Source organism: Neoarius graeffei, chromosome 20 (genome assembly GCF_027579695.1).
Source record: "Neoarius graeffei isolate fNeoGra1 chromosome 20, fNeoGra1.pri, whole genome shotgun sequence".
Classification (NCBI taxonomy): Eukaryota; Metazoa; Chordata; class Actinopteri; order Siluriformes; family Ariidae; genus Neoarius; species Neoarius graeffei.
The window spans coordinates 32,014,682-32,070,706 of NC_083588.1; the positions used below are offsets into that span (position 1 = coordinate 32,014,682).

Below are 56,025 nucleotides of genomic sequence, written 5' to 3' on the forward strand. Positions count from 1 at the left end.
ATCTCCCCGCAGCACCAGCAAACCGGCCCGGGCTTCCTCTCTGCACCGGTGTTCTGGGGCTCACTCACCTGAGGGGGGGACAGGCAGACACAGAAGGGAGAAACAGGAGGGCACCGCGGGTGCAGTGGGCCTGCTGGGGTGGTGCCGGCCCCCGCCTCCGCGGTGGGGGAATGGGGCAATGATGGGACACAGGAGGAGGGAGAGAGAGAGAGAGAGAGAGAAGAGGAGAGAAGAGAAGAGAAGAGAAGAGGCTGTCTGCTGTCCTGCCACCGGAACAGCCGCCAAATGGTCCTCCGCCAGCTTGATGGCCTGATCCAGCGACGCCGGGCGGTGGCACTGGACCCACTCCGCGGTTCCTGTTGGCAAGTGTGCGACAAACTGCTCCAGTACCACCTGGTCGACGATCCCTTCGGCATCACGGTTGTCGGCCCTCAGCCACCGCCAGCAGGCATCCCGGAGTTGCTGGCCAAATGCGAACGGCAGGCCAACTTCCTCCAAGCGCAGAGCGCGGAAGCGCTGGCACTGCTGTTCAGGAGTGCGCCCCACACGCTGGCCCAGTGAAGGTCCACGTAGGCCAGCCGGCGGTCGGTGGGGAGCTGTAGCATGGCCAGCTGCACCTCTCCCGTTAGCAGGGGGAGGAGGCGCGCCGCGCACTGATCCATCGGCCACCCCGAGGTCTCCGCGACTTGCTCAAAGAGCGTGATGAAAGTCTCGGGGTCATCCTGTGGGCCCATCTTGGTCAGGGTGAGGGGGGACGGGCCCGCGGTGGAAGCGTCGGTAGTCCCCGCCGACGCGAGGAGGTACCGGAACGCCTGTCGATCCTCTTGCTGGGCCAACACCAGGGCCTCGAAGCGCTGCTCCTGCTCCTTACGGAGCATGACTAGCGCTTGGTGCTGGCTTTGTTGGGCCGTGGCGAGGGTGTGGACCAGGTCGGCGAACGGGGAAGACTCCATGGGGCGGTTCGGCGTCTGTGCTCCAGGTCCCGGGTTTCAGCACCACTGTAGCGGTTCGTGTGGAAAGGTGGAGCACAGAAGATGGCAGGGCAGAGAGTGGGTTGACAGAGCATTTTATTGCCACACTTTTCAGTTTAACAACTGGTATGCACTTTGCAGACATACACACACTCAGCGTCTGGTTCGGGAAGAGCCCCTCTGCTCTCGCTCTCCCTCCTTAAGTAGGGCACGGTCACTGGGAAGACACACAAACACAGATTAATTGCTCTCCAGTGTAGTGATTCTGCCACTTACCTTCCCTGACTCTGCCCTCCTGTCACAGACCGGCGCTTGACCACGCCCCCGCTGCCACAACAGGTCTTCAGAGATGTGCACACCCCGAAACTTGGTGCTGCTCACCGTCTCCACTGCAGCACCGTCGATAGATAGTGGAGCATGCTGGGTGTGCGCTCTCCTGAAGTCCACAACAATCTCCTTCATCTTCTCCACGTTCAGGCGGAGATTGTTGTCCTTGCACCACATGGCCAAGTGGCTCACCTCACTCCTGTAGATTGTCACATCGCCATTGTTGATGAGACCCACCACAGTCATGTCATCTGCAAACTTAATGAAGAGATTGGAGCTGGATGTTGGTGTGCAGTCGTGGGTCAGCAGAGTGAAGAGGAGGGGGCTTAGCACACATCCTTGGGGGGCCCTCGTGTTCAATGTGATGGTGCTGGAGGACTTGCTGCCGACCCGTACAGCCTGTGGTCTCCCCGTCAGAAAGTCCAGCAGCCAGTTGCACAGGGAGGTGTTGAGTCCCAGCTGGTCCAGTTTATGAATGAGCTGCTGAGGAATGATTGTGTTGAATGCTGAGCTAAAGTCTATGAACAGTATTCTGACATACGAGTCTTTTGTCTCCAGGTGGGTGAGTGCTGAATGGAGGGCAGTGGAGATGGCGTCATCGGTCGAACGGTTGGACTGATATGCAAACTGGAAAGGGTCCAGGGCAGGGGGGAGGGCAGACTTGATATGCTGCATGACTAGCCGCTCGAAGCACTTCATGAGGATGGGAGTGAGTGCGACAGGGCAGTAGTCACTGAAGCAGGAGGGAGATGGCTTCTTTGGGACCGGGATGATGGTGGTGGTTTTGAGGCACATGGGAACAACACCCTGGCTCAACGAGATGTTGAAGATGTCTATAAAGACATCTGTGAGCTCCTCGGCACAGTCTCTCAGGACACGACCAGGAATGTTATTAGGATCCAGGGCTTTTCATGCATTTGTCATCCTGAGAGCCCTCTTCACGCTGTCTGGGGACAGTGTCAACACCTGGTTGCTGGGAGGTGGTGGGGTCTTTTGTGCCGTGGTGCTGTTGTCTGCCTCAAAGCGAGCGAAGAAGTCGTTCAACTGATTCGGCAGAGACGTGGAGTTGTCACAGGTCTGTGGCGAGGGCTTGTAGTCTGTGATGGTCTGAATCCCCCGCCACAGGTTCCTGGTGTCTCTGCTGTCGTTGAAATAGTCAGCAATGTACCGGGAATACTGTCTCTTGGCCACCCTGATGCCTCATGACAGGTTGGCCCTAGCTGTCCTCAGGCCCACCTCGTCCCCAGCCCTGAAGGTGGTGTTCCGAGCCCACAGGAGCCTGTGGACTTCCCCTGTCAGCCATGGCTTATGATTGGCCCGAATGGAGATGGTTCTGGTGACCGTAACGTTGTCCATGCACTTCCTCATGTAGGCAATGACGGTCTCCATGTACTCCTGTAGATCTGTGATGTTGTTGTAGGTGGCCACCTGTCTGAACATGCTCCAGTCAGTGGTGGAAAAACAGTCCTGGAGTGCCTCTGAGGACCCCTCTGGTCACACACGTATCTGCTTTGTAGCTGGTTTGGTGACTTTAACCAGCGGCCTATATGCTGGCATTAGCATAACAGTGGAGTGATCTGAGGCCCCAAGGTGGGGGAGGGGGAGGGCTTTGTAGGCATCTTTATGCATGGTGTAAACATTGTCCAGATTATTGTTTCCACGTGTGGGAAAGTTGATATGTCCATAGAGTTTTGGAAACATGCTCTTGGGGTTTGCATGGTTGAAATCCCCAGCCAGGATGAGGAAAGCATCTGGGTGGGCTGTCTGCTGCTCACTGATGTGCTGATAGAGTTCATTCAGTGCTTCACTCCTGTTGTTATTGGAACTGAGAGGGATGTATAATGCTACCAGCAATATGGCTATAAATTCCCTCAGCAGGTAGCATGGCCGGCACTTAATAATTATAAACTCCACCAGTGGTGAGTAGTGTTTGCAGACCACAACAGCATCGCGACACCAGGCATCACTGATGTAAACACAGAGTCCTCCGCCGCGAGTCTTCCCTCCCTCGACTAGCATTCTGTCTGACCGGTAGCATGTTAGCCGGGCTAGCTGAATGGCACAGTCTGGGACGTTGTCATTAAGCCATGTTTCCACAAACACGAGGACACAACACTCACTCACAGACTTAAAAGATGAGCGGAGTAGGCGGACATAATCCAGCTTGTTGTCCAGTGAGCGTACGTTGGCCAGAGTGATGGTAGGGATAGCCAGCTGGTGAGGGCTAGCTGCTAGCCTAGCCCAGATACCTCCGCGCTTGCCCCTCTTCTGCTTCCGCATGTTCTGCCTGTGGCGCTTCCACTGTGGGCTGGATGCAGGAGTGGGGGTCGGTGGTTGAGCAGGCCTCCGGAGCAAACCGTAGTCACATAGCACTTCCGCGTCCGCTGGATTTATATCCGTGAATATAGTTCTGCGGATGTTGAGCAGAAACTCACGGGAGTATGTGCGCCTTAAGACTGATGGACGCGAAAAAGACGAACAGATACACACTGTTTTAAAACACAAAAAACACGAAAACACCGTTCTGTCAGGACAGAGAGGAGCCGCTGCGTGTGTGCGCACTGCCATCTTGGATGACATCCATCATTACTTCAAGACATGAAGTGGCTTTTTATGAATAAAAATAAAGAAAAAACATTGAATTAGAAGGTGTGTACAGACTTTTGACTGGTACTGTATATACAGGGTGTTTCAAAAAAATTTGATATAATTTCACAATGTAATAACTTTGACAATTCTTGTTCGATTGACCTCAAATTTTAACAGCATGTGTGGAAACAGGTCAAAATTTATGTTTAATGTTTTTTTGCTTTTATCTTTTTAGGTATAGAAATGCCATTCACTGGAAAAGATAAGCTGTTTTGTGTGTTAGAGTACGCTCGAATGCAGTCAAACAAGACCGTGTAGAGTGCATTTATGAGAGAATTCTCTAAAAATGCACCAACTGCAATGCAGATTTGGCCATAGCACAAAAAGTTCAAAGAGGAAGGCTGTCTGTGTCTGTCTGTCTGTCTGTCTGTCTCAGGCGGCGCACATATTGAAAATTTGTGAAATCGTTCATGGAATCTACATACCTTTGAATTTCTCATTCAAATTTTGAGGAATAAATCTTATATTGCTCAACATTAAGCCTGTTCAGTTTCATTTGCCTAGTTTCTGGGATATTTACATATCAAATAATATTATTTTTAAAACACCCTGTACTTTGCTATATTTTTATTTGCTATTTTTGATGATTGACAGTCATGGCTGTGCAAAAATACAGTCATACTGGGTTTTGTCTACAATGCACTGAAAATGAAAAATATTTCAAAATGAGATATAGCATTTGGAATTTTTGGAATGTATTTCATAAATGGGAGGAGATTTTGTTTTTGAGAGTAAAAATATCCCACAATTTTTATGTGGGATTTGCAGGATCCTATATCTAGTGACGGGGGCGGCACGGTGGTGTAGTGGTTAGCGCTGTCGCCTCACAGCAAGAAGGTCCGGGTTCGAGCCCCATGGCCGGCGAGGGCCTTTCTGTGCAGAGTTTGCATGTTCTTCCCGTGTCTGCATGGGTTTCCTCCGGGTGGTCCGGTTTCCCCCCACAGTCCAAAGACATGCAGGTTAGGTTAACTGGTGACTCTAAATTGACTGTAGGTGTGTGTGTGTGAATGGTTGTCTGTGTTTATGTGTCAGCCCTGTGATGACCTGGTGACTTGTCCAGGGTGTACCCCGCCTCTCGCCCATAGTCAGCTGGGATAGGCTCCAGCTTGCCTGCGACCCTGTAGAACAGGATAAAGCGGCTAGAGATAATGAGATTATATAAATATATATGCACACACCCTCCGGTCTCATTGAACTGGTTAAAGTAACTAAATAAAAAAAAGCAGGCCTTTTATCTGGGACAGTCAGGAATAATAATATAATAAAAACTCTCATCATATTAAAACTTTTTAACCATGAGCCCCACTTCCACTATTTTCCCTCCAGATTTTAACAGTGAGCCTTTAATCGAAATGAAACTAGTAACTAGTCAAAACAAACAAGTTGCAAGCATGCCAAACAAATATATATACAGCCTTGTATTTGAATAGTTGGATTATGTTCATAAAATAAGTCAATTCTGAGGGGATCTGTGAAACTTCTTTTATAGTTAAAGGGGCTACAGAAAAGTTATGCATTCCTCTCATCACTGTTGTGAATTCCTGATGATGGTCTGAATTCTAGAAGAAAGCAGTTTCCTCCAAACCTCTGTACTGCGCATGCGCCACCGTGCCGCTTTTGTTTTGCCGAATGCCGACCCGGAGCTGCTTGAGCTGTGTTAGTAGCGCTGCGGCTGAGTATAGCCTGTGTTTCTCTTATAAAAATAAATAAATTAAAATAATAAGTCGAAAGAAAGGAGTATACAGGTTTGTTGAAGTTTTCTCTAACTCCACTATTCCACTGAGATGTCTGCACTCTGTGTGTGTGATGTTTGATAGCCAGTTAGTGTCGAGAGGAAACGAGTGCTGCTTATTAACTGGTTGATGTTTATGCAGGAAGGAGATTCATGCATTGGTTCGAAGCCCTAAAATAATCTTTTATTGGGGTTAATAGATACTGTATTTACGACGTTGAAGTCCCACTGAGATACTATGTTTTCAAATTTAAAAATTTTAAAGTCATTTGCTTTAGCTACACAGAATTAGCTCGATAGCTACAAACAATAACAGCCTGTAGCTTATGTATATAAGGCATTTTCTGTCAATTAATCTCAAGATATATTTCTGGTCAAAGGTGAATTTTAGTTATTGGCATTTTCCAAGCAACTTAAAATGCCACTATTTATTATTATTATTATTATTATTATTATTATTATTATTATTATTATCATTGTTGTTGTTGCCACTGGTTAAGGGAAATTCCACTTAAACATCAGTCTTTATCATCATGAAACCCAAACTATAATAAAACGTGCCTTGTAATTTGTTTATTAGTACATGATAATTGTGGGAATGTTTTCAAATATGAACAAGCTTGGGTCTTGTTCAAGGAAGATAAACGTGACACAACATGCTCCCAGTCCTCTTCGGAAACAGCAGGGTTCTGGTACCACACTGCTGTTGAACTCTAAGTGCTGATTGGTCAGAAGGTGTGGAATCTCCTCTAACAGCAGCTGTTACTCAGATTGTTCTAATATGTTATTGTTTCCATAGTAAGTCATCCACAGGGACTTATATGGTGGATGAGCAACATAATCTAACCCTAATAAGCTGATTTTAAAAAGTCTTGTTGTTTAACAAAGAAAAAAGGGTTTAGACTCCTTTATAGGAGGACTCTTGGGAGTCAGTGGTTTATAACAGTAAGTTTTATGTCACTTGACAGTGTTGTGCTTCCTGTTTTCTCAGTAACATGACAAGCTATGTTTGGGAACAACTGTTTACAGCTGCTATAATGTAAAGCCAGTATCTCACTGGGCTGCGACAGCTTGCGACAAATTGCGAATGTCATTCGCAAGAGAATTTCAAAAGTGTCTTGAAACATTCGCGGGGCTTCTCAATTTCCTTGCATGAGTCGCAAAGTGTCGCTCCTTTGTTGCTGAAATTTTGAACATGTTCAAAAAATTTGCGCGACACAATTTCTCTCAAAATAGCCGCAAATGCGTCGCTGGTGTCGCAAAGCCATCACAAACCCTTCTCAAGTCAGTTTCCGTGAGACAGGAAGTGCGAGAACTGAATTTGCATATTTTATTGCAATTGTTGTCTCAACTAGTTGCAGGCTGTCGCAGCCCAGTGAGATGCTGGCTGAAGTGCGAGAACTGAATTCACATATTTTATTGCAATTGTTGTGTCTCCAACTAGTCGCAGGCTGTCGCAGCCCAGCGAGATACTGGCTTAACTGTTTACAGCTGCTGTAACGTAACTGATAACAGGAACTAACCCGTCTCACAGACATTCCACAACATGAAATACAACTATAAATGGTTAAAGTATGGTACGTTATTGATTATTAATATAAATTAAAAGATGTAAGGCTTAATCTTTCATAAGTTCCTGTGGTATAAGAGGAATAAAACACTTCAGGACGTATTTAACAATTATTTGCAGAAGGTGAAATGAATATTGGTAAATAATAACGGAGACAAAGTTGAGGTTATTATTCACCCATATTTACTGAGCCTGAGGCGGATAATTGTTTTTGTATAAATGCACAGGTGATTATTGGAAAAAATAAAGTATTTTAAACAAAACTTATTTCAAACTTCAAAAGCGGCATGCAAATGTAATAAAGGCATGGCACAGTCTTGTCACTTATCTACGCTGATTCCCATAAAATACTTTGTTTTGAAATCAATAAATCACAATTCCACCTTACCTTTGAATAGTTTTAGACCAAACTTCGTAGCATCTTTAATGCTTTTAGGAACAGCATTTTCTTACATAATTTGTAATTCTTCCTCACTTACAGTGACAAAGCAATTGGTCACCTTTTTGCTGCGTCGCTCGAGGTGATTATCGAGAAACAGTCAGAGTTTCTCAACCAATCAGCACGCACAATTTTCTGTAACCACCTTCTATTTATACTAAAGGAAAATAATCCATTTTGTAGTGGTAATGACGCATTGCTTCCTTAGTTCCTTAGTTAGCTTCCTCGACTGGTTCTACCTGGAAACACTAGGTGCTTTTGGACCACACAGTTTGGCATACTTATTGAGAGGAACTACCATCTGGGGTGCTTGCCTGAGAACTACATACCCTCGAGAATTTTTTTTTTCTTGATTTCATTTGCACCACCAGTAGAAACACTGAAGTGACGCAAGCTGAAAGATGGTTGCTATAGGGGCTTTTCACCAACGTCACAGATTTTTGTTTATCACGCAGCATCCACCATGTTGCGGGGCAACCAAAAAAAACATAGTCACGACAGTTAATAATGAAACTCGAGACAACTGCAGTCAGTACAATCTCTCTGAAATGATTAAAAATTTAGATTATACCAGCAGATCGTGTTGCATCCAAAAGCTGAAACATGCAGGCATCACAGGTCCATATAATTTACCCACAAATGTATTTATTCCACTTGAAAAGCATTCAGCAAACCAGCTACCAGATTTGGGACACTACAACATCCTGAACTCTTTAATTTTGGGACTTCTAAATACACCAGAGATGTTAAAGGCATACAAAAGTACAGATGCCTACCAATATTTCGAGGCAGGTTTCATACCGGAATGTTATGGGAAATTCTCGATAAAGAAAAATACCTTATTATGATAAAGGTAAGCTCAGACACTGACTTCTAATAGTAATAAACAAGCCAGAGCCTAGAGCTTGGGTATTTTATGGTGTTTAGCCTCGTTTACATTATCAGAAACCCAGGATTAAAATAAAGCCCCAACTTTTGGGTGGCTGCAGGCCACCCTGCGCAGCCTGAAATTTTGAAAAAAGGGAGCCCATTTGGTGACATCTCGTGACTTTTAGGAGCATTTTATGGTGGTCATTGCTATCTATTGATGTTCAACAGGCACGGACATTGCTTGCTAACAATGAGAAAAAGTGTAATCGCATTGGGCTTGTTCTAAATGACAAGAAGACCAAGGTGATGTCTTGCAATGTTCCATCTCTTTATAAGCACCTCTCTTTATAAGCAATGGGATGATGCTTGATGAAGTAGACAATTTCAAGTATCTAGGCTTGGGTTAATTCAACTGAGCAGGATATCAAAGTCCGCAAAGCGCTAGCCTGGCAGGCACTAAATTATGAGTTGCCACAGTTGCAGAAGTCGAGGCCGTCCCCCTGCAACCTTCATCGACACCCTGAAAAGGGACGTGGGCGCAGCCAGTACTGCTGAGCTAGCCAACTGCATGGCTGATCGATAGGATTGGGACGTCAGGCTTGCAACTTGGCTGAGGCCACCTTGAGTGAGTTATGGTGGTACTGACGCTGTCAATTTTTACTGTTAACATAGTTGAAAAGGTTGCTACAAGTGGAGGTCTGTGATGCTGTGGTTTGCAGCATGTGGTTCACATGAGCAATAAAGTCATCATCTAAGAATAATGTATTATATAATAATTCTGTTTTATTACCTGAACCACTACCAGAACACCACCAGCCAAATTTAATCTATTGCAGTTAAAATAAATAAATAAATAATACTGCCCCCCTGCAGACTGCATTTACTGCACAAATGCCACAGTCTTGAGTAGCACCTTTTATACTTGGGCCTACTTAATACTTCACAGGGGCGGATCCAGGAAAATGGGAAGGGGGGGCGTCAGCCCAGTAAGGCTGGGGGTCTGGGAAGGCCCCCAGAAGCTCTGCAGTTTTTAAATGCCTGGAGATGCATTTTGAGCTGTCAGAGACATGTTGTAAATTAAATCTTTTAAAGAAAATTACCATGTCAAAAAATGTTTTAAAAGTAGGTACTGTCAAAACCATTTTATTAGTCACTGAAAATGATATTTTCAGAGTCACAGGTATATGCTTAGAACATAATTACAACTGATATATGGTAATATTTTTGAAAGTTGCATTGTCCTGTAATGCATTATCACATGACACACCACAGTGCAGTACACTGACCACAAAACACCTTATATCAATAAATTACTATTTTAGCAGCTACAATCTGAGCTCCTGCTCAGGACATTCAGGCCCTGGCCCTGTCCACACGGCAACGGATTCAGGTAAATCTGATAAAATTGTTTATCATTTCGGCCTGGCGTCCACACGGCACCAGCGTTTTGGGTGCCCCAAAATGAAATCTTTTGAGAATGGGTTCCAGAGTGAAAAAATCTGGCAACGGAGCCGTTGCGAAGTCGTCTGGATGAGTAGGACGGATTTGTTTACGATGACGTCACAACCACATGTGCTTCACGCCGGGTAGAAGTGTAACGAACTCGATGCGAGTTGTCAACAAATCCTATAACTTGGTTCATGAAACGCGCTTACAAAATATTTTCACTGTGAATATTTATTGTGTAATGGTGCAAAGTGACAGAGAGTGAGAGAGAATAGCCCTTAGGGCAGAGTCAATCCCGCCAGCAAAAATAGGGGAAAAAAAGGAGCGATCTCACCTCTTCAGGTGTTTATTCTGGACCATTAAAGAATTCTGGAGGATATCAGAATGTTGGCGTACCGGCTTCCATCTACCCCCGTTCATTCCTCTTTCCGCGTCTCCATTCAAAAAACGAGCACGTGATTTAAAGGGACTATATCCATAGGATGGGGAGTGAGAAAGTGTGTGCGTGTGACAGTGACAGGGATAGTCACTGTGCGCATGCGCAGTTATGCGCATGCGTCTACTTCTATTGTTCTGGTGTCTCCGATGGGACCGTCTTACAGCGCACGTAGTGGTGTGGCATGTGTATTGCATAGTTTTCAGCAAGCGTTGCATTGCCATATGAACCTGATATTTTACTGATCCGTTGCCCATGTGGACGCGATATTTAAAAAAAAAAAAATCTCATTGCCGTTGTCGTGTGGATGTAGCCTCAGTGTCATCAGCTGTCCATCGCTAACGATGATGACCGCTTCATTAGGATGTGCAGAAATTTCCTTTCTTAATGAAGCACCTTGCACAGTAAGTTAAGACAAACGATGTTATGCCCCTATTGTGTTGTCTCTCTGGACCTCCAGACCTGATGCCAAGTGGTGCACAAAAGTGCCACAGACCTGACGGGTATGGAAGTTGCCCAGCAGTGACAACTAACTTGCCGAATGATGCCATCCATTGGCCATTTGAGTGGCTTTTCCGCATGCCATCTGGTGGTGTGCCATTGATCCTGTTGGATTCATCTGCCACATTGCACCGAAAAGTGCCTTGCTGCCAGTGCCTTATTGGTGATGTATTATTTAACCCATAGCTGGAACCCAAGCAGATGCTACCACTCTGGGTCAGAGCGGACCTGGGAGCAATGGTGATTAAGAGGTAACTCCACTTTCCCCCAATACTCAAGTCCTCCTGGACCTGAGACTCACCACTGGTTGCAGTTTAAAGTCATACCCCAGACTAAGAATGACAGCATAATGCACTATGGACAGAAATAGAGAACAGGACAGAGCAGGACAACCTAGGAGAGAACAGAATAGAACATGACAAACCAGCATACACCAAGATAGAATGTAGAGAATAGAATGCATGCGCGCAGAACAGAAGAGAACATGACAAATACAAAATGCAGTACAGAATAGGATGGACACCAGGACAATACAACATAGTATACCACAAGAGAACAGAAGGGAACACGATTGAACAGAAAGTGCCCCAAAGACGCAGAAAAGAACATGACGATGCCACACACACTCCCTTCAGTCCACAGAAAAGAATAGACAGTCATGACAACAGAACAGATCAAAAGAAAGAAGGGAACATGGTAGAACAGAAAGCACCATGAAGACACTGAACAGAACATGACAAAACACCCCACACACCATCCAGAGAACAGACCAATGTCCTACATTCACTGTAAGACAGTGAATATACCCTGGTAAACTGAGGTAATTTAAGTGGCCACTTACAACAGAGCTTAATACCAAGATACCTATAAACAAAGACTGCAAGAATTGCATGTCTCTAATACAACAAAGTCAGTAACTGCAATCTGGGCTCCTGAGTCTAATAAACCTGAGATAACTATACAATGATATTGTAAGTTGCATGTGAACAAATTATATAAGTCGTCTTAGTTCCCAAGACTCAGTGGATTTCAAGCAAATTTTCTTCAGAGCTGCTGCAAAAATCAAGATCTCTCACAGACCTATCCAGCTGCTGTCGTAAAAATCAAAGTGAGGCTCACCCCCAAAATGGCCTGTGTACCGTGTACATACACAGGGTATAGTAAGTACAGGGATACCCTATTAATGAATACGAGTAGTAGCTGGACAGCCAACACATACGTGTGTGCGTGCAGTAAGCCTGCTGCAGCATCTTATCATTTTGGCTTGTGAGCATGCGTGTTAACGATACCGTAAACATAAAAGGATGGCACACACCCTTTACATGTAGTCTACAGTGCAGTCCGGGAATACAGGATGTTATGTAGATGCACGAAGTTCCTGTGCCCTGTTAAAATCCAAGAGGACTCGCCCAGCTTGCTTTTCACTGCATTTGTGTCATGAGTGAGAAAACCTAAGCTAGGACCTATTATTAAATATAAATTTATATCATAAACTCTTCAGCTCAATCCCACAATGATTTATTTTCATTTATTTTATTTTTACCTTATTAATTAAATTAAAAACGGCGGGCATATCTCAGTATCTGCAATACTAAAGCTTTGGGGGGGGAAGGCATGACAGATATGCCCCCCCCCCCAAAAAAAAAAAAAAATCTGCATCAGCTTCAAACACCTTTCAGTACCCTAACAATGTACTGTGTCAACAACGTCTTCAGTGTCACTTCTTTCCTCTTCTCTTTCTGCCTCTTTTTTGTCCTACTCTCATTGAGCTGTCGAAAATACACATCTGTGGGGCACGGAGCGCCATTCGTGCCTCTTTTCAGCATGATTGAAATGTGGAGATGTATACCCACCACACAAAAACCATAAACCACGATCTCACACGGGCACTGAAGCGTCATGGTACCAGTGCAGCAGCAAAGTGATTGAAGGTGTTTGTTGTGATTGGGTATTTCCCAGGTGTATTTCCAGTCTGCCTGAGTGCATCATGGCAGCAAACCAGCCCAAAACACTGATTTTCCTTCAAAATATGCCCCAAACATCACAAGGTAGGAATCTGGCATGATTTTTCAGCAAGTGTTGGGGCAAAAAAATAGCGTGTCGGCATGAAATTAAAGCGTGTTGACCCCGGCATGCAAAAACGCTCTGGGGAGAACAATGAGAACATAATCAACATGCTGCTAGTTGAGTCAAGCATTAGGCCTAATAAAATCTATCATGTCCAAAGCCCACATACAGAAATGCCTTTTAACGTTGCACAGAGCTTTCACACTAACCTTGATATAAAATGTTCTCCACACACACGGGAATGCTTTGTTGACATCTGGTCTTCCTGTTTAATTGCAGCTTGCCATTTTTTTTTTTTTTGTCTTTCTGGGTTCACCGGGAAGCAGTGAAAAGTTAAACCAGGCTTATCTCCACGTCTGTTATGTTACATTACATTACGTTACAGGCATTTAGCAGATACTCCTATCTAGAGCAACATACGTACTCCGAGCAGATGGGGGTTAGGTGCCTTGCTCAAGGGCATTTCAGCTCAAGGGCATTTCAGCCCAATGCTGGTCCAGGAAATCAAACCGGTGACCTTTTGATCCCAAAGTTGCTTCTCTGTTATTACATCCAAAAGCACTACAGGTCTCTGGTTTTGTTCTTTAAGATGTAACGTCTACAAGTTTATCTGCAGATGCACTGAATTGGACTTACAATCACTCACATACACGAGCCAGTTGTTGTCAGACATGAAGCTTGGCTGGCAGTATGACCGCATAAACAAATCTGCAATTACGATGATGTCATGTGAAAGGCCCTTGAAGCGACATGACTCCCCCCACCATGAATGTGCATCTTGTCTGCAAATGTTCTTATTTTGCTGTGGAAACAGCAAACTAGCAACATTTAGGATTTAAACTTGTCCACTTTCATTTCAGTCAAATGTTCCTTGAGAAATGGCTCATTCCACTGTGACCCAGAATGAGGGAGACCAGGAATTGTTACGTGCTGACAGTAAATTCTTTATTTTACATTTTAAAGAGCAAATTTGTGGTTGAAAATAGTTGGTGATTGATGAAAATATGTTTACCTAACATGTTAGTGTGGAATATTACAACCCCGATTCCAAAAAAGTTGGGACAAAGTACAAATTGTAAATAAAAACGGAATGCAATGATGTGGAAGTTTCAAAATTCCATATTTTATTCAGAATAGAACATAGATGACATATCAAATGTTTAAACTGACAAAATGTATCATTTAAAGAGAAAAATTAGGTGATTTTAAATTTCATGACAACACCACATCTCAAAAAAGTTGGGACAAGGCCATGTTTACCACTGTGAGACATCCCCTTTTCTCTTTACAACAGTCTGTAAACGTCTGGGGACTGAGGAGACAAGTTGCTCAAGTTTAGGGATAGGAATGTTAACCCATTCTTGTCTAATGTAGGATTCTAGTTGCTCAACTGTCTTAGGTCTTTTTTGTCGTATCTTCCGTTTTATGATGCGGCAAATGTTTTCTATGGGTGAAAGATCTGGACTGCAGGCTGGCCAGTTCAGTACCCGGACCCTTCTTCTACGCAGCCATGATGCTGTAATTGATGCAGTATGTGGTTTGGCATTGTCATGTTGGAAAATGCAAGGTCTTCCCTGAAAGAGACGTCGTCTGGATGGGAGCATATGTTGCTCTAGAACCTGGATATACCTTTCAGCATTGATGGTGTCTTTCCAGATGTGTAAGCTGCCCATGCCACACACACTAATGCAACCCCATACCATCAGAGATGCAGGCTTCTGAACTGAGCACTGATAACAACTCGGGTCGTCCTTCTCCTCTTTAGTCCGAATGACACGGCGTCCCTGATTTCCATAAAGAACTTCAAATTTTGATTCGTCTGACCACAGAACAGTTTTCCACTTTGCCACAGTCCATTTTAAATGAGCCTTGGCCCAGAGAAGACGTCTGCGCTTCTGGATCATGTTTAGATGCGGCTTCATCTTTGAACTATAGAGTTTTAGCTGGCAACGGCGGATGGCACGGTGAATTGTGTTCTCAGATAATGTTCTCTGGAAATATTCCTGAGCCCATTTTGTGATTTCCAATACAGAAGCATGCCTGTATGTGATGCAGTGCCATCTAAGGCCCCGAAGATCACGGGCACCCAGTATGGTTTTCCGGCCTTGACCCTTACGCACAGAGATTCTTCCAGATTCTCTGAATCTTTTGATGATATTATGCACTGTAGATGATATGTTCAAACTCTTTGCAATTTTACACTGTCGAACTCCTTTCTGATATTGCTCCACTATTTGTCGGCACAGAATTAGGGGGATTGGTGATCCTCTTCCCATCTTCACTTCTGAGAGCCGCTGCCACTCCAAGATGCTCTTTTTATACCCGGTCATGTTAATGACCTATTGCCAATTGACCTAATGAGTTGCAATTTGGTCCTCCAGCTGTTCCTTTTTTGTACCTTTAACTTTTCCAGCCTCTTATTGCCCCTGTCCCAACTTTTTTGAGATGTGTTGCTGTCATGAAATTTCAAATGAGCCAATATTTGGCATGAAATTTCAAAATGTTTCACTTTCGACATTTGATATGTTGTCTATGTTCTGTTGTGAATACAATATCAGTTTTTGAGATTTGTAAATTATTGCATTCTGTTTTTATTTACAATTTGTACTTTGTCCCAACTTTTTTGGAATCGGGGTTGTATTTTACAGGCTATGACTTTTCGTGATTTAGCTTAAAAATGCCCATGGACAAGAACATTTTAGTTTAACATTTTTTATATTTGACTTAGACACATCAAAATCACGCTTAATTTCCTCTGTTGCGTATAGGCTCAATAAAGCCTGGAATTCACTATTGGTCCATATGTTTGTTTACCGGTTGCCAGTGCTACACAGCACAGCCTGCATTGGTGCATTGGCTCATGTGTTCAATCCATCATCTGGACCGATCACCGTATACTTATATCACTCATTGTTCCTCTTGTGCTGGGAGAGTACCTATCCTGAAGTAAGAGCTAAAAAATGTCCCTGCACTCTCAAAACTGTTGGTGGAATTTCCCCCTTTTTTTGCGCGTCAGTATTGCAGAAACTGAGAACGATTATGGGGCGGCACGGTGGTGTAGTGGTTAGCGCTGTCGCCTCACAGCAAGAAGGTCCTGGGTTCGAGCCCCGGGGCCAGCGAGGGCCTTTCTGTGTGGAGTTTGCATGTTCTCCCCGTGTCCGCGTGGGTTTCCTCCGGGTGCTCCGGTTTCCCCCACAGTCCAAAGACATGCAGGTTAGGTTAACTGGTGACTCTAAATTGACCGTAGGTGTGAATGTGAGTGTGAATGGTTGTCTGTGTCTATGTGTCAGCCCTGTGATGACCTGGCGACTTGTCCAGGGTGTACCCCGCCTTTCGCCCGTAGTCAGCTGGGATAGGCTCCAGCTTGCCTGCGACCCTGTAGAAGGATAAAGCGGCTAGAGATAATGAGATGAGATGAGACCGATTATACTTCTAAGAACTTTGAAAAAGTTCCTCCAGTCGGAAAGTGCCTATTGTCACCCAGAGGGTCAACCAAAGGTGCAGTCTCGGGAGGATAAGGAAAGAATATTTCTGTTTACTTTTCCAAACTCCTGTTCCAGTAGTTGATGTCAGATATATTTAGATGCAACAAAAACATCACATTGTCCCTCATGGGAAACGCTTAAAGGTTCAGTGTAGAACCTTACAGTGGAGTGTTTCCCAATTAGAACAGGTTCCAAGTAGAACCCTATTAGGAAATTAACACAAGACACTGAATTATCCAATGAACCCTCAAAGAGCATTTTTGTTATTATAATCCTTTTTCATACATATTTCTTCAAAATCCATGTGATGTCACACCCATAGCACTACAGTTGAGGAATTGAATCTTATTTTTGAATACTGTACTTTTCTGTTTTCTCCCAGACAGAGACTTTTACTTTGCTGTATACTTAACCGTCACACCGATGCTAAGCTCTTACAGGCAGTAAGACACTTTGCAAGTCAGCATGAGTTCAAAAGTCATCCACATGGCTGGAATTACCCTTAACATATCTGATAAACAGGATTTTTTTTTTTTTAAGATCGTGTTTTGTCGCGCGCACATTTTTACTGAATGTGCAACTAAGTGTAATGGTGCTCACCAGTGCGCTAGCTACGTACATGAACTACCAGCTCATCAGTCTGAATCTGCATTGTAACCTTCCTCTGTTCATCAGTATAATTTATACTGCCTCTTTTCCTAGGTACTGAGCGCCAGAAAGTACTGTCCAGTACAGTGAAGGGGAGACATAAGCCTATTTATTACACAATGACCAGGTGAAGATTTAAATGAATTTTATTCTTATCTGTTTAGTTAGACAATATCAACGTTTAGCACTGAACTAATTAAACCTAATTTATGTACCTTTTTCATAATTCTAATTACTTCTCAAAGCACTGAATTTGCTGTTTAATGCTAGGTTGTTGCTGCATTTACACTCATTTATGTATGCTGTTATCAGTCTGATTACCCAACATTTTGATTTAAAAATTCTATCTGACTAAATATAGGCTACTCTTCCTTTAAGTTTTGGGTAATAGCTTGCTTTTGACAGAATTGGCAACACTGGTACTTGATCAGATATGGTCATAAGACGCATTCAAAACACATGAAAGTACCAGATCGGCTGACTGGTTTTCTGTTGCGCGATCATTCAGAAATTGCAAGTTCAACTCCCGATAATTCCACAGCAAGCTGTGGTCCAGAATCTTGGAAACAAAATTTCTTTTGCTCTCTGGGAGGAAGAAATGGCATCTTCTCTCTCTCTCGTCAGTCACAGCGACACTAGCCAGTTTGGGACTTTTGTGAGCAGATACCGTATTCCTTCATGTGTGTAATGCTAGTCTTCACATGTCTCAGAGGAAGCTCATTTTAACCTTCAACCTCTTGAAATTGGTAGCCGTCATATGAGAGAGGAAACTGGGAGAACATGGGAGGAGGTGTGAATGCCTACTTGTGATCAGGCGGGGTAGAGGGAGGTAAAAATTGTCACTAACAACAGATGACTACAGTCAGTAACTGTACAACTGTGCCATATGCTAGGTGTAGGTGCCAAGTAGAAGTGTATAATAAAATGGCAGCTCAGTGAATAACCGTGTATGTCAGAATATATGTGAGAGATAAAATATGGAAATGTAGTTCTATTTACCGTATATGGTGTTCATTCTTGGTGCTACAGTGTCTTGGTGTTTGTCCTGTTTTGTTGCATTACAAGCTAGAATTAAAATGGGGGGCCCACTTTTTTTTGTTGTTTTTGTTTATTTATTGTTTCACACAATATGCCTACCACTTTAAAGGTGCGAATAGTTTTTTGTTTGTTTTTTTAATTGTGACACAACAATTAAGATCAGAAATCTGGAGTGTGCATAGATATTCACTCCCTTTCATATGAAACCCCTAAATAAGAGCTGGTCCAACAAATTCACTTCATAAGTCACATCATTAGTTGATTAAGATTCACCTGTGTGCAATCAAAGTGTCACATGATGTCTGTATAAATCAACCTGTTCTGGAAGGACCCTGACTCTGCAACACTACTAAACAAGCAACATGAAAACCAAGGAGTAATCCAGAAAGGTCAGAGATAAAATTGTGGAGAAGTAAAGATCAGGGTTGGGTTATAAAAAATATATATATATCCATCCCAAGCTTTGAATAGCCCAGGGAGCACCATTAAATCGATTATAGCAGAATGGAAAGAATATGGCACCACTACAAACCTGACAAGAGAAGGCTGCCCACCAAAACTCACAGACCGTGCGAGGAGGGCACCAAAGATTAGCGCTGAAGGAGCTACAAAGATGCACAGCGGAGATGGGAGTATCTGTCCATAGGGCCACTTTAAGCCGTACACTTCACAGAGTGGGGCTTTATGGAAGAGTGGCCAGAAAAAGCCATTGCTGAAGAAAAGATGTTTGGAGTTTGCCCAGCAGCATGTGTCAGACTCCCCAAACACATGGAAGAAGATTATTTGGTCAAATGAGGCTAAAATTGCACTTTTTGGTCATCATGGGAAACTCCACGTGTGGTGCAAACTCAACACACTCAATCACCCTGAGAACACCATCCTTACAGTGAAGCATGGTGGTGGCAGCATCATGCTGTGGGGATGTTTTTCATCTGCAGGGACAGGAAAGCTGGTCAGGACTGAAAGAAAGCTGAATGGCACTAAATACAGGGCAATTCTGGAGGAAAACCTGTTTGAGTCAGCCAGAGGTTTGAGACTGGGATGAAGGTTCACATTCCAGCAGGACAATGACCCTAAACATACTGCTAAAGCTACACTGGAGTGGTTTAAAGGGAAACATTTAAATGTCTTGGAATGGCCTAATCAAAGCCCAGACCTCAATCCAATTGAGAATCTGTGGCATAACTTGAAGATTGCTGTACACCAGTGCAACTCATCTAACTTGAAGGAGTTGGAGCAGTTTTGCCTTGAGGAATGGGCAAAAATCCCAGTGGCTAGATGTGCTAAGCTAATAGAGACATACCCCAAGAGAATTGCAGCTGTAATTGCAGTAAAAGGTGGCTCTACAAAGTATTGACTTTGGGGGTGTGAATACCTATGCACATGCCAGATTTCTGTTTTTTTCCATCTTATTGTTTGTCACTATTAAAAAAACAAAAAACACCTTTAAAGCGGTAGGCATGTTGTGTAAATCAAATGGTGCTAAGCCCCCAAAAATCAATTTTAATTCCAGCTTGTAATGCGACAAAACAGGACAAACACCAAGGGGGATGAATACTATTGCAAGACACTGTCATTAATTATTTGGACGTTCCCCAATGAGTTCATTATAGCGGGCTGTGGTGTATTATTAAATAATATATTTGACACAACTCTTTGTTCTGGGCGGCACGGTGGTGTAGTGGTTAGCGCTGTCGCCTCACAGCAAGAAGGTCCGGGTTCGAGCCCCGTGGCCAGCGAGGGCCTTTCTGTGTGGAGTTTGCATGTTCTCCCCGTGTCCGCGTGGGTTTCCTCCGGGTGCTCCGGTTTCCCCCACAGTCCAAAGACATGCAGGTTAGGTTAACTGGTGACTCTAAATTGACCGTAGGTGTGAATGTGAGTGTGAATGGTTGTCTGTGTCAGCCCTGTGATGACCTGGCGACTTGTCCAGGGCGTACCCCGCCTTTCGCCCGTAGCCAGCTGGGATAGGCTCCAGCTTGCCTGCGACCCTGTAGAACAGGATAAAGCAGCTACAGATAACGAGATGAGATGAAATGAACTCATCTCATTCTCATCTCATTATCTCTAGCTGCTTTATCCTTCTACAGGGTCGCAGGCAAGCTGGAGCCTATCCCAGCTGACTACGGGCGAAAGGCGGGGTACACCCTGGACAAGTCGCCAGGTCATCACAGGGCTGACACATAGACACAGACAACCATTCACACTCACATTCACACCTACGGTCAATTTAGAGTCACCAGTCAACCTAACCTGCATGTCTTTGGACTGTGGGGGAAACCGGAGCACTCGGAGGAAACCCACGCGGACACGGGGAGAACATGCAAACTCCACACAGAAAGGCCCTCGCCGGCCCCGGGGCTCGAACCCAGGACCTTCTTGCTGTGAGGCGACAGCGCTAACCACTACACCACCGTGCCGCCCTGAAATGAACTCTTTGTTCTCAATTTTATGCAGTTTCTATGTGGTTTTGTTTGTTGTCGTGCTGACCAGTGAATACAAAGTTATGAGTACATTTTCTTCCCACACACCCAAGAGCCAATGTTTTGGGGTCCCCCCATTTTGGTTTGGTTAATTATGTGCCACATGAATCCAAAACAAAAGCATCGTTTACAGTTTCAGTAAGGCTGATGTGTGTAAAAATATCATGAAATGAAATCGTGAAATTTGGGTCTTATTGAGCATACTAAAAAGGGACATGATCAGAGAGGACGATATTCAGTGTCTGGTTTGCTAGAAGGGAGAAGGACCATCAATAAACACAGGATACAGGTTTGAGGCATAGCATGTTTTTAAGCTGCTGATCGAATCCTCTTCTGGGTAATTGTCTTGAATAATTTGGGAATATGTATTATTTAATATTTCCTGTGACTTTGTAGTTCACAAAGTTTTAAGGGAATGAAACTGGTCGCTGAGAAAAGGGACTCTAATTCCACCAACTGTTTTTCTTCCAGCTCCTCTACTCCCAGAATGCATACATACAAAAGGACCTCTAGTCCTCGGTCTCCAACTAATACTGGGGAGCTCTACACCCCGGCACATGAAGAAAACGTGCGCTTTATTCATGACAGTAAGTCTGTCTTTCTATGCATGCTCTTAATGTCCAATTATGCTTTTTTCCATTTTCAAGTGCATTTATGTTAGTATTTGTCAATAATCATGTGTAATTGTAAAAACTATTGTGTTTTTTAACATAGCAGTAGTAAGTTAAGGCCATAATGTTGAATGCATTTGTCACTTCAAATGAGTGACAGGGCATCCCAATGTAGTCCAGACTTACTACGAGTAGATGTTCTAAAATGAGCTTCATGATTGAAAAATTTTATAAATGTTGATAATGTTTCTTATGCTCTCCTTTCAGCATGGTTGTGTGTTTTAAGAGATATTAAATCACCGCAGAACAGTGAACGAGGACCACAAGAATATGTAGAGAAAAGCCCAAACCCTAACTTGCTTTGTGAGTTTTCAGAGCTTCATATTTACTTTGGTTATTACTCTGTTGTTGTTGTTGTTATTATTATTATTATTATTATTATTATTATTATTATAGGTTATTGCAGTGTGATTTTGTTTTTTTTAAAAAAACAGTTTTAAAAAGTGTGGACATTTGAATTAAAATTTCTACATGCATTAAATTTCTACATTCATAAATTCTATAAATTTGGAATTTTATTGACACTGCAATAGTCAATACATACTTCAAGAAGAAAGAGCAGCACAGGGTGACGTTTAAGAGTGGAGGAAGATCTACACAGGTGGACTACATACTCTGCAGAAGGGGTAACCTGAAGGAGATTGGAGATTGTAACATGATGGCAGGGGAGAGTGTAACTAGACAACATCGAGTGGTCGTGTGCAGAATGAGCTTGAAAATGAAAAAGAGGAAACATGAAATAGTGGAGCCAAAGATTAAGTGGTGGAAACTAAGAGGTTGAACATCAGAAGCAGTTTAGGGAAGAAATGAGACGAGCATTGAGTGGTAATGGAAGTCTGCTAGAAGATTGGGATACTACTGCTATACTAGTAAGAGAGGCAGCAAGGAAGGTGCTAGGGTGGTCATCGGAAAGGAGGAAGGAAGACAAGGAGACATGGTGGTGGAACAAAGAAGTGCAGGAAATTATAAAAGAGGCTAGCAAAGAAGAATTGGGATGGTCAGAGAGATGAGGAAAGCAGGCGGTTATACAGAGAAACGAGACAGAAGGCAAATAGAGCAGTAGCGAAGGCGAAAGCAGATGCATACCAGGAGTTGTACGAAAGACTGGAGACCAAAGGAGAGAAAGACCTGTACAGACTAGCTAGGCAGAGAAACAGGGAAGCGAGGGATGTACGGCAGGTAAGAGTGATGAAAGATATAAATGGAAATGTGCTGACAAAGAGTGTGTATTAAGAAGGTGGAAAAAGTACTTTGAGGATTTATTAAATGAGGAGAATCCAAGAGAGAAAAGGTGAAATTAGTTGGAGACAGCAAATCAGGAAGCAGAGTTGGTAAGTAAGGATGAGGTGAGGGCAGCCATGAAAAGAATGAAGACTGGGAAAGCAGTCGGACCAGATGGCATCCCGATTTAGGCTTGGAGATGTTTGGGTGAGACGGCTGTGGAGTTCCTAACAAGATTGTTTAATAAGATCCTAGAGAATGAGAAAATGCCAAATGAGTGAAGAAAGAGCGTGCTAGTCCCAATATACAAGAATAAGGGAGATGTACAGAGCTGCAGTAATTACAGAGGGATAAAATTGATGAGCCACACCATGAAATTATGAGAGGGTATTGGAGGTGAGATTGAGAAGAGAGGTAGCAATCTGTGAACAGCAGTACAGGTTTATGCCAAGGAAGAGCACATCGGATGCAATTTTTGCTTTAAGAATGTTAATGGAGAAGTACAGGGAGGGCCAGAGAAAGCTACATTGTGTGTTTGTAGACCTGGAGAAGGCATACGATAGAGTGCCGAGAGATGAGTTATGGTACTGTATGAGAAAGTGTGGAGTGAATGAGAAGTATATTAGAGTGGTGCAAGACATGTATGAGAACAGTGAAATAGCAGTGAGGTGTGCAGTTGGAATGACTAAATGGTTCAAGGTGAAGGTGGGACTTCATCAAGGATCTACTTTGAGTCCTTTATTGTTTGCCATAGTGATGGATAGCTTGACAGACGAAGTGAGTCACCATGGAACATGATGTTTGCGGATGATATTGTGATGTGGTGAAAGTAGAAAGGAGGTTGAACTGGGTTTGGAAAGATGGAGGTATGCATTGGAACGAAGAGGAATGAAGGTGAGCAGTAGCAAAACAGAATACATGTGCATCAATGAGAATGGGGATGAGAGTGTAGTTGAGAGTGTAGTGAAGATGCAAGGAGTAGACGTAAAGAAAGTTGGTGAATTCAAGTACCTGGGGTCAACTGTGCAGGAAAATGGGGACTGCGATAGTGAGGTGAGAGAGTGCAGGCAAGGTGGAGCAGTTGGAGAAGGATTTCGGGAGTCATTTGTGATAGGAAAGTCCCAGCAAAAGTGAAAGGTAAGATGTATAAGACAGTAGTGAGATCAGCTGTGATGTATGGATTGGAGACTGTACCCTTAACGGACAGACAGGAGGCAAAGTTGGAGGTGGCGGAGTTGAGGATGTTAAGGTTTGCTATGGGAGTGACGAGGTTGGACAGGATAAGGAACGAGCACATCAGAGGGACAGCACATGTGGAGAGCTTTGGAATTAAGCTAAGAGAGATGAGACTGAGATGGTATGGGCACATCCTGAGAAGAAATGCAGAGCATGTTGGAAGGAGAATGTTGAGGATGGAGCTGCCAGGCACACGAAAACGAGGAAGTCCAAAGAGGAGATACATGGATGTGATGTGATGAGAGAGGACATGAAAGTGGCAGGTGTGGTAGAAAAGGATGTGGAAGACAGGGAGCAATGGAGACGAAAGATCCAGTGTGGCGACCCCTAATAGGGAGCAGCAAAAAGAAGATTGACACTGTCATCATCTGCAATTTCCAAACTGTGAGTGAAACCTAAAGAAAAACTGAAAAATACTAAATCTCACAGTTATTGCCAGTGGGAGAGAGGAGATGTAGTAGTTATTGCCAGTCACTGAGGAGATGTAGACTCAGCCCTAGCAGAAGTCTTCAGCGAGGAGCGCCGATTGCGAGGTTCTGTGCAATCGAAACTGTCAGGCGAGTGGGGGACGGGATTCCCTGCTGAGGCTGCACGCAGTGTGCTAGCATGAGCATGTAGCCTATGGGAAACGAATAGTGGGTTGGATTAGCACTAATCCCATGTTTTGGAAGATTGAAAATGTTGTCTTGGGCCCCTCTGGGGTGTCACCAATCCACGTGCAAAGTATAGAGTATGTACATCCAGACATGTCGATTTGCATATGTGAACAGACAGAGACCGACAGCTTTCCTTTAGTATTATAGATATTGAGGATGACAATGCTGGATGACTGGCCACTCATCAACAACATTATTATAACTGTATGGATAAATATTTTTATTATAAATCACTTAACATTCTTTAGTTAGACAGCATTAATGTTTGCTAGTTAGAGTTGCTCCTTGGTTGTTAAAAATGGTTGGCAAAGACAAACTAGGATTAATCTTGTCATTCAGCATGCAAGTCAACCAATCACTATAACATACTTTTGTAGGCCCACTGATTTGTTCCACTTGGGAGGATGCAGTCTTATTACTAAATTGCACCCTCTATTGTTGGGTGTCAGAAATGCATTTACTAGTGCATCTCAAAATATAGGAATATCCTGAAAAAGTTCATAGTTTCATAATTTAATTCAAAAAGGTGTGTGTGTGTGTATACACATTCTCCCCCCCCCCCATGTTCATTACATGCAAAGTGAAATATTTCAAGACTGTTGTAATTTTGATGATTATGGCTTATTGTTCAAGAAAATCAGGAATCTGGTATCTCAAATTATTATAATATTTCATTTCAGGTTTGAGTAGAACAGTACAAATGCAAGTGTATCTCTTGGTCTAGTTCAGTATATGCAACCACAATCATTGGGAAGACTGCTGACTTGACAGTTGTCCAGAAGACCATCATCGACACCCTCCACAAGGAAGGAAACATTTTACCTGGGTGAAGGAGAGGAAGAACTGGACTGTTGCTCAGTGATCCAAAGTCCTCTTTTTCAGATGAAAGTAAATTTTGCATTTCATTTGGAAATCAAGGTCCTAGAGCAGGGATGGGCAACTGGCGGGCGGCATGCGGCCCGCCTCCTTACTCAGTGCGGCCCGTAGATCATTTATTAATTATCAGGAAAAAAAAATAACTGCGGCCTTTTTTTTTTTTACAGTTGTAATTACACTGTTGACCGATAGAGGGCGCTTCCTATGCAAACAATATCGGGGCCCTGGGCCTTACCCCCTTCAGCGAGGAAGAGAGACGAGAGAGTGCAAAAAAAAAGACAACTCGATCAAAAAAACCATACCTTTCAGTCAAGATGGGAAGATTATCTCTTCATAGAATTCAAAGGCAAACCCATGTGTCTGGTTTGCTTAGAAACCATAGCAGTCATGAAAGATTTCAACTTAAATCGCCACTACAACACCTTGCACAAAGTTAAATATAAGAAGTACACTGGAGCTGCAAGGGCCGCTGTCGTAGCTGACCTCAAATCAAAAGTAAACCAACAACAGAGCCACAGCTACACAGGAATCAGCACTCAAAGCCTCTTATGCTGTTTCACTTGAGCTTGCCAAAGCAAAGAAGCCATTGTCAGATGGGGAAATTGTCAAGGTGTGCGCCGTGGAAATGGCCAAAGCTTTTGGTGACGATAAGATGGTTAAACACTTTGAAACGGTCTATTTGTCCTGACGCACAGTGACGCGCAGAATTTTTGACATTCACGATCATGTCGAAATTAAGCTGAGAAAAGTCATGCATGACTGCAAGTACTTCTCCTTGGCTTTGGATGAGAGTACAGATGTGATGGATGTTAGCCAGCTACTGATCTTTACGAGAACTATTGACAGTTCATTTGAAGTGCACAAGGAGCTATTAAAATTGGTTTCTCTGCATGATACAACTAAGGGCACCGATATATTCAACGCTGTTGACAGTGTTGCAAGTGGATATGGTGGCTTTGACAAGCTGTCAACTGTTATTACGGATGGCGCACCCGCGATGCAGGGAAGACACAGAGGTTTCACGGGGCTCTTCCGACAGAGCGGGGTAAACTGCCCTATACTGCACTGTATCATACATCAGGTGAGTAGCCTCATATTAACTGTGAGATGTAGGCCTGAGTTTGACATGGCAGGACAAAAATATTTTTTTAACATGCCATGCATTTTATCTCTCCAGGAAGCCCTCTGCGCGAAGACACTGAACTTTAGCCACATTATGGATTTAGTGACCAAAGTAACAAATCTCATCAGAGGGGGGGGAACAGGTCCCTTTATCACAGGAGGTTCATTGCCTTTTTGGATGAAGTGGACGCCACGTATGGGGATTTACAAATGCACGCTGAGATCAGATGGATGAGTCGAGGGAAGTGTCTGGAGCGTTTTTTTGCGCTGCGCTCTGAACTACCAGTGTTCTTGGAGAACAGTGTTGGTGGTGATACAAGCACCTACTGCAGAAAACTCAGACACACAGTTTATTTGCGACATGGCCTTTCTGACAGACATCACCTCGCATCTCAAGCACCTTAACACACACTTGCAGGGGAGAGACCAAACTGTTTGCGATCTGTATGTGCACACAACCGCATTCCAGTGTAAACTCGACCTATTCATAGAAGGATTTTCTTCCCATCGTCCAAATTTGGCACACTTTCCTGCTTGTGAGGAGATGCGAAAAGATAACCCCAGGTGCGAGAAACTACTTCAGAAGTATAGGGCCGACATCGAAAAATTGCAGGAGCAGTTTAATGATCGTTTCCGAGATTTTCATGTGATGAAACAACAAATTACGCTATTCACGGACCCCGTCTCTGCTGCTGTCAGCAAGCAACCATCAGAACTGCAGCTCGAACTCTGCGAGTTGCAGTCAGATCCGTATTTTCAAGCAAAGCGCAATGAGAGGGGAATTTCATTTTGGAGACTGCTACCAGAGGCACGTTTTCCACTCCTCAGAGATTTTGCTCTGTCAGTGGCCAGCATGTTTGGGAGCACTTAGATTTGTGAGAGCAGCTTTTCAACAATGAAGCACATTAAGTCAAAGAGAGGAACAGATTCACGGATGATACTCTTTTTCATTTGATGAGGATTGGATGCACAAAGATTGACATTGATATCCAGTCTATTGTGCGCCTATCTCATTGAGTTGCACTTAATGTTGGGCCGCTGTTCTTTTTTAGTTTTGTGCCTCATTGAATGTGAGCCCTTTGCACTTTGTTTCTTTTAAAACAAACTTGTTTGTCGTTTAACAAGACGAGCATTATGTTAAAAATGCATTTCAGTGTGGAAAATATTAAATAAATGTATGTTGGTTCAATAAACATACAGACATAAGAATATACAAATATTTTGTTCTATTTAAAATTCTTTTGTAACTTCTCTCATATATCTGATTAGTTGAAGTGCGCGGTCATGTGGCCCTCTGATGGTGGTGATGAAAAATTGTGGCCCTCTTTATCATGCAAGTTGCCCATCCCTGTCCTAGAGTCTGGAGGAAGAGCGGAGAGGCACAGAATCCAAGGAGTTTGAAGTCCAGTCTGAAGTTTCTGCAGTTTATGATGATTTGGGGTGCCATGTCATCTGCTGATAGGGCGGCACGGTGGTGTAGTGGTTAGCGCTGTCACCTCACAGCAAGAAGGTCCTGGGTTTGAGCCCCGTGGCCGGCGAGGGCCTTTCTGTGCGGAGTTTGCATGTTCTCCCCGTGTCCGCGTGGGTTTCCTCCGGGTGCTCCGGTTTCCCCCACAGTCCAAAGACATGCAGGTTAGGTTAACTGGTGACTCTAAATTGACCGTAGGTGTGAATGTGAGTGTGAATGGTTGTCTGTGTCTATGTGTCAGCCCTGTGTTGACCTGGTGACTTGTCCAGGGTGTACCCCGCCTTTCGCCCGTAGTCAGCTGGGATAGGCTCCAGCTTGCCTGTGACCCTGTAGAAGGATAAAGCGGCTAGAGATAATGAGATGAGATGTCATCTGCTGATGTTGGTCTACTGTGTTTTATCAAGTCCACTGAGCAACAGTCCAGTTCTTTCTCTCCTTAGCCCAGGTAAAACACTTCTGACATGATCTCTGGTTCAGGAGTGGCTTGATATTAGGATGCGACAATTGTAGCCCCTTTTCTGAAGAAGTCTGTGTGCAGTGGCTCTTGATGCACTGCCATCAACCTCCGTCCACTCCTTGTGAAGCTCTCACAAGTTCTTGAATCAACTTTTCTTGACAATCCTCTCAAGGCTACAGTCATCCCTGTTGCTTGTGTACCTTTTCCAGCCAGCCTTTTCAGCAATGACTTCCTGTGGCTTACCCTCCTTGTGGAGTGTGTCGATGATCATCATCTGGACAATGGTCAAGTCAGCAGTCTTCCCCATGATTGTAGTTGCATCTACTGAACTAGACTGAGAGAGACATATGGCCCTTTTCCACTACCCTTTTTCAGCTCACTTCAGCCCGACACGGCTCGCGTTTCGACTACCAAAAAACAGCACGACTCAGCTCGCTTCAGCCCTGCTTAGCCCCTAAAACTCGCACCGTTTTGGAGTGGGGCTGAAGCGAGCCAAAGCGAGCCGAGTGAGGCTGGGGGCGTGAGCAGACACTCCCCTGTGCACTGATTGGTGAGGAGGAGTGTCCTCACATGCCCACACACGCCCCGCGAGCACGCTGGGATCTGTAAACCCGGAAGAAGAAGAATTACAAATTACGAGAATTTCTGAAGCCTTATGCGCCTCGCCTCATCTATACGCTCTTGCCAGTATCTGTTGGCGTTGCCGGTGACAACAAGCCACAGCACCAAGACCAGCAACACTAACGACTCCATGTCCTCCATGTTTATTGTTTACTATCCGGGTTGTGAGACTACCGCTTAAAAGCTCACTGATGTCACTGTTTGCGCAGCCTAACGACATCACGTGACGTCCACCCACTTTCGCTAACTCCACCCAATGTGTCCACCCACTTCCAGCCAGCACGGTTCAGCGCGGTTGTAGTCGAAATGCAACTCCAATAGCCTCACTCAGCTCGACTCAGCACGGCACGGCTCGGCTCAGCCCGACTCAGCCGCGTTTGTAGTGGAAAAGCGGCAATGGTATTTATGCAGTTTGAGTAAAACTCAAAATGAAATATTCTAATAATTTGAGAGACTGGATTTCTGGTTTTCATGAGCTATAAGCCATAATAATCAAAATTAAAACAAAAAAGCATATTCCCTACTCTACCCCCAACAATTTGTGGCTAATCTTGTTAAACATGAATGCATTTTATTTAGCGGCTCACAGACTTTTCATCTCATCTCATTATCTCTAGCCGCTTTATCCTGTTCTACAGGGTCTCAGGCAAGCTGGAGCCTATCCCAGCTGACTACGGGCGAAAGGCGGGGTACACCCTGGACAAGTCGCCAGGTCATCACAGGGCTGACACATAGACACAGACAACCATTCACACTCCCATTCACACCTACGGTCTATTTAGAGTCACCAGTTAACCTGACCTGCATGTCTTTGGACTGTGGGGGAAACCGGAGCACCCGGAGGAAACCCACGCGGACACGGGGAGAACATGCAAACTCCACACAGAAAGGCCCTTGCCGGCCACGGGGCTCGAACCCGGACCTTCTTGCTGTGAGGCAACAGCGCTAGCCACTACACCACCGTGCTGCCCTCACAGACTTTTATTTTGACCAAAATGTTTTGGGCTGAGCTATAGTCCGCCTTGTGGTGTGTTGCGGCAGTTCATTAAAAGTTTGGAAACGAATGACATGGTTGTCTTGTGTAGTGACTAGCAATGGTAGCAGAGGATGGTTACAAATTATAAAAATCCACTGACCTTCGATGAAGGGAAGCCATACGAAAGTTGGAAGAACGAAGTAGAAATGTGGATTAGAGTGATGGAGCTCGGAAAGAAGAAGAAGCAAGCGCTTGCAGTGGCTCTGGGACTAACAGGGAGAGCCCGGAAAACCGCAATGGAGATACCCGTGGACGACCTTAACAAAGACACTGGCATGACTACGCTAATGGAAAAACTTGACGGTTTCTAGTAGAGGAAAAGGACAGGACATATGAGGCATATTCAAACTTTGACAAGATAGCGAGAGACAGTAGTGTGTCCATGGCGGACTTCATAATTGAATTTGAACAGCGATACACGCGAATGCGCAAGTATAAAATGGAACTGCCCGATGCCGTATTAGCATTTAAACTACTGGATACTGCATGCTTGGACATGAAAGACAAACAATTAGCTTTGATGGCCTGTACAGATTTGAGTTTTGCTGCAATGAAATCGGCACTGAAACGGATTTTCGGCGGGAAAACGTCTGGTCAAACGATTGGAATAAATCATGAAGCTGCATATGTAACAACGGAACAGAAACGACAACATAAAGGCAGACCGTGGCCAAAACAAGATGAGCAACAGAAAGCACCGCTGCCTGGTACTAACCCATTGGACAGATATGGGCGCAGATCCAAATGTGCCGTTTGTCAAAGTACATTTCATTGGGCTAAAGACTGCCCACACGAGTGAACAGGTTAAAGTCACCGACGACTGTGAGACTTAAGACGCTGAGGAGTGCAACATCACTCTTTTTTTTTTACAAAAGAATCACCCACTAATGCTGAAATCCTGTTGACTGAATGTTTTGGCTCTGCAGTAATAGACACAGCATGTACACATACTGTGTGTGGTGAGGAATGGCTAGACAGTTACAGTGGTGCTTGAAAGTTTGTGAACCCTTTCAAATTTTCTATATTTCTGCATAAATATGGCCTAAAACAACATCAGATTGGGGCGGCACGGTGGTGTAGTGGTTAGCGCTGTCACCTCACAGCAAGAAGGTCTGGGTTCGAGCCCTGTGGCCGGCGAGGGCCTTTCTGTGCGGAGTTTGCATGTTCTCCCCGTGTCCGCGTGGGTTTCCTCCGGGTGCTCCGGTTTCCCCCACAGTCCAAAGACATGCAGGTTAGGTTAACTGGTGACTCTAAATTGACCGTAGGTGTGAATGTGAGTGTGAATGGTTGTCTGTGTCTGTGTCAGCCCTGTGATGACCTGGCGACTTGTCCAGGGTGTACCCCGCCTTTCGCCCGTAGTCAGCTGGGATAGGCTCCAGCTTGCCTGCGACCCTGTAGAACAGGATAAAGCGGCTAGAGATAATGAGATGAGATGAGACAACGTCAGATTTTCACATAAGTCCTAAAAGTAGATAAAGAGAACCCAGTTAAACAAATGAGACAAAAATATTATACTTAGTCATTTTTTTATTGAGGAAAATGATCCAGTATTACATATCTGTGAGTGGCAAAATTATGTGAACCTTTGCTTTCAGTATCTAATGTGACACCCCCCCCCTTGTGCAGCAATAACTGCAACTAAACGTTTCCAGTAACTGTTGATCAGTCCTGCACACCGGCTTGGAGGAATTTTAGCCCATTCCTCCATACAGAACACCTTCAACTCTGGGATGTTGGTGGGTTTCCTCACATGAACTGCTCGCTTCAGGTCCTTCCACAACATTTCGATTGGATTAAGGTCAGGACTTTGACTTGGCCATTCCAAAACATTAACTTTTTATTCTTCTTTAACCATTCTTTGGTAGAACGACTTGTGTGCTTAGGGTCGTTGTCTTGCTGCATGACCCACCTTCTCTTGAGATTCAGTTCTTGGACAGATGTCCTGACATTTTCCTTTAGAATTCGCTGGTATAATTCAGAATTCATTGTTCCATCAATGATGTCAAGCCATCCTGGCCCAGATGCAGCAAAACAGGCCCAAACCATGATACTACCACCACCATGTTTCACAGATGGGATAAGGTTCTTATGATGGAATGCAGTGTTTTCCTTTTTCCAAACATAATGCTTCACATTTAACGAAAAAGTTCTACTTTGGTCTTATCCATCCACAAAACATTTTTCTAATAGCCTTCTGGCTTGTTCACATGATCTTTAGCAAACTGCAGATGAGCAGCAATGTTCTTTTTGGAGAGGAGTGGCTTTCTCCTTGCAACCCTGCCATGCACACCATTGTTGTTCAGTGTTCTCCTGATGGTGGACTCATGAACATTAGCCAATGTGAGAGATGCCTTCAGTTGCTTAGAAGTTACCCTGGGGTCCTTTGTGACCTCACCGACTATTACACACCTTGCTCTTGGAGTGATCTTTGTTGGTTGACCACTCCTGGGGAGGGTAACAATGGCCTTGAATTTCCTCCATTTGTACACAATCTGTCTTACTGTGGATTGGTGGAGTCCAAACTCTTTAGAGATGGTTTTGTAACCTTTTCCAGCCTGATGAGCATCAACAACGCTTTTTTTGAGGTCCTCAGAAATCTCCTTTGTTCATGCCATGATGCACTTCCATAAACATGTGTTGTGAAGATCAGACTTTGATAGATCCCTGTTCTTTAAAGAAAACAGGGTGCCCACTCACACCTGATTGTCATCCCATTGATTGAAAACACCTGACTCTACTTTCACCTTCAAATTAACTTCTAATCCTAGAGGTTCACATACTTTTCCCACTCACAGATATGTAATATTGGATCATTTTCCTCAATAAATAAATGACCAAGTATAATATTTTTATCTCATTTGTTTAACTGGGTTCTCTTTATCTACTTTTAGGACTTGTGTGAAAATCTGTTGATGTTTTAGGTCATATTTATGCAGAAATATAGAAAATTCTAAAGGGTTCACAAACTTTCAAGCAGCACTGTATGTCAAAGGACTGGGTAAAAGTGAGAGAGAGAATCTGAAGATGTCTGAACAACAAAGTAATAGGCCGTTTAAGTTTGGGGATGGGAAAGTTGTCCATTCCACCAGAAAACTAAAGATTCCTGCAAAAATTGGCAAGACAAAGTGCAACATTGAGATCGAAGTCGTTCCAGCTAAGATTCCACTTCTTTTGAGTAAAGCATCCATGAAGAGAGCAGGAACTCTACTCGATATGAAAAATGACAGCACAGTGATGTTCCAGCAACCTATAAAGCTGGACTTTACGAGCTCTGGCCATTACTGTGTGAACATTATGGATAAAGAGGGCAGAGCTATTCAAGCTGATGACGGTGTACTCCTATCAATTGAGCATGAGGATGTCACTCCACATGAGAACAGAGATGAAGAAATACTGACAATCTCAGAAAACATGAACACAACAGAGAAGAAAAAGATTCTTTTGAAGCTTCACAGACAATTTGGTCACACTTCTATCGACAGATTGCTGAGGCTCCTGTTAAGCTCTGGAAACAGAGATGCTGAGTGTGCTACCATTCTTCAGAGAATTGTGAATGAGTGTGAAACCTGTCAGAGACACAGCAAGATTAAACCGAGGCCTGCTGTTGGCCTTCGACTAGCATCTCAGCACAATGAAACTGTGGCAGTCGACCTCCATGAACTAGAGCCAGGTCTGTGGTATCTGCACATTATTGACCAGTTTACAAGATTTGGTGCAGGAAGTGTCTTGATTACAAAGAAAGGATCTGAAATCGTTAAACACTTCATACACGACTGGATAAGCGTCCATGGCCCACCTCAGAAGCTGTTCAGTGACAATGGAGGAGAGTTCAACAATGAAGAGGTCAGAGATATGGCAGAAAACTTCAACATTGAAGTAAAAACAACTGCGGGATACAGCCCCTGGAGTAATGGGTTAATAGAGCGACACAAACTCTCACTGAGATCATTATGAAAGTCAAGACAAGTAACAACTGTGACTGGGACACTGCATTGGATTGGGCACTTATGGCAAAGAATACCATGCAAAATGTTCACGGTTATAGTCCTCATCAGCTAGTATTTGGACAGAATCCTAACCTGCCCTCTGTGCTAACTGACAAGCCACCTGCCCTGGAGGGCACCACGAAAAGTGAGTGGGTAGCGAAACACATCTCTGCATTGCACGCAGCTAAAAAGGCATTTACAGAGGCAGTGTTCTGAGAGAATAAGAAGAGCACTATGCAAGCAGGTGCGTAATACAGATGAGAGATACGAAACAGGTGACAAGGTGTACTACAAGAGAGTGGATTGTCCAGAATGGAAGGGACCAGGAGTTGTGATCGATCAGGATGGAGCAGTGGTGTTTGTCAGACATGGAAGCACCTGTGTTAGGGTGCACTACCTCAGACTTATGAAAATGAAAGATGGTGATGAACATGCCATAAATGAAAACGCAGAGAGAATCACAGACTTTGAACAGAGACAGAACTCAACAACTGATGCTGACAGTGTGAATGACTCTGATGACGAGGATCCTGAAAATCACAATGATGTTGATAATGACACTGAGAAAGGAGTATCGACAGGAGGGCAGGCAGAACATCACAACAATGCTGGTACAGAGACAGAAACTGATGTGGAGCACAGAACTGAAGTTAATCTGAAAAGTGGACAAGTTTTGAACTACAGAGATCGTCACAGTGGGACTATACACAGAGCAGAAGTTCTTGGGCGGGCAGGTAAGGCCACAGGCAAATACAAAAGCTGGTACAACCTACAATTCATTGAACCAGCCAATGTTAAGGGCAAAATTGATTCAGTTGATATATCAAAATTGGAGAACCTTCAGGTAGAGCCCATTGTTGATACTACAAACAGTGATGTGTTAATAACAAGAGATGTGTCATTTGACCATGCAAAGCAAGAAGAGTTAAAGAATTGGAGAGATAACATTGTGTTTGAAAATGTGCCAGACAAAGGACAGAACAGCATTAGTACGCGATGGGTATGCACCCTGAAGGAGACACCTACTGGTGTAGTACCAAAAGCAAGGCTAGTGGCAAGAGGTTTTGAAGAGTTTAGAGCATCACAGTTACCGACAGATTCACTGACTTGTGCCACAGAATCTCTTCGACTACTTTTAGCTGTTATCTGTCAAAGGCAATGGACACTCCATTCCATGGACATAAAAGCTGCCTTCCTACAGGGGATGGAACTATCATGTGACATTTACATCAGGCCTCCTCCTGAGGCAGACTGCAAAGGAATATTATGGAAACTTAAAAGGTGTGTGTATGGTTTGGCAGATGCCTCACTGTACTGGTACAACAGAGTGAGGGAAATAGTGCTGGAAGCAGGAGGCAAGATATCCAAGGTCAACCCTGCTGTTTTCTACTGGACTGATCAGGACTGTAATGTGATGGGAATACTTGCCTGCCATGTAGATGACTTCATGTGGGGGAGGCACACAAAGTTTCTCCAAAACAGTGATACCTCACCTCAGGTCAGTCTTTCAAGTTGGTCGTGAGGAGCATGATAACTTCTGCTATGTGGGAATGGATTTTGTAACTGTTAAGAAAACTGTGAAAGTCCACCAGGAAAATTACATTCAGCGCTTGCAACCTACCGGTATACACATGTCACCTTCACGAGCTGTGCAATAGGACTCTTCTCTTTGTGAAGATGAAAGAGACCAACTCCGGTCAAAGATAGGCCAGATTCTCTGGGTAGCACGACAGAGTAGGCCAGATGTCCTGTTTGATGCCAGCAACCTGGCCTCCAAACTTAAAAATGCTACAGTGCAAACAATCCACGAGGCAAACAGAATTGTATGCGAGCTTAAATCAAAGAGAGTTATGCTTACCTTTCAACATTTGGGAAGTGACCAGGCTCTCAAACTCGTAATGTTCAGTGATGCCTCATTTGGAAATCTTTCAGATGGAGGCAGTCAGGGTGGACATATGATTGTTTTGATGGGAGAAAATGGAAAATTTTCCCCTCTGGCATGGCAGTCAAAGAGAGTTAAAAGGGTTGTGCGAAGTACCCTTGCTGGAGAAACATTGGCAATGTCTGATGGGATCGATAATGCCATTTTTCTGGCAATGCTGTTCTCTGAACTGACATCAGGTGACACTGAACACTCACAACCCATCATCTGTGTAACAGACAATCATTCCCTTGTTGATGCACTGAAGTCTACCAAGTCCGTTTCTGAGAAAAGACTCCGCTTGGAAATGAGCAGCATCAAAGAACTTGTTCAAATGCAGAGGATTGAGCGTGTGTTATGGAGCAACACAAAAGAACAGCTTGCGGACTGTCTGACCAAAAAGGGTGCATCAGCTCACTAGCTGCTGAAAGCACTAAGTGATGGACAATGGGAGCTTCAATAAATGGGGCACTTTAAAGATATCTTTTTTGAGATTATTAAATTGGTGTTATCTCTTCAGGGTGCCAGATAATTGTGAAGATTTTAGTTAAATATTTTACTGGTGTGTTTTTTGTTTTTTTGTTTTTTTAAGAAGACAATTAGTTTGTTAAACATGTATGCATTTTATTTAGTGGCTCACAAACTTTTATTTTGACCAAAAATGTTTTGGGCTGAGCTATAGTCCGCCTTGTAGTGTGTTGCGGCAGTTGATTAAAAGTTTGGAAACGAATGACATGGTTGTCTTGTGTAGTGACTAGCAAATCTTACTTAGACACCATGATTTTGATTTGATTTTTTTAAGTCTTGTTGAAGCATGTGTTTAATCTGTTTCAGCCTTCACCCCAGTGGACCTGAGTGAACTCAGGAGGCCAAGCACACAGGACTGCAAGAAGTCTTAATGAATTTCCCCTCTCATCTTGGTCCAGCAGCTTTTTTTTTTCCCCACTTACTCTCTTTGGGGCTTTTTTTATGCCAACAACCTTCTGTCAGCCACATTTAAGCCAGAAACCTTCTTCCTTCTCTGCCTCATCGAACTCTGGTCTCAACAAACTGGCTGATCTATGTTCAAGGCCCGTCATATCTCTGATTCTCATGCTGAATCTGTGCACCTCTTATTCACAGAGTTCAAATTTCAGGGAATTTGTTGTCACTTTATTTTTTTTCATTTTGTATTCTGGATTTTTTTCATACACGTTGTTTATAATAAAGATTATAACCAGACAGAAGGAGATGGCAGGAGGAAGTCAGTATGCAGTGACAGAGAGAAGGACTTGCACTCTGAAAAACATGACGGGCTGTGGCCTTAAACATAGGCTCAACTTTCAAACATGGCACTTTCAAGGAAAGTGCTGAAATGCTGGGGGGGGTTAAGTTAGTTTGATAGAATAAAATATTGTAATAGTAAAGGAAGGCCAAATATTTTTTAACAGAGATACCACATTCTTTTTTTTTATTAAGAAAATAAATACTTGCAAAAGAGTATAATTACATTTTTCTGTGTCTTTTAAGCCTTGAAATTTAAATAAAATGTTATGGTATCTCAACCTATAGTTCACAATTGCATTATTCTCATTTCATCCCCCTGTATGTTTACTCTCACTAATTGGTACAATAATTGGACATGATTGTATATGACTGCAGCATGCTAAAAACTACTGGTGTTCATACATGCTGGTGCAGGACAGCTTGAAGTCCAAACATAAATACATCTGAGAAGGGAATATGACAGTATTGATCACTCGTGGCAAAAAAAGTGAAAATAACTTAATTTTATTTTGCAAAGGGCTTTTCTGCCTCACACCTCCAGGTCCTTGACTTGATCCTGAGTTTGCCCCTCAGGGTGAAGGAGTGTGTGTGTGCATGATCCCCTGTGATGGACTGGCACTCAGGGTGACCTTAACCAGGCTGGAGCGGTTAGTGAAGATGAATAAATATTTTGCGACCACGTATCGAGTGAACGTGAAGGTGCTTGAATGTTTAACAGACTTGCTGCTGTTGATTTTGTCAAGGAAGCAAATAGGATATGCCATATAGAGTTAACATGAAACCCCCACCCAGAATTTAAGTACTCACGCTGTCAAAACGCACATGACTAAAACGAAAGTGCAATTTAGACCAGGGACTGTTTTAACTGTAAATTAATGTCACTGACCCCCTCAGCACAGATTTATTTGATAAATATAATCCAGCTATTCAGATGTGTATAATAAAATTCTCCCTATTTATTGGAGCCCAAGAGTTTTTGATGAGCACTGGATGATCTCTTGAGCATTCCAGAGAACACATTAGGTCCAAGTTTTACATTATCAAGGTTTGAATTAAACCCATTTGATCCATGTGACCAGTCAGATCAGTTAATAATAACTATAAGAATATTGTGATTTCCACCATCATCTACAACAACCACTTCTATAACCATCATAATTAAAGTACTTTTTTAAATGAATCTATGGGCTTTAGACATGTAATAAAACTCTAAAATCCCTTGTGATCCATTAGAAACCAAACCCCAAGCTATACACTTGCAGGCCAAGTGTTGCTTTCCCATCACAAAAGCAGACCTGTGATTGTAGGAGTAGTTTAGATCAAAAAATATTACTGGTGATTTTCCACTGTATGATGTCACTATTTCTGCTGCCAAGTGAGTCATGCCGTACTTAAGTACCTGTGCTAAATTTGGTTGCCCTTCTTACGAAGTAACCTTAAGTGCTAAGCCAAGACATGGAGGAGTAGATAAAAATACTGCAAACCATCGATTGATCAAACTCAGTCACACAGACATTGTGATTAATATCTCTGGCTGAAATTGCTTCTCTACTGGCACAACAGTCTTGAGTAGTAAGCTAGTGTTGTGTCTGCCAAAGGTTCTTGCTTTTCTCTTGGCTTGAAGAGGTCAGGCTAGAAAACTGTACATATTTTTTCAACCTCTGTCTGAGTTGTTGAAGTTAACATTTTTACTCCTACAGTTCATAGCTGAAGGAAGTACAAAATCATATATATGTGACGAACCGTCAGGGCTTTCAAGGTATTCAGAGAAGGTTCAGGAATCCTCAGAGGGGGGAAAAACTGTCTGAGTAATTCTGTAAATAAAATTATGAATTTTAAATCAAAATAAATAAAATAAAAATGGTCTCTGTGTTCCTTGTTTGCAACTTTACACTATTACACCCACTGGTTTCTGTTGTTTTCTGTCTATGTACTGCACATTTGAGTGGTTTTGTGTTGGAAAAACAAAAAATGCAACCAATCAGAAATTTTTCGACAGAGTCTCTGGGGAGAATATCCTCCATCCAGGGTAGTCCAATTCCTTGACAGAATGCCCTGACCATTAAACTAAATGAGAGTGGACATTTGGATTGACAATTTGATCGGACATTTGGATTGACAATTTGATCATCCAATTGTATTTGGATTTGTAGCCAATAGGCGTATTCTTTCAGCTCCAGGTATTCTTTATATATGTATTATTCAAAAAAAGTAGGGGATATTTTATTTTGAGATCCAAATTTTCACATATACAAAGGGATACAAAAGCATGTTGTATAGTTCCTTACTGAGGAAGCATTTCCAAAGAAATTCATCACCCAAACACATCAATGACACTCTCATGATCAGCACGGGATGCTACTGATGATCAAGGGGGTCGTGCCACAAATTTGCATGACTCTGAATTGGAAGGTTAGAGCCACTCCAAAGGAAGATTTTGAAGAGAAAGCATCAGATTATCAGTGGTTGAAGTCGTTAATTAAACAGAGACCATGCGCCGTCTAACACAGGATGAGAGGTTACGTGCCCTTGGCATGCTACAGGTTGGCACAAGACAGGTCGTTGTGGCAAGAGCACTGAATGTTTCCCAGTCTGTCATCAGCAGATTATGGTCCAGACATCGTGCTACAGGGTCTGTTCAGGATAGACCACGATCCGGGCGACCAAGGGCAACAACTCAGGCTCAGGACAGATTCATCCGCACTATTGCCTTGAGAAATCGTATGGTAACAGCAAATCAGATAAGGTCTCAACTTTGAAGGGATACTGGCTTGGTAGTGAGTGGCCAGACCATCAGGAATCGACTGCACAGATTTCACTTACACGCCCGACGTCCTCGTGTCATTCCCTGTTTGAGGGATCATCACATTAGGGCCAGACTCCAATGGTGTCGTCATCATCAACGCTGGGATAATCGCCGATGGAACCACGTAATGTTCTCAGATGAGTCGAGGTTCACTGTGGACTTCCTGGACAGACGCAGGAGGGTTTGGCGCCGACGTAACGAACGTTTCCATGATGTTAACGTCATTAGACATGATCCGTATGGGGGTGGCTCTGTAATGGTGTGGGGAGGCATCACTGCTGCCGGCAGAACAGACTTGCATGTTGTTGCTGGACGTGTCACAGGGCAGTACTACCGGGACAACATCTTGGCACCCCATGTTGTGCCGTTTGCACGTCGTTATGGCCGCCATTTCATTTTCCAAGATGGCAATGCCAGATGTCATAGGGCCAGGATCATTACAGATTACCTCCAGCAGCAGAATATCACCAGATTACCATGGCCAGCACTCAGTCCGGACCTTTCCCCCATCAAGCATGTCTGGGACATGCTTGGACAGCGGCTACGCCAACGTCAACAACCTCCTGCCAATGTCCAAGAACTTGCTGCAGCATTGCAACAGGAATGGAATAACATTCCCCAAAATGACCTGGGACGTCTCGTTAGGAGTATGCCACGCCGAATTCGAGCTTGTCTAGCCAACCGAGGGGGTTTTACCCGCTACTGACTCGGTTTCAAAATGGTGGTAAATTTGCTGTGTGACCCTGTGTTTGTGTTGACCCTTATTCTGGAGAATCTGTCCTTTACTGACTGTACACAGGGTTTCGAATAAATTGACAAATGTTTCCTTAATGTTTTTCTGTCATTTGTTTCCTTCCTGACCTCATGATCTGCATTTCATTCTACTTGTAAATCCAATATCCCCTACTTTTTTTGAATAGTATATATACTAGTGCATCTCAAAAAATTAGAATATTGTGAAAAAGTTCAATATTTTCCATCAGTTATTTAAGAAAGTGAAAATGTTATATATTATAGACTCATTACACATAAACTAAAATGTTTCAAGCATTTTTCTATTTTAATTTTAATCAGTATGGCATACAGTACAAAAACATTAAAAAAAATCTCAAAATATTAGAATATTTCATTTCGAGTTTGAGTAAAACAGTATGAACACAGTGTATCTCTCAGTCTAGTTCAGTACACACAACCACAATCATGGGGAAGACTGCTGACTTGACTGTTGTCCAGAAGATGATCACTGATGCCCTCCACAAGGAGGGTAAGCCACAAAAGGTCATTGCTGAAAAGGATGGCTGGAAAAGGTGCACAAGCAACAGGGATGTCCGCAGTCTTGAGAGGATTATCAAGAAAAGTTGATTCAAGAACTTGGGAGAGCTTCACAAGGAGTGGACTGAGGCTGGTGTCAGTGACTACGTTTACATTCACATCCAAATCGAGCTGCTGTCGGTAATCGAGCTGAAGGTCCCAGCAGGGTGCCAGAGAAATCCAATCCTACATGCACACAATGAAATCGGGCTATTGTGTGAGGTGCATTGTGCACCCGAGCCACAGGTGGCGCAACACGCCCCATCGTGTTGGTACACTTCCAGCTGTCGTCATGAAGAAGAGCTATTCAAGAGTGTAAACAAAGTTATCAGTTCCGTGTTCTCCATTGCGCGTTTTTCTCCCGTCCATGAATTTTAATATATTCAACTCCTTAAGCTGAATGAGCATGAACTCTTTCTCCTCATTGCTCCAGAAGTGCACGTTTCTGCTTGCCTGTGGCAGTGGGCGCGTGGTCAAGCGCCGGTCTGTGACAGGAGGGCGGAGCCAGGGAAGGTGAGTGGCAGAACGATGGTAATTAACCTGTGTTTGTGTGTCTTCCCAGTAACCGCGCCTTATTTAAGGAGGCAGAGGGGAGAGCTCATCCCGGGACTAGAACACAGCGCGCACGCGCACGCGTGCGCGTGTGTGTGTGTGCGCGTGCGCGCTTCGCTCAAGAATAAAAGTAGGCTGTTAAACCGAAAAGTCTGACAATAAAAAGCCTATTAGTACCAGAAGCTTTGTCCTGCCGTCCTCTGTGCTCCACCCACACTTCAGAGAGCTCTACATCGCCATTTTCTCTTCTTCGTTTGTTCCTCCTGACCTCTTCTGCTGCTCGCTACTACTGTTGTCATGCCGACTGAGGCTGTTGTGTTTCCCGCTTGTGGTCTCGTCACTCGTCACTTCCGGAAGTAGCTCGAGAACTAGCTCGATAGGGTATACATGCACAAAGTAGCTCGGCAGAAATCGCATAAACCAGGTCGTGTAGCTTGATTCCGAGAAATCAAGTTAGGTTCAATTTCAGCCGAATTAAGGTGTATACATGGCATTTTGAACTTCGATTTCAGTCGAGCAACGGCAGAAATTCGATTCTCTCTATGTGCATGTAAACGTAGTGAGTGTATCAAGACCCATCACGAACAGACATCTTCAAGAAAGGGGATACAACTTTCGCATTCCTAATATCAAGCTACTCCTGAGCCAGAGACAATGTCAGAAGTGTCTTATCTGGGCTAAGGAGAGAAAGAACTGGACTGTTGCTCAGTGGTCCAAAGTCCTCTTTTCAGATGAAAGTACATTTTGCATTTAATTTGGAAATCACGGTTCTAGAGTCTGGAGGAAGAGTGGAGAAGCACAGAATCCAAGGTGTTTGAAGCCCAGTGTGAAGTTTCCACAGTCTGTGATGATTTGGGGTGCCATATCATCTGCTGGTGTTGGTCCACTGTATTTTATCAAGTCCAAAGTCAACACAGCCATCTACCAGGAGATTTTAGAGCACTTCATGCTTCCATCTGCTGACAAGCTTTTTGGAGATGCTGATTTCCTTTTCCAGCAGGACTTAGCACCTGCCCACAGTGCCAAAATTACTACCAAATGGTTTGCTGACCATGATATTACTGTGTTTGATTGGCCAGCCAACTTGCCTGACCTGAACCCCATAGAGAATCTATGGGGTATTGTCAAGAGGAAGATGAGAAACACCCGACTCAAAAATACAGACACACTGAAGGCCACTATCGAAGCAACCTGGGCTTCAATAACACCTCAGCAGTGCCACAGACTGATCACCTCCATGCCACACTGCATTGATACAGTAATTCATGGTAAAGGAGCCCCAACCAAGTATTGAGTGTATAAATGAATATACTTTTCAGAAGTTGGACATTTCTGTATTGTAAATCCTTTTGATTGATCTTAGGGAATATTCTAATAATTTGAGATACTGGATTTCTGATTTTCATGAGCTATAAGCCGTAATCATCAAAATTAAAACAAAAAAGGCTTTAAATATTTCACTTTACATGTAATGAATATAGAATATATGAAAGTTTACCTTTTTTAATTAAATTATGAAAAAAAGGAACTTTTTCATGGTATTCTAATTTTTTGAGATGCACTATATATACTGTACATATGTTACTCATGAGGAAATCGATGAATTGTTTTGATAAATTTGGGTACTTTTTGTTTGTGAATGTGTTTATATAACAAAAAAACACATTGGCTTGAAGAGATAAAGTTTCTCTTCTTATGTTGAAAAACACATTTTTCATACAAAATACATCGTGGATCTGAGTGACATATTTAAATAATATTGCCTGGTGTTGAGTAGTATATCAGCTATATTCCATTCAGCTAGCATGATATTGAACTCATCTTCGACTCGTTCAGTATCATGCTAGCTGAATGGAATATATCTGTGATATACCATGAAAAAAGCCATTATTATTATTATTATACATACACATTCCTTTCGGGTGTTCAATGTGTCTTTCTCTTTCAAAATTCTCTCCAAATCTTCTGTATTTAACGAAGCAAACCTGGCAGCCATGTTTGTTTACAAATTGTCACAGTCGCTCACTAGCGCAGAAGTTGTCTCTGACGTGTTATGTCATGTTGTCTTGACAACCATGCAATATCGTAAACTGTATTCGAAGCTCATTATCCATTGGGTAGAGTGACGTAATACATGTAGGATAAGCGATATGCTCACAATATTGCATGCTATCAAACCAAATGAATGAAACCCGCTAGAAGGGAATAAAATACATGTTTTTATTCCATCAAAAAAGTGTCCTGTATCTATAATAATTTCTGATATTTCACTCATGAATTTTAATTTTGAACCAGTTCACCAAGTCAGTGGGAAAACACTGGGAATGACATCATTGGTGTAAATTTCGGGAATTATTCTATCCACATTCACTGGATATAAGCAATTGTGCTCTGATTGGCTACTCTACTACTAGGCGATCAGCTCATATACTGTGAGTAGAGAAAAACAAAATGGTGGAGCGTGTTGCTGAACCAACCGGAGACAAAATAAAAACTCTACTCAAAAACAAAACCTCAAAATTGTTATCAAGTATTTAAAAGAAACACAAATAGCAAAAAGAAAATAGTCCCCCCCCCCCATCTCCTGTTCCACACTCTAGCCCAGTCGGTGGCGGTAATGCACCTTTTAAGTTGATTTGCCAACCACCAAAAAAACCCTAAAGAAGAAGAAGAAGAAGCAAACCCCAAAAAATCAAAAAGCAACAAAATATGGAATAAAAAGTATTTGATGGTAAGAACGTCTTTTTTTATTTTTCAAGAATTATTATCGCATTTTTCACAAATTGCTACTGTCATTTAGCCTTTTTTTAACATTCTAAACGGAAATGATTTTGTCGGATGTTTTGTATAAAGTTTTTATTTATTGAATTTGAAAAAAATAAAAATGCTCTTTCTTAAAATCCAGTGAATGTGGATAGAATAAAACAGTTATTCCACTCAATCTCGTCGTACATGGCTTGTAGCTGACTCGGTGCTACACGCCTCGTCGGCTATCAGCTCATGCACGACTCAATTTTGTGGAATAACTTAATACATACAGGACACTTTTTCAATGGAATAAAAACCTGTATTCTATTCCCTTCTAGCGGGTTTCATTAATTTGGTTTGATAGAATGCAATATTGTTAGCATATCGCTTATCCTACGTGTATTATGTCACTCTACCCAATGGAGAATGAGTGTCGAATGTAGTTTACGATACTGCATGGTTGTTAAGACAACATGATGTCACATATTGGAGCTGATGCGAATATTCAATGAGCGTTTTCTGCTGCGCAGAAGCATTTCTTTCTTCGCCAGGAAAGAGAAGACTCGTCTTCGACTTGTTCAATATCGTGCTAGCTGAATGGAATATATCTGATATACCACTCAGTGCCAGCCAATATTATTTAAATACAGTATGTCACTCAGATCTGCGATGTATTTTGTATGAAAAATTAGAGTTTCTCAACACGAGAAGATAAACTTCATATCTTCAAGCCAACGTGTGATGTTCTTTTTATTATATAGACACATTCACAAACAAAAAGTACCCACATTTATTGATTTATGCCACGGTTTTGGTTCTCCATGTCCCGGATGTAGCTCGTATGAAAAATATAAGTGATGTATTTCCCAGTAAAACACTCGTGTCAACATTATTCTTATTCTTGAACAACTACTTCCAAGTTCGAGTTTCATGTAGAATGTCGGTAATCATATGGGGCCGAGTAAAATTAAGGATTAATTTCACGAATGATTTCGAAGTTTTGAAAATTGCCCGAGTCGCTAACTTTGAAATCACAAGTGAAATTGATCCTTAATTTTATGAGAAACCATATGATTACTTGTTTATAATATATAAGGCCAAATTCATACTTCGGAAGCCATTCAAGTTCACAACATTTGTCATTCACGTTTTCTGAACCAATCAGGGCGCAAGACTATCTTGCACGTTTGAATCAGTTTCTAAAGCATTCCTTGTTTTCGCAAATTTCTTGCTTTTCCCTTGAGGACTTTTCGTGATTCTTGAAAAGTAACATCTTTCAGGATTGATCCCGCATATTTCTCTTGTCTCAGATGCCGATCCAATGCTGCCTACATTACTTTAAGAGAGTCTGGTTCGTAGTTTTCCCCATTTTCTTTCCTCACTTCTGCATAAAACTGCGATAGCACCTTGTCTAACTCACAGCATTCATATGCCACTAAAGAGTCGTTTATTTGTCTTTCTGCGGCCCATTTCTTAAACACGGAAAGCCAAAAATTCGTACTTTTTTGGTATTTTCATTTTCGCTTGCAGCTTGAAAAAATTTGCTAATTTTTGTAACCGTAACCAAGCAACGAACTAGCCAATAGCGTTTCAGAAATACGGCCCCGTGTTAAGGAAAAAAAAAGCCCTCCTTGATTGACTAATCAGAATTGAGTAATTTGGCCCTATGTATTATAAGCCCAATAATAACGGAAGTACTGCCCTTGCGTCACCACGTTTATTTACGTCATCGCGTTATAAGAATCGTAAAGGCGCCTTTTCCTGTTCTACAAACATTCAGGCTAGGGGCAGAGTAGCTGTATTCTTGGTGGTTTTTTTTTTTCCTTCCTTTCTTCCGTTTAGTCAGCAGCCGCGTTAGCATTAACCAGGTTAAACAATGGTAGACAAGATGGATATGTCGTTGGACGACATCATCAAACAGAATAAACAGCAGAGAGGAGGCGCGGGCGGCCGTGGTGGGAGAGGCGGCCGAGGCCGAGGTAGCGGTGGCCGCGGTGCAGGAGGCGCCGGGCGGCTGGGAGCTAATGCGGGTGGAGGCTTTGGAGGCCGCGGCGGAGGCTCAGGCCCCATGAGGAATCGTCAGAACCTGAGCCGTGGCAGAAGCAGAACTACGCCGTACAGCAGGGTAGGAGAAAGCTAAAGAAAAATTGGCTGAGAAAGCGGACCAAACCTTGCGTACGTCCAAAAAAATGCCTGGGTGAAGTCCCCCTGTTTCCTTTCTAGGCTTGCTAGCATACGTGATGGCTAGCTTGCTAATGCTAGTCAGCCGTGCTACATGCCCTCCGGAGTTTCTCTGGAAATGTGATGTAGTGTGGAGAAGCTCGTTAAATTTGCCTTTTAAGTTGTGCATAATATTCTCTCTCCTTCCCACATCCCATTTTGTCTCGTCATCGCTTTGAGAAATCAAGAGTATGGAGTAAATGAGCTAACTTGGCTACATCGTGGCTAAAGTGGCTTATCGGCCAACCTTCAGTGAGCGGCGCCATTTTGGATTCAGTTCCTCCTCTGTCGTTGAAATGGTGGCTTTTCAACTTTGTTTTTCTTCTACGTCCGATGCTCAACGCCTAAAAACCTACGAGATGACAGCGAGGCCATTCGAAGATTTCAACCTTTTTTGGGGGATGGGGGGGTCCTTTTAGGCTGAACATGTATGCGGCCTGGTTTTTCTTGGAGTCCTTTGTTTGGGAGGGGCTCGTGTTCACATGCACGCCCTTCAGATTAGTGCTACTTTAGTGTTAACATACAGATGGAAATGGACTTTAGTTTTTTTTCTTCTTTAAATCGAGCAACATTTAAGTGTTAGGAGGCTAGAGCTTTTGCACTTATAACGTTCACAAGCTGTGCCAAAATGTCTATTTCAAAATGGACGCTGGTTGGTTGCAGTGGCTTGCACAACACACACAGCCAGTAATGGACACTTTACATCGTCTCACCTTGCGCTGGATGGACTTCGGATTCATCCTTCACCATTTTCCCCCCAGCGGAGATCTCAAAATCAGCAGTGGGACATCACAACTGGAGGTCTAGGATTCATTGAAAGTGAACGGCAAGAGACTTTTTGGGGATGGTTTTGGTGGCTTGCTATAATCTAGTTTCCTGGTGGGTGGCTGGGCGGGTGGGCAAGATTTATCAATGATCATAACTGTAGATCAGCAAGTGCAGGTGTTCAGAAATGTGCAAAAAAAAAACCTCATTTAGTCACTCTTGTAACCTTCTCTTCATTGAGTTGTACGTGATTTTAGCAGTATCTTCCACCTTGGGACAGATCAGACAGCCCTAATAAATTAGTGTATATGTTCTATGTTAGGTTGGTGCAAAATGTAGACCTGGTGGATCCTAAGAACTGAGAGATGCATTTTAATTTTAGGCGTAATTGTTTACCAGTGCAGTGTTTAATATATTGTTTGTTTTAACCTGCACTAATCTGGATTCCTACACTTGGTGCACTATGCTGTACGTGTTGCAGGCTTTTCTTTGCATTGGCTTACTTGTTTGTAGTGATGGGGTGGGCAGGGATTCCTGGATCGCACTGAACACAGTTAGCTGGGTGCCGCTGGCCATGTTGAGGTGGAGCCCCCCTGCTTGCCCCAGCACCCAGCCGAGTGGACTGTCAGTGAGAGATGGGATCCGAAGTCAGCAGGTGCGTTCTCTCTCGTTTGTTGCAGCCCAAGCAGCTACCTGACAAGTGGCAGCACGATCTGTTTGACAGTGGCTACAGCACCAATTCTGGAGGTGGTGGAGGTGCAGGTGTGGAAACTGGAGGGAAGCTACTTGTATCCAATCTTGACTTTGGGGTCTCTGATGCAGACATTCAGGTATTTGTTTAAAAACGTTAGCTCTGTATTTATATGATCTACAGGTAGTGTCTGAATTGGTTGGTTGTGGTTTTAATTTTTTTTTTTTTTTTTTTCTGTACAGGAACTTTTTGCAGAATTTGGCACTTTGAAGAAGGCTGCGGTGCATTATGACCGGTCTGGGCGCAGTCTTGGCACAGCAGATGTCCACTTTGAGAGGAAGGCAGATGCTTTAAAAGCCATGAAACAATACAATGGTGTTCCTCTTGATGGTGAGTTCTGACTTGGTTTGTCTTTCAGGTGTAATGTATCCTATTTGAGGCTTACTGATGTTTCAATGTTCATTGTTGCTGTTCCAGGTCGTCCAATGAACATTCAGCTCGTCACATCACAGATTGATGCACAGAGACGAGCACCAATGCAGGGGTGAGCAATGTACCTTTTAACTAGAGACACAAATTGTGAGGCGTGTGTGCGCAGTAAAAACCACCTATTCTACTTTTCAGTCTGAATCGTGGAGGTATGAACAGGAACAAGATGGGGGGCTTTGGAGGCATACAGAGAGGACGGGGAGGTCGGGGAGTTGGAGGGCTCAGAGGCCGTGGCAGAGGGGGACGAGGCAATAATAAACAGCAGCTCTCAGCAGAAGAATTGGATGCCCAGCTAGATGCCTACAATGCCAGGGTATGTTCCATTTTGTCATCTTTCTTGGGCAAGGAAACTGCACTTCAGTTTGTATGACTATTCTTGTTCTTCACAGATGGATACCAGCTAAATGGCCTGATCTCTTCAGGCTGCAGCCTTTGGTCTTGGCAGCATCGTGGGATGTTACCGCTTTGAAAAGCTGGACGTTTTACATTTACATGTCTTCAAAAGTGATTTAAATTTGTGTACTGGTTTTCTCCTTTTAAATGCGTTTTTTTATATATATACCTATTTTATTTCCTTTTTGAAAACCTAGTATGACTGTAGGACTTGAGTGGGGAGGTGCTTGTCTTTACCTTCCCTTTATAGTTCACTGTAATAAAACCTGCAGTACATGGTATCCAAGACATGACTCTGATTCCTTTTGTACACAAGCAGTTGGTGTAAGACTTCCAATGGCCAGGTATTGGATGGTTTGTAAAGGCATTAGCAACTATGTAATCTTTGTTCTAGTGTTAATACTGTCTATAACATTTAAGTGAAGTCTCAAGGCAGATTACTTTGCTCTTTAATAGTCCTCCATACTTGTGTTTTAATCACAAATATTTGTACATGGAAGTGATTAATGAAGTCTCATGATTAAAACACTTTCTTGAGTCTTACCTGCTTAACTTTGGGTGGAGGACTGTGAGTTTCTGTAGATGGGTTTGTTTTGTCCCCCCCCACTGTGGAATCTGAAACTGGTCAACAGGATATTGACCCTGTTTAATGGTTGGGAGTGGGACAAACTTGGGGGGGAATATGGTGTGGTTTTGTTTTAAATGAAGGCATGTATTTAAGCCTAAATTTGAAAGAGAAGAAACTTTGCTGTTTATAGCCACTGGTTTATTTGTAAAGGGTCTGGCTTGGGGTTTTTATTTTTTTATAAATACCAAACTCATGTTCCAGGTGTGGAGCAAAGGGTGTGTGTGGGGGGGTAATTGTAACTCAGTACCTGGCATGTTGGCTTACTTGGTCTTCAGAGGTTACGAATTACTGAGGATTTATAAAGGCTTACGGTCGGGAAACCTAAAATTATAGTCCACTGTGCTGGGGGGGGGGGGAATAACATGGTTGTATGTGTGTAGATAAGTGCGTATTTAAAAACTACAACTCTATTACATTTGACTTCACTAGCTGTTAGACTGTTGCAGCAATAATGGTGAAAAGTCTGTGATAAGATTTCTCTAAAAATAACTACTCGACCGTGAATATCTAAAGTTGGCAGGTAAGGATAAATTGATGTAAATATTACATTCAGGTTAGATTTGTAAAAATATGCATCCAGTGATTTAGGGATTCAATAGTGCTACATGCAACAAGTATAAATGGGAGAGAAACTTGTAGACTTGGGCAGCTACTGTGATTTACGGTAAATTTACGAATTGTGCTTTTTTTCACAGTTGTATATTTTCTTCAAAAACTTTATGAAAAGTAAGTCCATAGACATCAGGCTGTTCGTGTTATTTTTGAAAGAGTTTCTATTGAAATCGTGAAATGGCACATTTAGCATGCCGAACGTATTTTGACATCAATTACAATAAATTTAAGCCGCTAGCGGCCTCGACGGGCCCTCGCACGTGTGGTCCTGCAACCCAGGCCATTCCGCCACCCAACAAAACAGTCACATGTCATATTCAAAGGTGACGTGCATGTTGCAAATGCCATGACTGCTTGATGGATGAGAGATAAAGACTGTGTTTCTGTGGTGTGAAAATGTACATTTTATATATGTACAAAACCATACATGTGTCTCCTCATCTCTATCTCACACTGTATTCTTAAGTCATCTTAGCTTTCCTGTGTCTGCAGTGTGTGTGTGTACATGCGGAGTTTTCATATGTCTGCAACAGAATGCACAATTCTTGTACAGATCTAAGGGTTCTGAGTAAGGTTCTAGCCATAAGTTCTGAAGAGTGTTGTTTCAATTTGGGGGCGCTATGAAGTCTCTGGGCCATGCCCAGGGCCAAAGGTCTGTGGCTGAGAAGTGGTTACAATGATGTGTGTATCAAATTTCATGAGTTTTCGTGCATGGGAAATGCCGCAAATAAAGCCAAACGTGACAGAAAAATAATAATTAAAGCCGCTAGCGGCCTTGACGGGCCCTCACACGTGTGGTTCCACAACCCAGGATATCCCGCCACCCAACAAAACAGTCATGTCATATATTCATCAAATGTTCGTCAGACAGACCCATAACGGCTAAAGAGTATCAGAATCAGAGTCATATTACAAGATAGAGTTCAACATTCAGCAATATCCTGCAGATATCAAATTCAACATTCAGTAATATCTTGGCATATTATGTTATTTCAACATATTACAATATATCAAAAATCATTGTGCATTTTGTCTGCAATAAAATGCACAATGATAGAAGGTCACTATTATTGTGTGTGTGTGTCTGTTCGATTATTTGGTCCGCACCAGGCAGCAAAATTGTTACATTGTAGCATACAGACTGCATGTGGTCTGTGTTCACACATGCAAACGAACCAATGCATCAGAATCATATTACAAGATATCAAGTTCAACATTCAGCAATATATTGGCATATATGTTATATTATTTCAACATATTACAACATATCAAAAATCCCTTTGCAATTCAACTTCAGCAATATCTTGGCATCATGTTTGCCAACTTTGACATGAATTTGATGAACCCTCTAGGAGGAGTACGTTAAAAATGACCATGTGTAATTTCACTCCAAATGGCCTTATGACAATCATCATTCCAAAGTTCTACCCATTCATTTCAATGGGAAATGGAAAAAGGGGCACTAAGAAGTCCCTGGGCTATACCCGGGGCCAAAAGTCTGTGGCTGAGTAGTGAGGACAATGACTGATGTGTGTATCAAATTTCATGAGTTTTCGTGCATGGGAAATGCCTCAAATAAGGCCAAACACGGCATAATAAAAATAATCCTTCGAAAAACAATAGGGTCTTCACACCGAACGGTGCTCGGGCCCTAATTAAAGCCGCTAGCGGCCTTGACGGGCCCTCGCACGTGTGTTTCCGCAACCCAGGGCATTCCGCCACCCAACAAAACAGTCACGTCATATATTCAAATGTTCAAAGGTGTGAAAATGTACATTTACTGTGTCTGCAGTGTGTGTGTGTCTGTTTATCAGAGGGAGAGAGTGTGCTCATAGATGTTGCGTGTGCATGTGAGTGTATACTTGTGAGTGTATGTGTGTATGCATAAATATGCATATGACTGTGTGTGTATGAGTGTGCACAGAATTGTATATGTTATATAATCAGACTCACGATATCCAATATTTTGTAAAGTTACAATATGTGATATGTGATTGTAATGCAGTTTAATGAGGTGTAGTGTTTTGTTTTCACCACAGTGGGTTACAAGTCACAAGCCTGAAACTCATGTTGTGACACCACATTTTGTTTAGGACATGCCCAGGTGTTTTATGTTTGTAAAGAGATGAAAAGAGTTCGGAGTTCTCCCCACCGCGACTAGAGAAGGTGTAAGATCATGATTGTTAATAAAGATGCCATAACGGCTAAAGAGTATCAGAATCAGAATCATATTACAAGATATCGAATTCAACATTCAGCAATATCTTGGCGATAATAATTCAACATATTATAACATATAAGAAATCCCTTCACAATTCAACTTCAGCAATATCTTGGCATCATGTTTGCCAAGTTTGAAATGAATCTGATGAACCGTCTAGGAGGAGGAGTACGTTAAAAATGACTATGTGTCATCATCACTCCAAATGGCCTTATGACATCATCACTCCAAAGTTCTACCCATTCATTTCAATGGGAAATGGAAAAAGGGGCGCTATGAAGTCCCTGGGCCATGCCCGGGGCCAAATGTCTGTGGCTGAGAAGCGGTGACAATGACTGATGTGTGTATCAAATTTCATGAGTTTTCGTGCATGGGAAATGCCTCAAATAAGGCCAAACGTGACAGAATAATAATAATAATAATAATAATTAAAGTCACTAGCGGCCTTGATGGACCCTCGCACGTGTGGTTCTCGCATGTGTGGGTCCGCAACCAAGGACATTCCAGTATGTGTAACAAAAGAATTCACTGTACATGTATGTTAAATCTGCTTGACCTTTTATCTCAATAACAGTCATTTTGGGAGATTTTAATGAAGATGCTTTAAAAACTCAGTGCCTTATTGACTTTATGGCAGCTAAAGACTTCACACAGATTGTTTCAGTACCTACCACTGAAGCAGGTACATTAATAGACCATGTATATGTGAAAAGAACATGCATGTACTATGTAAAAGCAAAGGTTATGCCAGTGTACTTTAGTACACATGAAGCTATTGTGTGTACATTTTCCATTTAACAATATATTTAAGGTTCAACTTTCTAACTTTTTTGCTTAGGTTTATATTTGTACTTCTGTATGTATGTATGTATGTATGTATGTATGTATGTACTTGGGTTTGTGTGTGTATTTGATCATGTGTATGTGTAAAATAAGGACTGGACTCAGTATGAGTGTGCACAGAATTGTAACAGTATCAGAATCAGAATCATATTACAAGATATCGAGTTCAACATTCAGCAATATATTGGCATATTATATGTTATAATATTTCAACATATTACAACATATCAAAAATCCCTTTGCAATTCAACTTCAGCAATATCTTGGCATCATGTTTGCCAAGTTTGACATGAATTTGATGAACCATCTAGGAGGAGTACGTTAAAAATGACCATGTGTAATTTCACTCCAAATGGCCTTATGACATTATCACTCCAAAGTTCTACCCATTCATTTCAATGGGAAATAGAAAAAGGGGCGCTATGAAGTCCCTGGGCCATGCCTGGGGCCAAACGTCTGTGGCTGAGTAGCGAGGACAATGACTGATGTGTGTATCAAATTTCATGAGTTTTCGTGCATGGGAAATGCCTCAAATAAGGCCAAACACGGCAGAATAATAATCATAATAATAATAATAATCCTTCGAAAAACAATAGGGTCTTCGCACCGAACGGTGCTTGGGCCCTAATAAACCCGTTATTGTAAGATCACTGCATAGCCTTTAAACCAGCAGCTAGTGAACCAACTCACATTCTTAACTTATTACAAACTTGCGTTAGTTTCGGGGTGGCACAGTGGTTAGCGCTGTCGCCTCACAGCAAGAAGGTCCGGGTTCGAGCCCCGTGGCTGGCGAGGGCCTTTCTGTGCGGAGTTTGCACGTTCTCCCCGTGTCAGCGTGGGTTTCCTCCGGGTGCTCCAGTTTCCCCCACAGTCCAAAGACATGCAGGTTAGGTTAACTGGTGACTCTAAATTGACTGTAGGTGTGAGTGTGAATGGTTGTCTGTGTCAATGTGTCAGCCCTGTGATGACCTGGCGACTTGTCCCCCCCGCCTTTCGCCCGTAGTCAGCTGGGATAGGCTCCAGCTTGCCTGCGACCCTGTAGAACAGGATAAAGCGGCTAGAGATGATGTTAGTTAGATGGTGTTAGTTTCAAAACTCGGTTGGTCTTAACCGCTTAAGAGGAATGTCGATTCATAAGGGGGGCAAAAACCAACACTGGTGATTTCTCATTAACGCAAATACAGAGGAGCTGTTGTCACAACCCTAGTTTATGGCTCACTCGCTCAGTTCTGGTCGGCGGGCGAAATGCTTGTTGTTGCGCATGCGTGTTGAGCGCGAGCTCCTCTGGTATTCCCGGAAGCGGGTGGCTGTCTGACATCGCCGCTCCCTCCTCGCGCCATTGAGAAGTCAGTTGAAGCTCGTGCTAGCCTATTGACTCCCACAGTACGTGCATCTCTACGGTAAGCGCTTTAAACACCGATATTCTGGGGGAAATATATTACTGTTCGTTATTTGGTGAACCACCCCTGACAGGAGTTTAGTTTGGATTTATTTGTGAATTTTGTTTGGTTGTCTAGTGGGCTCTCGAGCTAACTATCGTTAGCGGGTCGGGAATTTGTCACGAATCTGAAGTTGCTGGTGAGATATTTCTTGTTCGCGCAACAGACTATATAAACAGTAATTCAGTAGGATATACATATCTCCGTGCACCTTTTAGGTTCCCAGCGCGAGCCGTTGTGTCTGTAGTTTATTACATGCTGCTCACAACCGGGACTGAATAATGAGGTGATGGATATTGAGCTATCGACTGTGTGAAAGTTGATATGAGTCTTCCCACAGGAGATTGACAAAACCCCAAAGTCAATTCTGTGGCAATACACTACAAGCGAAGCAACCACTCAAATGTAGTAAGTGAAGCCAGTTAAAGGCTTTCTGTCTTGGCTAGAAATTAATATTAGCTTCCTGGCTAACTAGCGGAAATCTAAACGAGCTTCTTTCCAGAATCTTCGAGCTAGATTGACTTATGAGATTTATTTACTCGCTAATGCCACACTATATTATAGGATAGTGTGACCTTTTTTTCATTCCAAGTTTCTGCGTGCACCAAGAGATATTGATGCTGTACAGCTAACTTTTTCCAACTTCCGACTTTTTTTTTTTTAGTATGCTATGGGCGTTTCATGGCCATTCTGCTAGGCTAGCTAGGTCCTTTTTTTTCGTCCCCTACCCGTATTTTGATAAATCCCGCCCCCTGTGCCGAGTTAATCCTCCAATCAGAATGCAAGAATGAACGAGTAACCAATCCTGATTTTTGATGTGGGGGGTTGGCGCGATGCGGGTGGAGAAAGTGTGTAACTTCCTGTATCGTCGAGAAGCCTGTAGAGACAGTTCAAACCAGAGATGGTTAATGTCTCAAATATGGTGACTTTTTTTCTTTTATTTCAACCCGATTGGATCTTGATTCCTTACAGTCTGTATGAGTTATAACGCAAAGACCAGGAAGCGAGCAGCCTGGTTTGGAGTTGACAATCAGTTGTGGAGTACAGACTGCTGGTGTTTTAATGAGTGATTTATTCCTGATCTGATTTAGATTGAGTTTAGTCAGTCTTG

General features: G+C 43.0%; 3 protein-coding genes across 10 annotated transcripts in view; all 3 read left to right on the forward strand.

The window, feature by feature from the left end:
• Positions 1–5,572: 5,572 nt before the first annotated feature.
• mcrip1 (MAPK regulated corepressor interacting protein 1) lies at positions 5,573–39,060 on the forward strand. Of its 7 annotated transcripts, XR_009650848.1 has the most exons (7): positions 5,573–5,692; positions 13,869–13,944; positions 17,196–17,268; positions 21,131–21,246; positions 21,538–21,633; positions 25,487–26,400; positions 26,497–27,939. XR_009650848.1 is itself a non-coding variant. In XM_060901491.1 (6 exons), the coding sequence occupies exons 2-6, from the start codon at positions 13,887–13,889 to the stop codon at positions 36,827–36,829; spliced, it is 408 nt and encodes a 135-aa protein (XP_060757474.1). In that variant the 5' UTR covers positions 5,573–5,692; positions 13,869–13,886; the 3' UTR covers positions 36,830–39,060. The 7 variants fall into 7 exon arrangements, 5 of the variants coding, with proteins under 5 accessions (XP_060757474.1, XP_060757476.1, XP_060757473.1 ...); XM_060901491.1 differs by lacking the exons at positions 25,487–26,400; positions 26,497–27,939 and adding an exon at positions 36,765–39,060; XM_060901493.1 differs by lacking the exon at positions 13,869–13,944 and adding an exon at positions 11,128–11,192 and having other exon boundaries at positions 25,487–27,939.
• A 7,297-nt stretch (positions 39,061–46,357) lies between these two features.
• alyref (Aly/REF export factor) lies at positions 46,358–49,457 on the forward strand. Its single transcript, XM_060901495.1, has 6 exons — positions 46,358–46,738; positions 48,279–48,428; positions 48,532–48,679; positions 48,767–48,833; positions 48,914–49,091; positions 49,168–49,457. The coding sequence occupies exons 1-6, from the start codon at positions 46,490–46,492 to the stop codon at positions 49,180–49,182; spliced, it is 807 nt and encodes a 268-aa protein (XP_060757478.1). The 5' UTR covers positions 46,358–46,489; the 3' UTR covers positions 49,183–49,457.
• Positions 49,458–54,765: 5,308 nt separating this feature from the next.
• Positions 54,766–56,025, forward strand: part of arhgdia (Rho GDP dissociation inhibitor (GDI) alpha) — a 44,563-nt gene continuing 43,303 nt past the window's right edge. The window contains exon 1 of one of the 2 annotated variants that reach the window (XM_060901497.1): positions 54,766–54,875. The gene's annotated coding sequence lies outside the window, so the exon portion shown is untranslated. The remainder of the gene's footprint in view (positions 54,876–56,025) is intronic. The other variant, XM_060901498.1, reaches the window with a different exon arrangement.

What these genes read in the sequence shown, in the direction of transcription:
- alyref (XM_060901495.1), top strand. Translation starts at nt 46,490, where the DNA reads ATGGTAGACAAGATGGATATGTCGTTGGACGACATCATCAAACAGAAT. An exon ending in GAACTACGCCGTACAGCAGG is followed by an intron (nt 46,739 to 48,278) that starts GTAGGAGAAAGC and finishes CGTTTGTTGCAG; the next exon opens with CCCAAGCAGCTACCTGACAA. An exon ending in TCTCTGATGCAGACATTCAG is followed by an intron (nt 48,429 to 48,531) that starts GTATTTGTTTAA and finishes TTTTCTGTACAG; the next exon opens with GAACTTTTTGCAGAATTTGG.
- mcrip1 (XM_060901490.1), top strand. Translation starts at nt 13,887, where the DNA reads ATGGCTCATTCCACTGTGACCCAGAATGAGGGAGACCAGGAATTGTTA. An exon ending in ATTTATTACACAATGACCAG is followed by an intron (nt 17,269 to 21,130) that starts GTGAAGATTTAA and finishes TTTTTCTTCCAG; the next exon opens with CTCCTCTACTCCCAGAATGC. An exon ending in CGTGCGCTTTATTCATGACA is followed by an intron (nt 21,247 to 21,537) that starts GTAAGTCTGTCT and finishes CTCTCCTTTCAG; the next exon opens with CATGGTTGTGTGTTTTAAGA.